Source organism: Stegostoma tigrinum, chromosome 3 (genome assembly GCF_030684315.1).
Source record: "Stegostoma tigrinum isolate sSteTig4 chromosome 3, sSteTig4.hap1, whole genome shotgun sequence".
NCBI classification, from domain to species: domain Eukaryota; kingdom Metazoa; phylum Chordata; class Chondrichthyes; order Orectolobiformes; family Stegostomatidae; genus Stegostoma; species Stegostoma tigrinum.
This window is the reverse complement of record NC_081356.1, coordinates 106,449,884-106,521,972: the sequence shown is the minus strand read 5'-3', so window position 1 is coordinate 106,521,972 and position 72,089 is coordinate 106,449,884. Positions and strand designations below refer to the sequence as shown.

General features: G+C 42.1%; 2 protein-coding genes across 2 annotated transcripts in view; both read right to left on the bottom strand.

Annotated features, from left to right (window-relative positions):
* crhbp (corticotropin releasing hormone binding protein) overlaps positions 1 to 15,962 on the bottom strand; it is a 22,592-nt gene extending 6,630 nt beyond the window's left edge. Inside the window, exons 1-5 of the mRNA XM_048528090.2 lie at positions 15,381 to 15,962; positions 14,601 to 14,691; positions 11,829 to 11,986; positions 8,561 to 8,771; positions 4,132 to 4,274 (exon numbers count right to left, since the gene is read on the bottom strand). Of these exons, the coding sequence (XP_048384047.1) occupies positions 4,132 to 4,274; positions 8,561 to 8,771; positions 11,829 to 11,986; positions 14,601 to 14,691; positions 15,381 to 15,461 (684 nt within the window). The 5' untranslated portion in view covers positions 15,462 to 15,962. The remainder of the gene's footprint in view (positions 1 to 4,131; positions 4,275 to 8,560; positions 8,772 to 11,828; positions 11,987 to 14,600; positions 14,692 to 15,380) is intronic.
* A 26,053-nt stretch (positions 15,963 to 42,015) lies between these two features.
* On the bottom strand, positions 42,016 to 70,710 carry s100z (S100 calcium binding protein Z). The gene is made up of 3 exons (XM_048528323.2): positions 70,611 to 70,710; positions 70,069 to 70,221; positions 42,016 to 42,344 (listed from the first exon to the last, which is right to left on the bottom strand). Exons 2-3 carry the CDS (start codon positions 70,207 to 70,209, stop codon positions 42,180 to 42,182), a joined length of 306 nt encoding a protein of 101 aa, XP_048384280.1. The 5' UTR covers positions 70,210 to 70,221; positions 70,611 to 70,710; the 3' UTR covers positions 42,016 to 42,179.
* Positions 70,711 to 72,089: the final 1,379 nt, after the last annotated feature.

Genomic DNA, 72,089 nt, shown 5'->3' with positions numbered 1-72,089 from the left:
ACGCTCTTTTTTTCACGTGGGTGTGAATGTCTTGCTCATTAAATTGTGAAATGGAACACTTTGCACTTTTTTCTCAACAATTATTGGCAACAATCACTTTGGATCAGATATAAGTAGATTATATGTTGACTCTGCCATCTGTACTCCATCCCACCATCAAGCCTTAAACCTCACAGGGAGCCTCTCTGCTCATGTTGTCTTTTCATTTCTCAGTTCAACAAAACCATCATTAACAATTTGCACTTACATAGCACTTTTAACAGCAAAATTCTTCAAGGCATTGGGGAATGTATAATTTTAATGTTTTTTATGAGTTCTATGTATTTTGAATTAGTAACTACGGGTTTTCTAGTGAATAATTAATTCACTAATTTATTAATAATTAATTCACAAACATTTCTGTAGTCACCGTGATTTATTTTAAAAATTGCCTTTGAGTTCTGGCTTCAGAACTATTGGGTTTGTGCACCACTCATGGACTTTTACTTATTTTATGTTGTTTTTTGACTCAACGTGATAAATAATGCAGCTTCAAGGTTTGTTACAGGGTCCTGGAAATAATTTCTTAGTAAAGCTGAAGGAAACACCCACAGCTGAGACAGAGTTTTAAAGTTCACTTCTGACATAAAGTGGGGTAATCTCATTAAATCCTTTGAACAGGATGGTTGTGCAAACAGTGTTCCTGAGAAAGAAGGGATATATAATGAACTAAGTTCGATTGGCTGGACTGCTGATGCAGACTGAGGCCAAAAGTGTGGGATCATTTCCTGCACTGACTGAGGTTACCACGAGGGATTTTCCTTCTCAACATCTTTCTATAGCTGAGATATGGTGACTGTCAGGTTAAACCATCACCTGCCATCTCTAATTGAACAGCAGCCCTGCAGTCTGGAACAGCAATGGCAACTTTATCTTTAGTGAGTGCAAAGACATATATGACAGTTTCAGCAACAATTGAGCAGAGGTGGGGTGGGGTCAGATATTGTCACTGGAATGGGAATAAATGGGGTTAGTGGCAGTGCATACTGCTCAATAAATCATCTCCCGGTTAAATACTGTAGGTCCAAGGTTAGAACATAGAGCATAGAACAATACAGCTCAGAAACGGCCCTTCAGCACTCGATGTTGCGCCGACCTGTGAACTCATCTAAGCCCCTCCCCCTACACTATCCCTTCATTATCCATATGCTTATCCAAGGACTGTTTAAATGCCCCTAATGTGGCTGAGTTCACACATTGGCAGGCAGGGCATTCCACGCCCTTACCACTCTCTGAGTAAAGAACTTGCCTCTGACATCTGTCTTAAATCTATCTCCCCTCACTTTGTAGCTATGCCCCCTTGTACAAGCTGAAGTCATCATCCTCGGAAAAAGACTCTCACTGTCCACCCTATCTAATCCTCTGATCATCTTGTATGTCTCTATTAAATCCCCTCTTAGCCTCTTTCTCTCCAATGAGAACAGACCCAAGTCCCTCAGCCTTTCTTCATAGGGCCTGCACTCCAGACCAGGCAGCATCCTGGTAAATCTCATCTGCACCTTTTCCAATGCTTCCACATCCTTCCAGTCATAGGGCAACCAGAACTGCACGCAATATTCCAAATGAGGCCGCACTAGCGTTTTGTACAGTTGCAGCATGACATCACGGCTCCGGAACTCAATCCCTCTACCAATAAAACCTAAAACGCCGTAAGCCTTCTTAACAGCACTATCAACCTGGGTGGCAACTTTCAGGGATCTATGTACATGGACACCAAGATCCCTTTGCACATCTACACTACCAAGAATCTTTCCATTGATCCGGTAATTTGCCTTCCTATTATTCCTCCCAAAGTGAATCACTTCACATTTATCCATATTAAACTCCATTTGCCACCTTTCGGCCCAATTCTGCAGTTTGTCCAAGTCTCCCTGCAACCAGCAACATTCTTCCACACTGACCACCACTCCACCGACTTTAACGTCTTCTGCAAACTTACTAACCCATCCACCAATGCCTGCGTCCGAGTCATTTATAAAAATGACAAACAGCAGTGGTCCCAAAACAGATCCTTGAGGCACACCACTAGTAACTGGACTCCAAGCTGAATATTTTCCATCAACCACCACTCGTTGCCTTCTAACAGAAAGCCAGTTTCTAATCCAGACTGCTAAATCTGCCTCAATCCCGTGCCTCTGTATTTTCTCCAATAGCCTACCATGTGGAACCTTATCGAAGGCTTTAGTGAAGTCCATGTACACCACGTCAACTGCCCTACCCTCATCCACATGCTTGGTCATCTTCTCAAAAAACTCAATGAGGTTTGTGAGACACGACCTGCCCTTGACGAATCCATGCTGACTATCTCCAATCGAATTGTTGCTTGCTAGATGATTAGAAATCCTATCTCTTATAATCCTTTCCAAAATTTTTCCTACAACAGACGTAAGGCTCACGGGTCTATAATTATCTGGGTCATCCCTACTGCCCTTCTTGAACAAGGGCACAACATTTGCAATCCTCCAGTCCCCTGGTACTAAGCCTGTAGACAATGAGGACTCAAAGATCAAGGCCAAAGGCTCCACCACCTCCTCCCTAGCTTCCCAGACAATCCTCGGAAAATTCCCATCTGGCCCAAGGGATTTATCTACCTTCAAACCTTCTCGAATTGATAACACCTCCTCCTTACTAACCTCAATCCTTTCAATTCTAGTAGCCCGTAATTGAGTCATCTCCTCTATGATATTCTCCTGAGTTCGTCAGTGAAAACAGGTGAGAAATAATTATTTAGCACCTCTCCAATCTCCATAGGGTCTACACACAACTTCCCACTTCTGTCTCTGACTGGCCCTATTCCTACCCTAGTCATCCTCTTATTCCTCATATACCTATAGAAAGCTTTAGGGTTCTCCTTTATTCTACCTGCCAATGTCTGCTCATGTCTCATCCTTGCTCTTCTTAACTCTCTCTTTAAATCCTTCATGGCTAATCTGTAACTCTCCATTGCCTCATCTGAACCATCTCGTCTCATCGTCACATAAGCCTCCCTCTTCCACTTAACAAGAGATACAATTTCTTTAGTAAACCACGGTTCCCTTACTTTATCACTTCCTCCCTGCCTGATGGGGACATACCTATCAAGGACACGCAATATCAGTTCCTCAAACTAGCTCCACATTTCGATTGTCCCAATCCCCTGCATTTTGCTAACCCATTCTATGTCTCCTAAGTCTTGCCTAATCACATTATAATTGCCCTTCCCCCATCTATAACTCTTGCCCTGTGGCACGTTCCTATCCCTTTCCATTGCTAAAGTAAACATAACCAAATTATGGTCACTCTGTCCAAAGTGCTCACCTACCACTAAATCAAACACCTGGCCTGGTTCATTACCAAGTACCAGATCTGGTGTGGCCTCCCCTTTTGTCAGCCCTTCGACATACTAAGTCAGGAAACCCTCCTGCGTACTTTGGACAAAAACTGATCCATCCGACATACTAGAGTTATAGCATTTCCAGTCAATGTTAGGGAAGTTAAAGTCTCCCATAATGACCACCTTGTTCTTGCACTCCTGCCCAGAATAGTTTTGCCAATCCTCTCTTCCACATCCCCACTTTGCGGGGGCCTATAAAAAATGGCTGTGGTTCAGCCTTAGGCAGTTACCAGCGGGAGGGATGGAGCTGGTGGCTGAGGAATAGAATTTGCAGCAGGGACAAAAGTTAATGAAATTGACAGCATCAATCAACTTTGTAACCTTTAGAGTGAGACCAGCAATTTTATAGCACTTAGTGTCAAAAAAGGAATGATTTGCAATTTGGGCCCACATGCTTTCAAGCCAGGACTGAAATAACCTAAATGTAAGATTTCTAGCTGGTGTCAATCAATCCAAAGAAAGTACCTTCATATTCTATTGCTTTAGTCAGCCCCTGGGAAGTTTGTAAGCAGTTTCATTAACTATTTGCTCACGTCTCTAAAATACCCTAATTTCTACAAACAAAAAGATTCCTCAGGTGCTGCAGGATCCAGAGGCATGCTTTCGAATCATATTTTAGGCACATGTATAATTTCTTTCTAAACTCATGTGATGAATTACATAGCATTCCAACACAGCCTTAATTAATTTGTGAACCAGTCCTCTGTGGGTCATAATACCTGCAGGTCATTGAAGTGTCCCAGGGTCAGCTCAGAGATCATGATTTCTGTTGGGTAAATGATGGAAAAGCTGCAGTTTCTCTTCTGGTGAGGAATGACCATTGTGAACCTTCCATCAGGAGTCTGAGATATCACATTGCAAGCTTAATGGAAGAACAAACAAGAGACAGAATTTGTACACAAATATAAACTGTTTGGATTTTAAAGGGCAGCAGTGGAGTTGTGATTTGAATGCCAATGCTCTGCCCAGTGTTTTTTTTTGCTATTTACAGTCACCTTTGTTGTAATTTTACTCATTTTGCCCAATCCGTTTTCTTCACACAATAAAGGCAAGCTCTGAGCCTCCCTTTGTAGATCTGGCTGATAGGACTGGGAAATGGATCATGGATCACCACATCCCTTCCACTTCCCCATCTAGAGATATACATGCAGTATATTCTGCCAATCCATTTCCTGATGAGATCTGTGAATGATGAAAATTCATGTCTGCTACATTTATCCTCCTGTGCCCCATGGCAGTTCTGGGGGATAAGGATGTCTGGTTGCTGCTCGTGGCCAACATTGCTACAGGAGTGGAAAAAGAAGACTTTGCAATTTAACAATCCAAAATACCTGCAAAATCAATTGATTGCATTGGCCAGTAGGGAGATTCCAAATTAATCTTGAGAAAATAATGCATTTGAGGCTCACGACAGGCAGTCTCTCTGGCCGTCCTACCATAAGGGAGTTAATGGTTTCATAAGTGGCACAAATCAGGAATATATTCACATGGTGATAAAATTTTATCCAGCTCTCATGAGGGAGTGAAATGTGGGTTCAAGTATTCTCAAGATATATGAGGTTCATTACACCTAACAGCAATTCAACTAAGGTCAGTTGAATAAGCCATTAAATGTAATGCTCAGTCAGATGTGGGTGTGCTGAGTGCCTGTTTTATGGTACTATCCCACTACAACTGACATATAGAACACCACTGTATTGTTAACATCACTGTAGCCGTTCTTTGCAGATGAATTTTGGGCTGTGGTTTTATGAAAGTGACTTGTAGTAGAAGATATTTTTAATCAACCTGTTCAGTCATATTATGACACAACTGTAAAGGAGGTGGGTCCTGACCTCTGGTTCTTCTGGCTCATAGGTAGGAACACTACTACTGTACCACAGGAGTCCCCACAGACTATTTGTTTAAATACTAGGTTTTGAATTTCTCCCATGTGGTAGAGAGTGGCTGTGAATCACTGTCTAATCTCACATCATCACTTTTTAATCCATGCAATGAGTAGGTTACCTCAAGCAACTGGATTTATTGATCAAATAGGGTGCTCATACAGTTAATGGGGTTAACAATGTTGCAAGGATAAATTATTTTACATCAATTTGCAGCTCTGTATATATGTTGGATCACTTTTCTAGGGAAAAGAATCATAGGTCAATTCTGACAGCATTCTGTGTACTGTATTTGTTTAGTCTGAGGGGTAATTTACAATTTTCATAATGTATTTGCACAGCTTGAGCCACAAACTGATTAATGACTGTGTAATGTTCAAAAGACATCATGCATGAAGCTATACTGAACACTTGTGGTGCCAACTAGAGCACGTGGTTGCTGCATGGAAAGCTTGTTTATCTTCCAGGCTGTAATGGAAGCTTCCTCATAACATTTTGTTTAAAGCATATTGTTTTAAATGAATGTTTGGCTTTCACAAGACATTCAGGTCGACTTCATTGATGATTAATTCACAAATATGAACTCGCATTGAGACACAAGGCTTGAAATTAAACCTGCTGGGTATTTTAAGGTCCAGATGCAATTGGCAGAAATTTGGGTTAGGAAAAAGTTGGGGTCAGATAAGGGTCACTAACTTACACTGTGAGGGGAAAGTTCACCCAGCAGGGATTTTTCCTTAATTAGCCAAATAGTTGCCAGTGGGTGGGCTCACCCTTACTTAATGACGGCAGACTGACTCTGGAAGCTGAAAAGCCAACAGGAGGCGCTACAATTCCCAAGGAGATGAAACTCGTCGCTCAGTTAACATAGCAAATTGGCATGCCTTTAAGTTCATGATAGTTTATCCCTGTACTTGCCCCACTTGGGTGTTGGGGGGAGTGGGGCAAAATCCTGATCCAAAATCCAGTGTTGCAAGAGGTCTGAGGAAGTTGGTTCTTGGGCTTCCTCTGAATGCAGGTAGTTCTTCTACAACACAATAGTTGTGTTCTGGTGTGATCTTGTGCTATAGAAAATCACTGTAGAAAACTGCGTTACAGGGAAATCGCTACAGGAAATTACTGTACCCGTACAGTAGAAAGTTTGCGTTATCCAAAGGGCATCCACTATTCATCAATCACATTACAGCCAATTTGTGTTAACAAAACACGCGTTATAGCAGAAATACCTGTACCTGGGACAAGGTGCTGCTAGTCAACCTTTTGTGGACAGGTCCTTGATGGGAGACAACAATTAGGGCTACCTTTCTCACTAGCAGAAATCCTCAGAATGACCATGACTGGGCAGTGGGATGTTCTACATGATGCTTAAGTGAACTAGGCAGTGGCTTCTGTGTTTTCCTGTTGGTAAATTGATCTGTTTTACGCCAATGAATGGGATCAACACAATCATTTCCATACCATTCTCCTTGGATAGATTTTTGTGTTGTGTTTATGTTAGAATAATAAAAAAAAATTTTTGGTAAAATATAAACATTGTACTTTTTAGGCTCAGTTTAACATGTCCTGCATTATCTTTAACAGAGAATTAACTTAGCAACTCCTGGTAAAATATTGCATCAAAGGTTTCATATGTAACATATGGCACATTGGGAAATTGTTCTTGAACTATACGAATACGTACAATATTCATGTTTATTACCATAGCCTAATGAATTCAGAATGAACAAACACTATCTTCAGATATACTTTTGAAGCTGTGTGCTCTTTATATGTTAGCTAATAAAGTCATTCCAATGATTTATAATCTATGACTAAAATCTAATGCCGCAATTTTATACCGATATATTATACCTATTTAGTAGACCGACAAATTCAAGTGTTTGTCTAATTCATGCATTAAATATTCTCAAAACACTATTTTACATATATTTTAACATGACAATCATTTTCACGTTACACTGCATTTTCATACATTATATTGTGACACATGCTTTGCGTGTTTTGTCATCTTGAGTGAGTCTTATAGAAAGGTTTATGGGTAAGTCTGGGATCATACTTGAGGAACAATGATGGTGTTCCAGTTTCAAATGCTCCTGTTATCTAATTATTGACTGTGGCTCACCTCCCCAGCATCGCCAACACCAATATCAGGACCACTACACTTGTCTTTTGGTTAAGTAATATTTTTTTTAAAAGTCTTTCATGGGACAAGCCTGCCGTTAACAACAACAGCATTTGTTGCTCATTCCAACTGACCTTGAATTGGATGGCTTTCCTGGTGATTTTGGAGGATAGCTAGGATTCAACCACATTGCTGTTGATTTGGAGACAGACAATACCAGCACAGGTAGGATGGCAAATTTTCTTTCCTAAAGGACAAGAGCCGAATGGGTTTTTATGGCAACCTATGATAGCTCCATGGTCACCGTTAGTAAGATTAGCTTTCAATTTCAGATTAACTTAAATTCCATCAACGGAATAGGTGAGATTTGAACCTCTGTTCCCAATACATTAATCTAGGTCACTAAATTATCAGTTTTGTGATAATATCACTGTCGCAAGGGCTAAGATTAAAGAAGCATCAATATGTTTTCCCAGTGCATCCTGTAGGTAGAACAGCTACAGAATGACAATGCTGGAGGGAGAATGTTGAGGTACACAAACTAATAATGGAGTGCCATAATTTAAATCTAACATGGGAGTTAGATTTTCTTTTATGTTCTTAAGGATTTAAATGGTTGGGTTGAACTTTAAAGTTCGGGGGTTGTAAAACAGATAAGATATATCATTTCAGTGGAAAGAAAAATTAGACAGTTACATGTTATCCGTTTGGCAACCCTACTGAGTTAACAAAATCGAGGCCAATCACAACTCTGTGCTGAGATTGTTGGCTTGAATGGCAATGACATATTACAATGGGCTTCAGCATTATGAAGTTAGATGGTTGATAAATAAAAGGTAAGCCAACCAGAGTTCCCACTTCTTTCCTATCCACTGACCATAATGGAAAATGCATGTGTGTGGATATCAGGCAAAACTGCATACACACAGGTCCGTCTAAGACCACATATAGCAAGTAATCTCTTAACTGAAGGCTACTAGTGGTACAAGAACTGTAACCCAGTGTGAATGCCTTCAGGAGACAACAGTGACAAATTTGAAATAAAACATTCAGAAAGCAAAGAATAAACTCCTAAAAGGTAACTTGATAGTTTATTCTTTCAAATAACATGCAAAAATGTGCTTAAAAATAAATACTTACGGAAAGGATTGCTTAATTTCTTTATTGTTAAGGAAAATCCATTTCCAGGCATGTGAATTCTGAAGAACAGCATTGCCACATTTTGAGAGGATCTGATTATTGTCTTGATGTTGTTACTGTCACAGAAATCAAAGTAACGCTCTGAGGTGGGGAGAGGGTGATCTACGGCACTTGGAAACTTTTCCCCCTTCAATATCCAGCCATCAAAGACCTGTGCATCAATGCAAATTATTTAGGGCAATAGAAGAAATTAAGAACAGAAAATGACGGTGGGTCAGGCAGTAACTGTGGAGAGACAAAGTGAGTGAATTTCAGAATGATGACCCTTTAGCAGTCCCACATCAGTCCTGAATGTTGGGGAATAGATTTAGTCTTTACAGTGGAGTTTGGCTGGGAGCTGTGAAGGCAATCCCATTTCGGTGGCCTACAGGACCCAGGGATTGGATGATGTCCGTGGCAGTTGTCCCTATTAAGGACAGCTACTATGGCAACCGCACTCCCCTCCCCAAACTCCTACCATCACCACCTGCTGTCTGCCACCTTATCTGGAGCCGGAAAAATGGTAAGGATGTAAGAATATGATGGGCAGGCCAACATCCATCTTCGGGCACCACTTAATGCACACTGACCACTGCCTCCTCGCCTATTCCCAAAGGACTGGTAAAATACAGGCCATTAAATCTGTTTCTCTCTCTGATGGAACAGCTTGACCTAATGAGTCTTTTCAGCACTTTTGTTTAAAAATTTCAACTTAGAAGCATTTGCAGTATTTTGCTTTCTACACAAACATGTATTTTTGTATGTAGACAAATCACTGCCTGAAAACATCACAAAGAGCTTAGAGCCTATGCCCTCTGTTGTAATGTGTAGGAACTTCAAGAGGATAACTGAAGAAAAGCCAGTTAAAAACAAAACTAAAATATGCAATAAAGCATAAATTCAGGAAAACACAGTCAAATCAGCATCTGAAAGTGAAAGGTCTGATAATATTAATTCATCTTTTTGTAAAACATATTGATTAGCTTACTGCTTACTACTGGACCTTTCTTCTTTTCCTAGAAGAGTAATAACTGGAAACACTAATGCATTGTAAACAAAATGGAATTAACACATACACTGCAAGACATGAAGACTTATTTGGACACCTGGACTATTTCTTTGTTCTAGGTCCGGTCTGTCATTGTTACACCACAAGCTACATTGTTTTCATGTCTTCTCAGACAACCTCGTAAATTTTCACATTTGAAGCTTCTCCATTATTTCTTTCCATTTGGTTTGCTTATTAGAGAAAGTAATGAATGACTGTTGCTCCATCTGTCCATTACTGATTTTTCTCTTGATCTGTCTCTCAATATTGTACTTCCTCTTTGATGCCCTCCTCTTGTTACATTCCAGCAGCACCCTCCAAACCTGTGACCTCTGCACCTAGAAGGCCAAGGCCATTTTTTCCACCTTTATTCATTCATGGGATGTGTGAAGCAGCATTTATTGCCAATCCCTAATTTCCCAGAGGGCAGTTAAAAGTCAACTACTTTTCTGTGGGTCTGGAGTCACATGTAGGCCAGACCAGGTAAGGATGGCAGTTGCCCCTTCCCTAAAGGGCATTAGTGAACCAAATGGGTTTTTCTGACAACTGACAATGGATTTATGATCATCATTAGACTCTTAATTCCAGAATTCAAATCTAATTTAATTCCAAATTGAATTCAAATATTGAATTCAAATTCCGCTATCTGCTGTGGCAGGATTCAAACCCGGGTCCCCAGAACATTATCTGGGTCTCTAGATTAACAGTCCAGTGATAATACCACTAGGCCATCACCTCCCCTGTTAACACATGGGAAGCCCAATACCTGGAAGTGGTATGCCACCCTGACTTTGAATTATCACTACTTTTTCATGTCCTGAAACTCCTCCCTAATAGATTTCTAAGGGTGCTTTGGCGTTTACCACAAAAACTGAAATTAATTTATAAAGGTGGGTCAACACCTTCTCAAGATTAACAAAGGATGGACATCAAATCCTGGCCTTACCAGCAATAATACATCCCAAACAATCTGAATTTCTCCATTGTGCTAACTTGTTTTCATCACACTTGCTTCCTAGCCTGTCTCCAGTTCTCTTCTCTAACTAATATCACCACCATTTCTCTACGCAATTTTACTGATTAATATTGAAGACACTGTCTATCTCATACTTTACAAGTAACTGCTGCTGTTCCACTTGCTCCCTTTCTTCTTCAGCATATGTTTCTGATTCCATCGACTGCCAACTTCATCCCAGAGCTGTCAGTGTGAAACAGAGTCTGGCAGCAATACAGAGCTGCTTCATCCAATTTTAGGCCACTTCTTTTTTTCAATGCCCCTGCTCCTTCTGTAAACAGTGAAATAAATTATCCTTTCTTTAAACATAAAAACCTTGGAAGGAGAATGAAGAGTTACACAATGTTTGGTTTAAGTAGGACAAATACTGAACTGATACTATTAGTGACAAATCGAGGACAATATGGAATATGTCAGGAAATAGTGATAGGTTTTACGAGCTCACTGAGGAAGGAAGGACTGAGGGAAATGAAAAGCTCCATATTGTTTTCTTCTGGAAAAGAATGGAAGTACTTGTCATCTAATACTGGACTGAAACAGGCATCTTTGTATTGGACATCTGTTTTATACCATGCTTGTTAGACAATAAGCGAGGGGAGTTTAAAATAGGCATCTGACTCGAAATACCGACATGCCACGCAATAAATTAATTAGGTGAAAATTTAATGCAAAAAGCTTTAATTGTCAAGAAAAGAAAATTCAGAGGTACACAGTGAGTGCAATATTATTGATAAAAAGATAGGGAAGAATGCAAAAAGGAAAGAAAAAGAGTGGATTCTGGAGGTGAAAATGCAATTCAATGTCAGAAAATCACTTTTTCTTATATTCTGTTTAGCATGAATTATTACAAGGATGTTTCCCAAGGGTAAGGATTACTCTGATCTTGCATGGAGCTGGGATTTTAAAAAAAAATGGAGGGGAAAATAAATTATTACCTAACTCATGAAACTGAGTGTCATGGAAGCAACTTTAACACTGAACGAATTCTGAGGAATCTACTTAAATTGAAAGAACTAAGAAAGCCGAGAGTATCAACAGATGAAATGGAATTACAAAGAATGGTGGCATCTAACATTACATTAATCACGTGCAAAAAAAAACTACGACAGCTCTATTGATTAAAGTTTGAACACTTTTGAAAAAAAAACTAGCTTGTTGATGCATACCTTGAGGAAATCTCCACCTTGACAGTCTATATTGACATAATTATATTCAAGGGAGATAATCTCGTCCGGGCTGCCAATGAAGAAGGTAGCACAATGGAGGTGTGGTCGATCTGCACTGAATGTGAACCGGCCATCAACACTCAACATGTCAATGCATTCTGTAGCAAGAAGGATTGCAAGAAGATAATTATAAGCCATCTGACGTTCAAAATGAAGGCTACCATGCATTCACTAAGTTCCAGCTGTTGTGCAGCTTCAAAACTAAAAATCTTATAACGATTTTACTGTGATCTTCCAAAGCGAAAGCAATGCAACATTTGTAAAATGTTTTATCCATTTGTTGATTATAAAAGCAACTTTTAACAATGAATGAAACTTGGTGAATAATGTGCCTTTTCAACATTTAGATTACAATATATTAATTCCTTTGAAGTATTGTGACTGGGTTATACATGGCACAACTGTGTTCTTAAAACATATCAGTTAAATTTTGGGCTTCACCATCATTCTTCTTTTCATCAAATTACACTTGTACATAGCATTGACAATTACAGCACAACGGGATACAGGACTGGAAGCGATACTGCACTCCTTACTTGTAAGAGAGCCAATTTAGCAGGAATGGTTAAAATAGTTGCACATGGTACCAAGGGCTGTTGGTATTGATTCATCCCTTGCCAGAATAGTCCCAGTCTCAATAACTCCTCCAAATTAATTTTGAACAAGTGTCCTGCATTTAAAAAAAATTCTGTACTCCCTGAACAGGAGATTATGAGATAGTGGAATAATCAAGGTTCTATGGAATTATTATTAAAATCTTACACTTAATTGGGATATTTTTGTGTCTCCACGTCTTATCACCACTCCTCAAAGCAAGTTTAGGCATCTTCATTCCAAACTAACTGAGCTAAAGTTGTATTTGGAATGTTCTAACAGCTGGCTCTACTTCCATTGTTCTATAACCTCATGCAGGAACACAGCATCTGTCCCTAAGACCACAGCAAACCTGACAGGTCCATTCTGGCACACACCACTCAGAGCTGTGAGTATTTTCACCTTGTCCTAGGCACATTTTTATCTAAATTAGAATTCTAATTGTTTTTATCCTTTTTTTTTCAGATTTCCAGCATCTGCAGTTGGTTTCCAGCTCCGAGTGAGGTCTGGCAACATGCAAAGTCTATCTGTTCCCATATCTGGCTCCCTCAGAAGCAGAGTGATCAGAATTCAGGCTGAGTTAGAATGGAAAACCAAGATATAGACATTTTACACGTGATTTGGGACAAAAGTTTGAAATGAAGTACTAAAAACTAATTGTCAACAGTGGGTGAGACATGGAACATTCATATGTCAAGAAGTGGATTAAAAGTGAGCAGATTTGGTGCTCAGAGATAACAAGGTATAGAGCTGGATTAACACAGCAGGCCAAGCAGCATCATAGGAGCAGGAAAGCTGACATTTCAGGCCTAGACCCAATTTCTCCAGTACCTTGCCCAAGTGACAATTCATTCTTGTGTGTTTGAGCTTAAACATTGAGAAGATGACGTTTTGATCCAGCACTTCCTGGGATCAATTGCATTTTCTGGGAGCACTTCTCTGAAAATCACAATCTTGCAGCCCGTAAATTTCTATCTCCAGCATTTGGAAAATGATTAAATGTCCTGAGGAGAACCCACTGTTTCCAAAACTGACAGGGCAGCAGCTCATGACATCACCCTGTGATTGAACAGCGGCATATTCAACCACAGATAGTTCCATAATGTTTTCTCTCTCATGTGCAATGTCAGGTAAGTGTTATTGGAAAATATGGACCTTGGCAGAATTATTTCTTTCCTCTTTAGCCTAGCGTTGGTGAGACTGATATTTTAGTCCTGATACTGCATTCCTTGCAATAACCAATTATCTCAACACCACCCAGTAGCTAGATCAGCAGACTTTCTGACCAATATAGGTCAATTATGGTGGCACTACACAGGAAGCCCAACCTTTGTTGGACTGGGTACCTTAAAATTCATTCACCCTTAAGATTTAGAGGTGCGAACAACCATATATCATGTTCAGTACAAAATTATGCTGCTGCTCATATAAATCCAGAAGCTGTAAGGGAAATTTTATGATACATTCATCATGCTCTTATGATTTGGTGCTCACACCTGCAACCAGGCAGCAACAATCCTAACACCATAACACTTGCTTCTTGGACTGCAGCTTCCAAACCCCTCCTTGTTTCTTGAGTTGTACAACAGTCTGAGCCTGCACATGAATTCCTCACCCAATGCAACTGTAAACAACAAAGATCATCTAACTCACGCAGCCCAGGTTTTCCGCCTGGGGAGCCTGCAGCCCCCGGACTCAATATCGTGTTTCAATACCTTTAAAGCTGGAGCTCTTCAATGTCATTACCCCTTCCCCAAAACCAGGTGTTATTATCACACAGTCTGTTATTACACACTGCCCACTGTTAGCACCTAATAGTCCCCAGTAAAGCTATTCACCCTCCTAACCAGATCGTTATCCACTCCTTTTTCGGTCTAATTGGTCTCTCTCCCTCGCTCTTTGGGCTCTATCCCCACGTATCATTTACTTTTTAACCCCCACCTCCACCCTATCTTCTGCATCTCAGCCCACATATTCCTAGCTACCATCAGTTCTGAAGAAGGATCACCGGACCCATAACGTTAACTGTGATTTCTCTCCATAGATGCTGCCAGACCTGCAATTCCTATTTTATTCTTGTTTCTGATTTACCGCAATTCTTCCGGTTTTTATACTCACTCAGACTTCGGCTGTAGACGTACCCTTGAGAAAGTTCTCGCTTCAGCTCTGAGTTGAGGAGCCCTAGAGCGTCCTCGATTATTTCATTTTTCTTTTTAGAAAAAAAGTGGAAACAATGCTTAGTGCACATCGATGAAATGTAGAACCACGTGTTGCTGGAAATGAAACACAAGGCACGTCGCGGAAAGCATTTTTTTAAAAAAACTTTCGTGGAAATGTATTAAACTGGAACTCGTAAAAATGTTTTCGATGTAATGAATCAGATTTACGCCGGCAGCAGAGACGCTAGCCTCTTTCTTCTTACAATTGAATCTGAGTACAATGTGCCTGCTATCTTTCAGCGCCACATCAGCGTGGGTTGCACGTTACACGCAGGGTGGCTTTATAACGCACGCTTTTGTATGCTGCTAATCTGAATTGATAAAACAATTTCCAGTACAAACACAAAAAGCCAGTCGGGGAATCAAAAAACACAAACAAAGCGCTTTCTCTAAAGTTTTTTAGCTTTAAATGGACAGATGGTCCGCACGAACAGACGCAGATACCAGAAGGGAGAGAAAGACTGAGAATAGCGTTACTGAACACGGCCATGCGATGGCTGTCAATCGAACCGATAAAAAATTATTTCAATGTGAACGAAAGAAGGAAATGTTGAAAATTCGTGAACGCAAATTCTTATCTCAGAATTAAAAGACTAAAAGAGACAGACAAGTGTTTGGATGAACACATGGGTGGTCAGGGGGATCCCGTTTCGCACATACTGACTGATGGTTGTCCCACCTGAATGTATCTGCCGTGTCCCTGGAGAATCACCATCCACAGCAGCACGACGTGTAGCGGAACCTTGGAGCCAGGAGACATCTTTCTCTCTGTCTCGGCGTGTTAGCAACTTGCAGTCACTGACGAGTATTGGGGAACATGATTGAAATTCGGCCTTTTATACTTGGCTGAAAGCTGCCTGTAATTTATGCTGTGGGTAGAAGCCGTTGATAACAACCGAGTTACTAGGCTACCCTATCGCTTTAACCTAGGTTACGTGAATGTGACGGCGGCAGAAGACGGATTCTCATTATCTCACACACTGAGATAAAAAAAAGTCAGCCCACGGATTATTTCAGATGCAACGTGACACCAGTAGCGATAAACCGAACAGCGAGCTTCCATCAATATGCCATTAAACTGCGTTAAAACCATAAAATTCAGCTCCCTCTCTGGAGAATAGTTGGAAACATGTCAGGTTATGTAGCTGACAGTTTTCAGTTCACTTTTCTTACTGTAAAACAACGTCAAAATAATCTGATTGAATTTGCCACCCACTAGTTAAACTATTTAATTAACTTGATTTTTTCTAAAAAAAAGCACGAGAACTCTTCCAAATCACAGAACACATTTGATCCAGCCGTGGGGAATGGGCTCGTTCTGAAGAAGGGTGGCTGGGCTCGAAGCATTAACTGCTGGTCTCCCCGCCCGCGCTGTCAGACCCGCTGAGTTTCTCCAGCAATTTCACTTTATGTTTCGGATTCCCAGAATCCGCAGATCTTGGTTTTATTTCGGGGCCAATTCTTTTATATACCAGGATACGAGTTAGGAGCAGCATTAGGCCATTCGGCCCCTCAAGACGCTCCCGATATTCAATAAATTCAGGACTGTTCTGATCGTGGTTTCAAACCACTTTCTGGCATACCCAGGTGCTTTCTGACTCCATTGTCAGCCGAAAGTCTCTCTACCTCTGCCTTAAATATATTAAATGATCTCACCTCCATCACACTCTTTAGGGAGCAGTGTTTTACAGCATCAGGTCCTTCTGAGAGAGAAAAAAAGTCATCATTTCTGTCTTATGAGACATCTTTATTTTTAAGCTATGTCCCTGGTTCCAGTCTCTCTATCCGCCCTGCTTTATGATTCATGCTCTCAACCTTCCACTTTTAAGACTTGACGTATATGTATGTCTAGGCCCCTTTGCTTCTGCAATCCCTTTAGAATTGTACCCACTTAAAAAATCTGTTCTCTTTCAATCAAAGCGAATGATTTCACACTTTTCTGCATTCAGTTTTATTTGCTACTTGTTCATCCATTCCACCAATCTACCTGTGTCCTTTTGAAATTCTATGCCATCCACCACGCAGTTCACAATGTTTTTAAGCTTTGTATTGTCTACAAGTTTTGAAATAGTACCCAGCACATCGAGTTTTAGCACTTAATGTAAGTCAGGAAGTGCACGGGTTCAAACACCAACTCACAGGGAAGTCAAAATAAGTCTCCCTCAACCCACAAAACATTAGCTACTGTGTTTCCATCACTCAACCAATTTCATATCCATGTTGCTACTGCCCCTTTCATTCTTTCAGCTCATAATTTGCTCACAGACCTGGTTTGTGTCACTGTGTCAAATGTGGAAGTCCATGTACACCTCAACAACAGCATTGCACTTCGCAATCTTCCGTGTTACCTCATCAAAAACTTAAATAAGTTAGTTAAACATGATTTGATGTTAATAAATCCATGCTGCTTTCTTTAATTAATTCATATTTATCCAAGTGACTGTTTATTTTGTCCCGAGTTATCCTGTCTAGAAATAATCCCATTTCAGAGGTTAAACTGATTGGCCTGTAGTTGCTCGATTATCTTTACATCTTACCTTCGAATGAGAATGTTATGTTAGTTTAGTTGACTCAAAAATTAGTGCATATTACAGAAGTGTGGTTTCAATTTCTGCAGTGGCTGAGATTATAATGAAGGATTCTCCTTCTCAATTTTGCTTAAGCTTCAGGACTCTGCATCTCTGTCACCATCTAAATCTAAGAAAGATTTGAAAATCATGTCCAGTGCCTCTGCAATTTCCACTTTTGCATCCCCTGGAAATAGCCCATACGGCTATAAGACTTTAAGTTCAGATATCATCTTCAATGCATCCTCCTCGATTTTAATTCCTCCAGATATCTACCTCCTCTTTTGTAATGTCCTGAACAGTACATTCTTTGGTATAAACAAGTGCAAAGTATTCATTTACTATCCCAGTAACACCACCTCCCCAAAGGTGAATTCCCTTAATTAGTCCTACTTCTCATTTAGTCACCCTTTTGTTATTTATATCAGACTTATGAATTCCTTTCTATGCTGGCTGACAGTTTCTTCTATTCTCTTTTTGCTTCTTTTATTTGCTTTTTCAATTCATTCACAAGATGTCAGTATTGCAGTCAAGGCCAGCATTTATTGTCCATCCCTAATTACTGGAGGGCTGTTGTCTGGGTCCCATGTAAGGCAGATCAAGCGAGGGTGACAGTTTCCTACCCCTAAAGACCATTAGTAAACCAGACAGATTTTTCCTGACATCGTCATCATTAGACTCTTAATTCCAGGTTTTTATTGAATTCAAACTTCAGCCATGGTGGGATTGGAACCCAGGTCCCCAGAGCATTCCTTGTGTCTCTGGAGAGAGTGTAGAGACAATACCATCAGGCAATGACCTCCTCATACATTCAGCGTTGTCCCTGCTTGTATTATCCACTGGATATATCTCATAAGCACATATTTTCTGTTTAATTTTGATCTTTGTTTCTTTCATCATTTGCAGAACTCAGGATTTGCCTGCCCTCCATTCAAATATACCTTGACTACAACCATCTCTTCTTTAAAGGCAGACATTTGTTTAATTACAGTTTTGCCTACCAGTCTTTGATTCCATTTTATTTGTCAGATCCATTCTTATCCTATTGAGATTGACATTGCTTTAGTTAATCTGCCTTACTCTGAAATGTTTCTTGTCCTTATCCATCCACAATCTAAACATTATGATAAAATGCGAAAAGGAAGATGTAACCAAGAAGGGAATTCAGAATAACGGTCCTCAGTGAAAGAATAGGCGAGAATATGAAATGCGTTCTTCGCAGTGGGAGGTATAGATTCATTTAAGGGGAAACTTGTTAAGTATCTGAAGGAGAGGAATAGGAGTTTATGATGGTAGCCTTTAGATAAAAAACAATATTGTTGAAGGGTCAAGTGGAGCATAACCCAGACTAATTAGTTTGAATTGTTTGCTTCTGTGTATTACATCCTCCGAAATCTTATGATTTTGCAAATTGGAAGGGTTTTGCACGGAACTCTGTTTCTTATTTAGCAGCAATTTCTGATGGTTACACAGATCCCAGCACAAATCCATTTAAGGGCAGTTTAATAGATATTTCAGAAGTGATTTTATTTGACTTGATTTGATTTATTGTTGTCATATGAACCTGAGTACAGTGAAAAGATTTGTTTTGTGAGCAGTACAGGCAGATCATAACATATAAGTACAAACAGATTATAGGGTGCTTAGACAAAGCCAGTCATTCAATGTTACAGTTCAACAGGAGGTGAACAAATGCAAGATCAACATTAGATCCAAAAATAGGGAGGCCCATTCAGCAGTCTAATAACAGCAGTGAGGAGCCTGCTCTTGAACCTTTTGGTACATATGTTCAAGCTTTTGTTCTTCTGCTTGATGGAAGAGTTTTGAAGAGAGTATTGCCAAGTTTGTAGGGGTCTTCGATGATGTTGTCAGCCTTTCTACAGCATCACAAAGTGTAAATGGAGTCCATCAATGGGAGGTTAGCTTTCATGATGGTCTGAGCTGTATACTGTAGTTTCTGAGCTGTAGTTTCTTTCAGTCCTGGGCAGGGCAGTTACTGTGCCAGGCCATTATGCACCCAGACAGAATGCTTTCTATGGTGCATTTGTAAAAATTGGTGAGGGTTCTTAAGTTCATGCCAAATTTCCTAAGCATCACGAGGAAGAATTGCATCTATGTGGGAGGTCCAAAACAGATTATTGGTTATCATCACTCCTAGGAACTTCACTGTCTCAACCAGCTCTATGTCAGCTCCATTGATGTAGATAGAGGTATGTCCTGCTCCTTTCTTCAATGATCAGTTCTTTTGTTTTACTGACATTGAGAGAGAGATTGTTATCATTGCACAATGACACCAAGCCCTCTATCTCCTTCCTGTATTCGGATTCAAAATTAAATGTTACTTGCATTTATCAGGGATTCTACTGTTAAGTTGCAGAGGTAAAAATGTTAACTGTTTAAGTAATTTTCATTTATGTATCTAACACCACTGCCTATTGGGAGAATCACCCATCAACATAAATGTGTTTGGCACTGTTTGCAGGCATGAATACCTTTGCATCTAAGCCTGTTCCCAATCAATGTGGGACCCCTTTAATCTTCAACACCCAAGCTTGCTGTCAGCAGATTCCAGAAGAGGTCAAATGAAGCCGTAATTCCTCCACTTCACCTTAAATTAAAGTCACAGTCTCAATACTTAACAAACTTATTAAACTTTATATTTGCAACAGTAACTTCTTCCTTGTCATTGTTCATGAAGCATTTGGAGAAGGAATGCATCATGGGCAAAGTCAGAAAAATGGAGGATGCATATTGAATGATTGACAGAGTTTCCGACTTAAGTACAGAGATGTCATGGAGGGTTCGATAACCGTGGAGCTGGACAATTACAGCCGGTCAGATAGCACCATGAAAGAGTTTAGCTAAGAACAGGACATTTTGGATATCTCCAGTATCCCGAATGCTATAGTTTTATAATTTTATAATTTACAATTACAATTTGAAGGACAGACAGCCAGTAAGAACAACAAAGACAGTGGTAATAATTAGCTGGAACTTAGTTTGAAATGGGATGCAGAAAATAAATTATTTTTGAGATGAGGTGCAGACAATAGATTAATTGGACTTTGGGGAAACCAAGCGGAGGCTTGGGGACCGCTTTGCAGAACACCTACACTTGGTTCGCAGTAAACAACTGCACCTCCCAGTCGCGAACTATTTCAACTCCCCCTCCCATTCCTTAGACGACATGTCCATCCTGGGCCTCCTGCAGTGCCATAATGATGCCACCCGTAGGGTGCAGGAACAGCAACTCATATTCCACTTGGGAACCCTGCAGCCCAATGGTATCATTGTGGATTTCACCAGCTTCAAAATCTCCCCTCCCCCCACTGCATTCCAAAACCAGCCCAGCTCGTCCCCGCCTGCCTAACCCGTTCTTCCTCTCACCTATCCCCTCCTCCCACCTCAAGCCTCACCTCCATTTCCTACCTACTAACCTCATCCAGCCTCCTTGACCTGTCCGTCCTCCCTGGACTGACCTATCCCTTCCCTACCTCCCCACCCAAACTCTCCTCTCCACCTATCTTCTCCTCTATCCATCTTCAGTCCGCCTCCCCCCTCTCCCTATTTATTTCAGAATCCTCTTCCCAACCCCCTTTTCTGATGAAGGGTCTAGGCCTGAAACGTCAGCTTTTGTGCTCCTGAGATGCTGCTTGGCCTGCTGTGTTCATCCAGCTCCACACTTTGTTATCTTGGATTCTCCAGCATCTGCAGTTCCCATTATCTCTGATGCTATACACTGTGCAGCCAAGGAATCTAGAAAGGAGAAAGTCACAAATAGTTGTTTCACTGTGTTTGATCATCTGTGTCAGATGCAGAACAAGTATTGAAATTCCTGAGTCATAATATGGGTGGCAAGCTATCAGTTGACAACTTAAATGGGCCATCAAGACAGAGTGAGCAGGCAGATGTGGATCCACCTAAGCGGCAGCATGGGTCTGTGCAGCATTACAGTACAACAATAAGTGGGAAGTTCAACATCCCACAGATTGAATTAACATATCAGAATAGTATCCAAAGGAAAATATGAGAACATATTTTTAAGACTCAGTGGATTGAGCAAGATTATTTCTTGTATCGTTTGTGAGTTAGGCTGCATGAATCAAATTGTATTGGCTTTGATATTTAAAAACAACAAAGACTAGTGACAAAAATTCGATGGTGAATTTTTAAAGTATGTTGATTATGTGCTATGAAACGTGCATAGATCTTGGCGTAAGTATTTTGGCAATGCAATTCTGATCACAACTGAATTATTAAAGATATAATAATTTAATCTCAACAGAAGAAGACATTGTCCAAAAACATGACTTACACAGAATTGATTAGACTTATAACATGTCTTTCTGAAAATCTTGGCAATAGATTAAACCTTACGTTGAGCAATCTGAATTACATTAATTGGATCATCTTTTACACTTGGCTAATAATTTAATATGTGAATGTTTCCTTTAGTTTAGGAACCCAGAGTAATTAGAAATTTGGCAGTCAATTAGGGCACTTCTATTGTGAAATAACAGTCATGTGGGGTCACGTCCGAAATCTAATTTTCCAGCTAGAGACTATGTCTGTGTTGAGTGCATATCAAATGTTTTGAAACAGTTTGCAGAGGATATGACATTCATTTAAAAGAAGGGTTGGAAGTCTGTTTGCAGAGTAGCTGGCATATAAATAATGTTGGTGTGTCCACTGTTCCTCCAAGGTGAAAAGCCTCCTTGAATGATATACATTCTGTTTTATGCCTGACAGGCTATAGATTTTTGGTGAACTAGCCTTGAGGAAAGATGGGCATCAATCTGATTTAGCAGTTTTATTGTTTTTGAATAATTGCTACAGAACTTTCTGCACTCCTGCTTTAAAAAGTTTGACAAAACATTTGGCATTATGATTCCAGAAAGAATGAATTAATCTGATTCTTGCGTATAAGCTTGGGTAATCCTCACAGCAAATATCACTGCACTTCATATAAATGTCATAAGAGCACGATGAATGCATCTTAAAAGATTTCCCTTGCAGCTTCTGGATTTATATGAGCAGAAACATAATTTTGTACTGATCATGATATATGGTTGCTGGCAGCTGAAATCTTAAGGGTGAATGAATTTTAAGGTACCCAGTCTAACAAAGGTTGGGCTTCCTGTGTAGTGCCACCATAATTGACCTATATTGGTCAGAAAGTCTGCTGATCTAGCCACTGGTTGGTTATTGCGAGGAATGCAGTATCAGGAGTAAAATATCAGTTTCACCAACGCTAGGCTAAAGAGGAAAGAAATAATTCTGCCAAGGTCCATATTTTTGATCATTTTCCAATAACACTTACCTGACATTGCACATGAGAGAGAAAACATTATGGAACTATCTGTGGTTGAATATGCCGCAGTTCAATCACAGGGTGATGTCATGAGCTGCTGCCCTGTTAGTTTTGGAAACAGTGGGTTCTCCTCAGGAAATTCCAAGCTGACATTTAATCATTTTCCAAATGCTGGAGATGGAAATTTATGGGCTGCAAGATTGTGATTTTCAGGGTAGTGGTCCTAGAAAATGCAAGTGATCCCAGGAAGTGCTGGATCAAAACATCATCTCCTCAATGTTTAAGCTCAGACACACAAAAATGAATTGCCACTTGGGCAAGGTACCGGAGAAACTTGGAACTGTATCCTACATGAGATACTGACTTCAGGAAAGTACTTATAGGAAACTATTAATGGGTTCAGCAAAGGTTTCACAAACTCCTGATTACAACCTATAACAGATTTTTAAAAAGGGGTCAATTTCCAATGGTAACAAGGTGTGGAGCTGGATGAACACAGCAGGCCAAGCAGCATCAGAGGAGCACAAAAGCTGACGTTTTGGGCTAAGACCCTTCATCAGAGAGGGGGATGGGGAGAGGGAACTGGAATAAATAGGGAGAGGGGGGAGGCGGACTGAAGATGGAGAGAAAACAAGATAGATAGAGAGGAGAGTATAGGTGGGGAAGTAGGGAGGGGATACGTCAGTCCAGGGAAGACGGACAGGTCAAGGAGGCGGGATGAGGTAGTAGGTAGGAAATGGAGGTGCGGCTTGAGGTGGGAGGAAGGGATTGGTGAGAGGAAGAACAGGTTAGGGAAGCAGAGACAGGCTGGGCTGGTTTTGGGATGCAGTGGGGGGAAGCGAAGCACATCCCTTTTTCCTGCCTTCCGGAGAGACCACTCTCTCCACGACTCCCTTGTCCGCTCCACACTGCCCTCCAACCCCACCACACCTGGCACCTTCCCCTGCAACTGCAGGAAATGCTACACTTGCCCCCACACGTCCTCACTCACCCCTATCCCAGGCCCCAAGATGACCTTCCATATCAAGCAGATGTTCACCTGCACATCTGCCAATGTGGTATATTGTATCCATTGTACCCGGTGTGGCTTCCTCTACATTGGGGAAACCAAGCGGAGGCTTGAGGACCGCTTTGCAGAACACCTCTGCTCGGTTTGCAACAAACACCTGCACCTCCCAGTCGCGAACCACTTCAACTCCCCCTCCCATTCTTCAGACGACATGTCCATTATGGGCCTCCTGCAGTGACACAATGATGCCACCTGAAGGTTGCAAGAACAGCAACTCATATTCCGCTTGGGAACCCTGCAGCCCAATGGTATCAATGTGGACTTCACCAGCTTCAAAATCTCCCCTTACCCCACTGCATCCCAAAACCAGCCCAGCTCTTCCCCTCCCCCCACTGCATCACAAAACCAGCCCAGCCTGTCTCTGCTTCCCTAATCTGTTCTTCCTCTCACCCATCCCTTCCTCCCACCTCAAGCTGCACCTCCATTTCCTACCTACCACCTCATCCCGCCTCCTTGACCTGTCTGTCTTCCCTGGACTGACCTATCCCCTCCCTACCTCCTCACCTATACTCTCCTCTCTACCTATCTTGTTTTCTCTCCATCTTCAGTCCGCGTCCCCCTCTCTCCCTATTTATTCCAGTTCCATCTCCCCATCCCCCTCTCTGATGAAGGGTCTCAGCCCAAAACGTCAGCTTTTGTGCTCCTGAGATGCTGCTTGGCCTGCTGTGTTCATCCAGCTCCACACTTTGTTATCTTGGATTCTCCAGCATCTGCAGTTCCCATCATCACTGATTCAATTTCCAATGGGTTTTCTTGTCTGCTGAAAACTTGGTACCATTGAGATTTGCATCTATTTTAGCTAAAGAATCATAGTCAGTGCATATGTGAATTTCCAAAATGCATTCTTGATGGATAAAGTTCCTTGCTGTTCCTTTGTTACCTTATAATTTACTCAAAAAGCTGCATTACGAAATTGAAATACTAGTGATTGCATCCTTCAATATTTGTTTGCAACTTTACTCAATATTTAAAACACTGCTCTTTGAGTGTCACCTGTAAATTCTTTTGAACAAGTTTAGAAATATAAATGACAATCATATTTTGCTAGTGCCATAGGATTTGAGGCAGCACAATGAAATGGTTTATGTTGGCCTTTATTTTGTTCATAATTCTATTGAACTACCTAAAGGCTTGTATTTTCTTTGGCCACATGTCTAATTCTGTTTTAGAAGACTAAGATTTAACCCGCAAGACGACTGTTAGCAGCCGATCCCCATCACTTTGAAAATTGTCTAAAATCTAAAAGACACTAGATGATGCCCAGGTTAGATGTTATGAAATCAATTCACTAGGCAATAGCTATTTTCAAATACTTGTGAAAATGAAACAGATTCCTGGGGTTATTCACAATAAATTGAATGACGCACACTGCAAATCTGATTTAGTGCTGTAAAATCTGAAAAGGCAAAGCATTGCCTTGAGGACAGACAGATACTGATGCGTTCAGTAGCATATATCCTTTCTAACCTTTCAATATCTGGACATAACAGACATTGCAGAATATTGATTTGTAAACTGTAGAAGGCAGTGAAAGCAACGAATGTCATTCTAAACTCCGCTTTCCATTCAGAAGTGGCTTCTGATCGTAGATATGGGAAGCTCAATCATGTATTGATGAAATTGCAGGATTACATTGAAATGTCAGCAGGTACGTTTTGTCCACTCATCACGCTCTGTTCCTGAAAAAAAGCATCAAATTTATTTGCAGGAAGATGATTCTAAGGCATTCTAAAGAATCTGCAGCATCACAATCAACAAATATAAAAAGTAAGTCATGATTTTGATGATTGCCTGCTTAATACATTGCTGACATGTATGTCTTCAGACCTGAGAAATCTAGTCAGAGTTCCCTGCTCCAATTGACTTTATACTTGTAATTTGTGTTTGAGATTAGGATTATTAAACTCTCCGTGAATTCTTAGCGATTTTTGTATTTTACAACATTAAATCAGATTTGCAGAGTGCATCATTTAATTCTTAGCTATTCTTCCATTTTCCATCTGTCAAGTATTTCCTTGTTTTGACTTTAATTTCAATGATTTACATGTACTTTGATAGCATTAGAAGATGGTTCATATGTTATTATATTGAAAAATGTGCAGATAACACTAAAGCTACACTTCTTCAATCAAGACACAATGTTTAGAAATGACTTCTCACGTTTCTTCTTTGGCAGTAGATATTCATTGAAAACTGCAGTACCATTTTTTTTCAACAAGTCAAGAAATAAGTCAAGAAAATCCACTTACATTTACACAACATCTTTAATATGGTAGAATGCCCTCATTTCTGACTAAGCAGTTGAAACTTGTACAGATGGGATATTGGGTGCAGTGGCAGAGATACTGAACATGAGGTAACTCAGAGAAGAGTTTGGAACTTAGAACATAGAACCATAGAGTCAAAGAAATAATACAGTATAGAACAGGTCACTTTGACCCATCTTATCCATGTTGACTCAAAGACACCCCGATGGCTCTGCAATCCCATCTTCCAGTACATAGCCATAGTCCTGCAGCGTACAGTACTTAAGTTGCAGATCCAGGTACTTTTTGAAACAGTTTAGGGTCTCAGCCTCCACCACCAACTCAGGCTGTGAATTCCAGATACCGACTACCTTCTGCCTTAAAACAAGTTTTTCCTCATGTCCCCTCTAATCCATCTGCCACTTAGCTTGAAGTTGTGACCCTGATTTCTGAGCTCTCTGCTAAAGGATACATCTATATCTCTATCTACTGTTTCTCTACCCTTCACAATTTTGTATTCCTCAATAATGTCACCCCTCAGTCTCCTCTGGTCCAAAGAGCACAGCCCAACCACTCCAATCTCTCCTTGAAGCTACAGTTTTCAAACCCTCGCAAAATTAGAGTAAATCTTCTCAGCACTCTGTCCAGAGTAGTTATATGCTTTCTGTAATGTGATGGCCAAAACACTACACACAAAGCACATTGTACTGTACACATAGGTTGTGGCTTTATGTAACATAAGAACATAGGAATTATGAACAGGAATGGACAATTCAGCCCCTCGAGCCTGTTCCACCATTTGTTATGATCATGGCCGATTTCATCTCATTCTCAACTCCAGAGATAATAGGAAATGCAGATGCTGGAGAATCCGAGATAATAAGGTGTGGAGCTGGATGAACGCAGCAGGCCAAGCAGCATCTGGGGAGCAGGAAAGCTGACGTTTCGGGCCTGGACCCTTCTTCAGAAATGGGGGAGGGGAAGAGGGTTCTGAAATAAATACGGAAAGAGGGGGAGGCAGATCGAAGATGGATAGAGGCGGTGAGGAGAGGAGACAGACAAGTTAAAGAGGTGGGGATGCAGCCAGTAAAGGTGAGTGTAGGTACAGAGATAGGGAGGGGATAAGTCAGTCCAGGGAGGACGGACAGGCCAAGGGAGCGGGATGAGGTTAGTAGGTAGGAAATGGGGATGCAGCTTGAGGTGGGAGGAGGAGCTAGGTGAGAGGAAAAACAGGTTAGGGAGTTGGGTCGAGTGGGCTGTTTTTGGGATGTGGGGGGAGGGCAGATTTTGAAGCTTATGAAATCCACACTGACACCATTGGGCTGCAGGGTTCCCAAGCGGAATATGAGTTGCTGTTCCTGCAACCTTTGGGTGGCATCATTGCAGGAGGCCCAGGATGTACATGTCGTCTGAGGAATGTGAGGGGGAGTTGAAATGGTTCGTGACTGGGTGGTGCAGCTGTTTATTGTGAACTGAGCGGAGGTGTTCTGCAAAGCGGTCCCCAAGCTTCTGCTTGGTTTCCCCAATGTAGAGGAAGCCACACCGGGTACAGTGGATGCAGTATACCACATTGGCAGATGTGCAGGTGAACCTCTGCTTAATGTGGAAAGTCTTCTTGGGGCCTGGGATGGGGGTGAGGGAGGAGGTGTAGGGGCAGGTGTAGCACTTCCTGCGGTTGCAGGGAATAGTGTCGGGTGTGGTGGGGCTGGAGGGGAGTGTGGAGCGGACAAGGGAGTCACAGAGAAAGTAGTCTCTCTGGAAAGTGGGACAAGGGTGGGCTGGAAAAATGTCTTTGGTGGTGGGGTTGGATTGCAGATGGCAGAAGTGTTGGAGGATGATGCGTTGTATCCGGAAGTTGGTGGGGTGGTATGTGAGAATGAGCAGGATTCTCTTTTGGTCGTTAATGCAGGGATGGGGTGTGAGGCATGAGTTGCGGGAAATGCAGGAGACACGGTCGAGGGAGTTCTCGACCACTGCTGGGGGCAAGTTGCGGTCCTTGAAAAACGAGGACATCTGGGATGTACGGGAGTGGAATGCCTCATCCCGTGAGCAGATGTGGCGGAGGCAAAGGAATTGAGAATAGGGGATGGCATTTTTGCAGGAATGTGGGTGGGAGGAGGTGTATTCGAGGTAGCTGTGGGAGTCGGTGGGCTTGAAATGGATTTCGGTTTCTAAGTGGTTGCTCGAGATGGAAACAGAAACCATCCCCTGGATCACGACCCCAACCCCGAGCATAAAACCATCATCTCCCAAACCATCCACAATCTCATCACTTCAGGTGACCTCCCACGCACAGCCTCCAACTTCATCATTCCCCAACCCTGCACTGCGTATTTCTACCTCCTTACCAAAATCCACAAATCTGCCTGCCCTAGTCGACCCATTGTCTCTGCCTGCTCTGTCCCACCGAATGCATCTCCACCTATCTGGACTCCATTTTCTCCCCCTTGGTCCAGGAATTCCCTACCTACGTCCATGACACCACACACGCCCTCCACCTCCTCCAGAACTTCCAATTCCTCAGTCCCCAACACCTAATTTTCACCATGGACGTCCAGCCCCTGTACATGTGCATTCCCCAATCAGATGGCCTAAAGGCCCTCCGCTTCTTCCTGTCCCGCAGGCCTGACTAGTTCCCCTCCACTGACAGCCTCATCCGCTTAGCTGAACTCATCCTCACCCTCAACAACTTCTCTTTCTATTCCTCCCACTTCCTACAGACAAAGGGGGTGGCCATGGGTACCCGCATGGGCCCAAGCTATGCTTGCCTCTTTGTAGGTTACGTAGAACAATCCCTCTTCCGCACCTACACTGGCCCCAAACCCCACCTCTTCCTCCGGTACATTGATGACTGCACCTGCGCCGCCTCGTGCTCCCATGAGAAGCTCGAACAGTTCATCCACTTCACCAACACCTTCCACCCCAACCTTAAGGTCACCTGAACTATCTCTAACACCTCTCAGTCTCCATCTTGGAAACCACCCAGAAACCGATATCCATTTCAAGCCCACTGACTCCCACAGCTACCTGGAATACACCTTTTCCCACCCACCTTCCTGCAAAAATGCCATCCCCTATTCCCAAATCCATTGCCTCCGCCACATCTGCTCCCGAGAGGAGGCATCTCAGATGTCTCAGATGTCCTCGCTTTTCAAGGACTGCAACTTCCGCCCAGCAGTGGTCGACTATGCCCTCGACCATGTCTCCTGCATTTCCTGCAATTCATCCCCCAAACCCCGTCCCCGCAGTAACGACCAAAAAAGAATCCCCCTCATTCTCACATACCACCCCACCAACCTCCGGATCCAATACATCATCCTCTGACACTTCCGCCATCCGCAATCCGACCCTACCATCAAAGACGTTTTTCCCTCCCCATCCTTGTCTGCTTTCCAGAGGGACCACTCTCTCCGTGACTCCCTTGTCCGCACCACACTCCCCTCCAGCCCCACCACACCCGGCACTTTCCCCTGCAACCGCAGGAAGTGCTACACCTGCCCCCACACCTCCTCCCTCACCACCATCCCAGGCCCCAAGATGCCTTTCCACATCAAGCAGAGGTTTACTTGCACATCTGCTAATGTGGTATACTGCATTCGCTATACCCAGTGTGGCCTCTTCTACCACCAAGCGGAGGCTTGGGGACCGCTTTGCACAACATCAACGCTTGGTTCGCAATAAACAGCTGCACCTTCCAGCTGCGAACCATTTCAAACTCCCCCTCCCATTCCTCAGATGACATGTCCATCCTGGTCCTCCTGCAGTGTCACAGCGATGCCACCCTAACGTTGCTGGAACAGCAACTCATATTCCACTTAGGAACCCCGCAGCCCTATGGTATCAAGCTTCAAATCTACCCTCCCCCATCACATCCCAAAACCAGCCCAGCTCGTCCCCGCCTCCCTAACCTGTCCCTACAGCTATCCACTCCTCCCACCTCAAGCTGCACCCCCATTTCCTACCTACTAACCTCATCCCGCCCCCTTCACCATCTGCCTTCCCCTGACTGACCTATCCCCTCCCTACCTCCGCACCTACACTCACCTCTACTGGCTCTATCCCAGCCTCTTTAACTTGTCTATCTCCTCTCCACCTATCTTCTCTTCTATCCTGCTTTGATCAGCCTCGGATTAGCCTTCAACATCAGCTTCCCTGCTCTTAAGATGCTGCTTGGCCTGCTGTGTTCATCCAGCTCCACACCTTGTTATCTCAGTCCCAACTCCACTTTCCTGCCCACGTTCCATAACCATTCAACATGTAACTGATTAAAAATCTGTCTATCTCTTCCTTAAATGTACTCAATATTCTAGCATCCACCACAGTCTGGAGTAGGGAATTCAAAATTCCACAGATTCCCAATCCTTTGAAAGAAGTAATTTCTCCTCCTTTCTGTTTTAAATCTGTCCTTATGAGGAAACAGCCTAGTGCCTGGAAGTACCAAGGAGGAGGAATGACACAGGCCCCACAGATGTTTCCTCTCAGGACACTCCAGAAGTGGCCAGGCCCTTTATGTCCACCCTGCCTCCCCTCTCCACCCCTTAGAGGGCCAAGCTGAGGAGGATCAATTTTGGGACATGCAGACTCTCACCTTGCCAGGGCTGTCCAGACACAAGTGACCCAAGGGCAAGCAAAAACAATGTGTATGCATGGTATTAGGTCATGCTGACAACTTTGGCCTTGCTCATGCAACTTCCCGATTGCTTCATGGCCTCTGTACCCGGATCTGGAGCAGTCAGTGAGGCGCCCAGCAGTGTCTGTGGCAGAATGATGCAATGTATTTGGATGGTTCAAGATTAGGGTCTGTGCAGTCCTGTATGGCCCATGAGTCTGAGTGCAATGCTCTTTCCCTTTTCAAAGGTGGTTGCCACAGCCTGCTCTCTCACAGATTGAGTCACCTACTCCACCCACTCCAAGTGTGGTTGCTGTTGGGGTTGTTTTTACCCGCTTTCCACATTTCAATTTCCAGCACAATGGAAAGACAGTGACAGCTGAAGGGCCTTTTTGCATGCTCTAAAATGCTATGACTTTTTGACGATTAATGTTTCTTGGCCAGTGGCTTCCAATCTTTACCTGAATGTGTTGGTTAGGCCCCAGACGTCTATCTCCACTTACTTGTAACCCATCCCAGAAACCCCTTGGGTGTTCAAGCTAAGCAGGGCCAATTTTGTGACATGTAGACTCTTACCATGTCAGGGTTGTCCAGACACAAAGTGACCAAAGGGCCAACAGATAATGTATCTTTATTCCTTTCCAGTTCGATTGAGCCAAGAAACCCTTGGAGGTTACTTACCTCCCCAAGACCCACCCAACACACCTATTTGCTCACATTTCCTCCCCAGTGTCTGGCATATGAAATGGCTATGCCAGGTGTGGTCATAAATGCACCTGCCTTAAAACTGGGGCACTCCTGACTACGAACGCCTTCTCCCACCTTACCCCTTTCAGTGTCATGTTTACTGTATTACCCCCCCCCCAACTTTTAGAAACTATTTCCCTCCTTCACAAGTCTAATCCTCTGTTAGTCAAATTACGCTGCCTCCAGCACCGAAGACAAACCTGCCGAGACCCATTCCTGCCACAATGGCTACCCTTGCCCACATCCTGTCTTGTGCCTGTAGATTTCCTTGGCTACGTTAGCGCTAAGCCTCTGGACTGTCCAACTACAGGACTGACCATGACCCCACTCCCCTGGCTGCAGAGATATAGGTCCTCTCACTAGAATCACACCAAGTGGAAACTTGACTTGGCCAGTCCCCTGGACTAATATCAGAGACAACCATTGACTTATTGTGCCAGGACTTCTTGACTGACTTCAGTGAGAACTACTCCCCAGTCAGCTGGCACATAGGACAGGTCTGAAATTGGTATACAAGTCACTTACTTCACCTGTTCCAAATGTGATTGCAGCCATTTTCTTCTCCTTTCTCTGTTTTGTTTTCCAGCACAATGGAAGGAGACACAATGAGCTGAAGGGTCTTGTAGCACAGTGCTGTACATCAAAATGTGCATCCTCTTGACTGAAGATTGCTGACCAGGTGCCTAGTTATAGGAGTAAACTAAATGGCAATGCAAGGTAAGGTGAGGCAAGGCATAGATGCTGTGAGCAAGTACGTAGATGCTAAGTGAACGAGCACAAAGAGGGCAAGCCAACAGTCTTGAGATGTCTAGTCCAATCTCTGAGCTGTGTGCCCATTCATGTGTGCAAAGTATCCTTGTTTGCAGCCTTTCAATGCTAATTGCCAGTACATCCTGCAATGCAAGTCTGAGTGTCCAGAATACACAGCCAACGAAGCTACGAGCTATGATGATCATGAGGACTTGGCAAATGCTGGATGCCAATGTCCACAAATGATGGGTGAGAGCAGCTGTGCCCTGGCATACAGCCTCAATGTACCCAACACAGACGTCATTCAGATCAAGCAGCAGAATGAACCTGCCAAGTACCAACTCTTGTTTCCTTGTTAGGTTTTCTTGATGTTGAACATCTTTGGTGAGTTTGATAAGATAGAAATCTGAATATTAATGAGGTGAGTTGGGCTGTCCTCAAGACATTTAACAAGCAATAATGCCCCTTGATTGGCCCACCTATGTTTACTAGAAACTCACCAAACTCCTCGTGAAAAGCATCTCAGATGGCACAAGTTGCTCTTAATATCAAGATGGACTTTGCCAGACCTCAATCATAGATCATAGAATCATAGTTCAATTCTGTCATACATTGCATTATAGCCCATGATACTCAGATCCTTATAAAATTCTGTCCAATACTTCTTACAGCTATCTCAAAGGATATGCAATTGGCATTCGTTTTACTGAGTGAGGTGTTCCCAGAAAGTGTCTGTGCTAATGCTGGGCCAGCAGATAATGCATCGTTAATTTTTACCAGTTGGATTGAGCCAAGCTTTTGAATGGAGACTCATTTCCGAATATTGTGCAGTTGCAATTGTTTATCACTTGAGAGAGATGAGGGCCATGTGTCCTGGAAAGAAGTGTGGAACTAGACAAACCACAAGGAACTTAACAGTTTGTAGAGATAAACCATTGAATTAAATTAAAACTCAAGTTACAGAGCTCAACTAGACAGGCTAGATGCAATAATTTGGAGATTCATAGAGTCACACAACACAGAAACAGACTCTTCAAACCAACATGGCTGTGCTGACAAGGTTTCCTAAACTAAACTAGTCCATTTTGCTTGCATTTGGCCCACTATCCCTCCAATTCAATGCTATCCATGCACCTGTCCAGATGTCTTTTAATTGTTGTAATTGTACTTACCTTGACCACTTCCTCTGGCAGTTCATTCCACATGCAAACCTCACCCCTCAGATCCCTTTTAAATCTTGCCCTCTCACTTTAAACCTATGGCCTCTAGTCTTGGACTCCCCTATCCTGAGGAAAAGAGTTTGGCTATTCACTGTATCTATGCATCTCCTGATTTTATATACTCTATGTGGTCACTCCTCAGCATCTGACATTCCAGGGAAAATATGTCCCAGTTTGTCAGCCTCTCCCTATAACTGAAACTCTCCAGTCACGGTAACATCCTTGTAAATCTCTTCTGCACCTTTCCCATTTTACTGTTATCCTTCCTATAGTAGAGAAACCAGAATTGTATCCAAATGTGACTTTACCAATGTCTTGTACAGCTGTACCATGATGTCCCAGATGTTATGCTCAATGCCTATTTCCCTCTAAGGTTCTGTCAAAGTGGACAATGAACTTTTGAATGAGTTACAGTCAAATGTTCAAAATGTGGTTTTCGTAGTTTAAAAAATTCTCAAAATACTTTCATGATGCTTGCCAGGTCTCAAATACAAGTTTCTACTCATATAAAAACATAAAGTGCTGCAGAAACACAGCATCCATGGAGAGAGAAACAAAATTAACGTTTCAATTCCGTATGTCTTCTGCTGAACCTTTCTGTTGCTATTCCAGCAGCAACCAGGAGGGGCAGAAATCCCATTCCCAGCATATTAATGGCCAATTGGCAGTTGGATTGCTGTGGGCCAACCATTCCAGACAACGAACTTCTTGAATTTTAACCATGCTGGGCAGGGTCTACCAGGATTTAGATCATATAATTCACCTCATAAGTTCAACTCTGAGGAACTTAAACTCAATTAAATAATTACAGAATGTAAGAAAAACAACTGACAGTGGTGATGACCATAAAATTGTGGGATGCTTGTCAAATCAGGTTTCACAGAGACAGGAGGTGAGTGTTTCACTGCAGGATTCCTAGCTTCTGATCTGATCTTTTTTTCATAGAAGCCCTACAGTATTGAAACAGGCCCTTTGATCCAACAAGTCCACACTGTCCCTCAGACCCATCCCCCTATAACTCACCTAATCTACAAATCTCTAAACACTGGGTAATTTAGCATGGCCAATCCACCTAGCCTGCACATGTTTGGACTGTGGGAGGAAGCCAGAGCACCTGGAGGAAACCCATGCAGACACGGGGAGAATGTGCAAACTCCACACAGACTGAGGTCCCTGGTGCTGTGAGGCAGCAGTGTTAACCACAGGGCCACTGTGCCATCCCTAAAAGTGACCCACCCAGACCCACACTCCCTACACTAACACTGTAACCCTGCATTTCCCATGGCTAATCCACCTACCTGCACATCATGGGCAATTTAGTATGGTCGATCCACCCAGCGTGCACATCTTTGCACTGTGGCAGGAAACCAAAGCATCTGAAGGAAACCCATGTAGGGAGAATGTGAAAACTCCACATGAAGAATCACCCAAGGCTGAAATTCAACCCAGGTACCCGGCGCCATGAGGCAGCACTGCTAATCTTAGAGCCACCATGCCTCCCCTCTTGTAGCCACAGTATTTATATGGATGATCCAGTTCAGTTCTGGTCAGTGGTAACACCCACGGTTTGAATAGTGAGGGATTCAGCAATGGTAATGCCATAACAAGTTTAGGGAAGATGCCTAGATTGTCTCTTCTTGGAAATGATTAACGCCTGGCATTCGTATGGTATGAACATTTCTTTGAGTTTGAGAGATGTAGAATCATACAGTACAGAAACAGGCCCTTCGGTCCATTTCGTTCATGCTAACCAGATTTCCTAAACTGAATTAGTCCCATTTTCCTGCATTTGGCCCAAATCCTGCTAACCCTTTCCTATCCGTGTAACTGTCCAAGTGTCTTTTAAATGTTGTAATTGTACTCGCCTCTACTACTTCCTCTGGCAACTCATTCCATATATGCACCACCTCCTGTGTGAAAAAGTTACCCCTCAGGCCCCTTTTAAATCTTTTCCCTCTCATCTTCAACCTATGCCCTCTAGCTTTGGACTGCCTTATCCTGGGGAAAAGACCATGGCTATTCACCTTATCACAGCCTCTCCTGATTTTATAAACTTCAGCCTCCTATGGTCCAGGAAAAAATGCCCCAGCCTATCCAACCTCCTCCTGGTCCAGATTTTGCTGCAAGTGGACAGAAATTACTTCATAACTGAGATGATGCAAATAGTGCTGAACCCTTTGAAATCATCTGCAAACATCCTTTTTTTAGATTTTATGATGGATAGCAGGTCACTGATGAAGCAGCTGAAGATGTTTGGGCCTGGCATGTTATGCTGAGAAATATCTGCTGTAATGTCCTGTGACTGAAATGATTAACCTTCAACAACTACAGACATCTTCCTTTGTGCTTGACATGAATCTAACCATTAGAGAGCTGTCCCTTTGATTCCAATTGATGTCAGTTTTGCAAGGGATCCTTGACACCACCCTTAGAGACAAATGCTGCTTGGGTGTCAAGGGCAGTCACTTTCACCTCATCTTTTAGATTAGCTCGTTGCCCATGTTTGGATCAGTCTGTAATTAGGCAAGGACATAAACTGAGCATCAGTGAGTGGTTTATTGCTCATTAAAGTGTGCTTGAAAGCACTGACGCAGCATTTGTGGTTCTTTGTTTTATTATAGCACTGTCTTTAACCTTGCTGATGGTTGATCATGGACTGACTGGGCAGTAACTGACCAGGTTGGATTTATCTTGCTTTTTATATACTGGACATACCTGGGTAGTTTTCCACGTTGCTGGGTAAATGTCATTGTTATATATGGATTGGTACAGCTTGTCGAGGGGCACATCAAGTTCTGGGGCACAAATCTTCAGCAGCATTCCCTCTAATTTTCCTTCTGACTGCACAGGTGTTCGAGGTACATGCGTAGAAATGGCTTCTGGAACAAGTCAGTGCTGTAGTCGACACCAATAACCATTAGGGGAGCGTTGGTCAGTGCCATTGCTAGAATGTTGTCAGGGCCTATAATTTTTGCAGTATCCAGTATCCGGGATGTGCAGCCTAGATGAGTTGGGGGGAATGGGTCTGGCTGGGATGCTCTGAGGTTCGGTGTGGACTTGTTGGGCCAAAGGGCTTGTTTCCACACTGTAGGGATTCTATGAATTTCTTTGTAACACATAGAGTGAATTGAATTGGCTGATGTTCTGGCATCAGTACTGCTGAGGATCTCCACAGGAGGCTGAAATAGATCATTCACTCAGCGTTATTGGCTGAAGATTGTTGCAATAACTTTAGCATTGCCTTTTGTACTGACGAGGTAGGTTATTCTAGCATTGAGAAGGGGGATATTTGTAGAACCTCCTTCCTTCTGCTGACTATTGCATGCTTCTTCTACTGCTTGCATTGAAAATAACTGCTGCTGCTGCTTCTCCAGGTTGACGCTTCATTTTTAGGTTTATCTAGTGCTGTTTCTGGCATGTCCTAATGTACTCATCATTCCCTTGAACCAGCAGATTGATCTCCTGGCTTGACAGTACTGGTAGAGTGAAGATGTATTGGGCCAAGAGGTTATAGGCTGTGGTTGAATACTGTCCTGCTGTTGCAGATGGTGCACAGCACCTCATGGATGCCCAGTTTTAAGTGGCTGCATCTTTCCAAAATCTATCCTATTTAGCATTAGTTAACAAGGTGTAGAGTATCTTTTATGTGAAGATAGGTCTTCATCTCCATAAGGAATGTTCAGAGTTCACTCCTATGAATGCTGTCATGGACAAATGTGTTGGTGACTGGGAGGTTATGAGGATGAGGTCAAGTAGGTAGTTTTTATCTTGTTGTTCTCTCACCACCTGCTGCAAGACCAGCTTAACAGACATGTCCTTTAGGACTCAGCCATCTTAGTCAGTAATATTGGACGATGTTTTAAATGGTAAAAAATTGCAGCACGCTGCAATCAGATAAAGTGGAGACAGGAAGGTTGTTTCCACTGGCAGGTAAAACTAGGACTAGAGGGCAAAGACTCAAAATAAAGGGAAGAAGATGTGGGACTGAGGTCAGGAGGAACTTCTTTACCCAAAGGGTTGCGGATGTGTGGAATTCCCTGTCCAGTGAAGTGTTTGAAGCTACCTCGCTGAATGTGTTTCAGGCAAGGCTAGATAAATTTTTGAACAGTAAAGGAATTAAGGGTTATGGTGTGCGAGCAGGTAAGTGTAGCTGAGTCTCAAAAAGATCAGCCATGATCTTATTAAATGGCAGGGCAGCCTCGAGGGGCCGGATGGCCTAATCCTGCTCCTAGTTCTTAACGTTCTTATTATGTTATTATATTGCTACCAAGCCATTCTTGGTGACAGACACTGGATTTCTCCAACCCAGGGTATACTGTGTGCTCTTGGTAATCTCAATGCTTATTCCAATTGGTGTTTAACATGGAGGACTACTGTTTCATCAGCCATGGTATGACAGTAGGTAGTAATCAACAGGAGATTTCCTTGATAACAAAGTATAGAGCTTGATGAACACAGCAGGCCAAGCAACATCTTAGGAGCACAAAACGAGGTTTCCTTGCCTAGGTTTGGCTTGATGCCATGAGACTTCATGGGTTCCAGAGTCAAACATGAAGACACCCCTTGCAACTCCTTCCCAACTGCATGCTACTGTGCCATCACCCGCGCTGGGTCTGTATTGCTGGTGGAACAGGACATAGCTGGAGAAGGTGAGTTTGGTGTCTCGTTCATTTTCTGTAAGATATGAACCTGCATGGCATGAAATTAAATGTTTACATTAAAAAAGCCTTCATTATACAGACCGCAGCTGACCAAAATCTTCTCAAAGGCAAATAGGTACACAGCAATAAATGCTGATCCTGTCAGCTACACCCAAATCTCAATACTGAACAAAAACATCCCATTTTTTGACATTTAGCACTGAGATGAATTTGAAAATATTCTTGAACATTGAATATGTTTCATTGGAATTTAAAAGAACAAAAGGTCATCTCATTGAAACATATAGAATTCTTAATTTCTGAAGAAAGGTCCAGGCCTGAAACGTCAGCTTCCCTGCTCCTCTGATGCAGCTTGGCCTGCTGTGCTCATCCAGCTCTACACCTTGTTATCTCAGAATTCTAATGTGGCTTGGAAGGGTAAATACTGAGAGAGTGTTTCCCCTTTTTGCAAGGCCTAGGCCCAGATGGCATAATCTCAGGGTAAAGGGGCAACAAATTTAAGACAGAGACAAGGAGGAATTTCTTCTCTCAGGGGTTTGAGTTGTTGGTTCTCCTTGCCACAGAAAACTGTCAGGGCAAAGTCCTTGAAAAAGATAAATTCTTGATCAGTAGAGGAATGAAAGTTTATGGCGAAAGGGTAGGAACATTGACATGGGATTTTTGGATCAGCCATGATCTTGTTAAATGGCTGAGCGTGGCTGAGTAGCCAAATGGTCTACTCCTGTTCTTATTTTTTATGGTCATATTCCATGAATATATCTGTGTCGATCAGTTGCTTGACCAGTCTATGAAGCAGCTCTTCCAGTGTTTGGCACACCACATGTCAGTAATGCAAAAGTAGCTGGCTAGACAGGGTTAGTTGCCATAGTTGCCAGTGCATAGGCCAATGCCAAATGGTCTGTACTGTTTCATTCCTTTAGACTTTGAAGGTGGCTCAATATAATTGAGTGGCTTGCCAACCCATTTCAGAGGGCATTTAACAATCAGTCACAGTTGCTGTGGGTCTGGATTCATATGTAGGCTAGAACTTGCCTAAAGGACGATACTGAACCAGATAACTTTTGTTATAATCAACAATGGCTTCATAGTCACCATGATGGAGACTAGCTTTGAACTCCAAATTTATTAATTGGATTTAAATACTTGCACAAAAATAAAATGTCATGATCTTCATTGCAGAGATTGTTGAGGCTCATGTAAACCTTCGCAAAGGGAAAATTAAGCATAAATGCCAATCCTATCAGCAAACCCCAAACTTAAACAATGAACAAAAAGAGTTCCATTTTTGTGATTTTGATTATCAAAATTGACATGAATTTTAAAATATTCTTGAACATGGTATAAAAAGCAACACATTTCCTAGAACTTTGTGCCCTACAGATGTTTCATGTGGCTCGTCATAAAAATAATAGGTGAAGTGACTCACTGGCAATAACATGTGGAGAAGCTCTTGACAGAATATGAATCAGCTACTTTGTTTTAAATATGGTATTCTTTATTGTTGATCCATTAGAATTGCGGGCACGCAGATTTGATTATTTGTTGTTTTGCTTGCTTGTAAATGACTCTAATTGCTTGTGGAATGAAGCTTTTTTTAGTTACATCATCAGTCAGTTGAAACGATGCACAAAGTGAAGTCCATTACACAAGTTCAGTTTCCATCATTAATCTTATCTGAAAATGCCTGATGATTGCATTGTTGATTGAACAGAGAAGGTACAAAAATGCAGTTCATACTCACATTTATCACATTGCTGAGGTAACCAACTCGGACCATCAAGTTAATAGGCTTGCATAAGACTTAATAAATGTCAGGGGTATTGCCTTGATAAATGATATTTTCAAATAAATATTATTCTGTTTGCTTAGAGAGCACAACACAATAGACTGCCATCGTTCTTTCTTAATTATTTACTTATAAATAATTTTGTATTATTTATTGTAGTTGGATTGTAAAATAATTCTTAGTTTCTACAAATAACTGGTTGTTTTAAAAGGTGGTGAAGGGAAACAGTCTCCAATTCAAGAAGTACTGCTAATGACTTAGGCGATCACTTGTTCATCCAATCATCAGTGGTGCTATAAAGCTGTAGTACCTGTATGTCAGTCACTTTACAACAGTGATAATAATAATAGCCTCTTGCATAGCTCCGATGCAGCAAGTAGCTTGATTTTCTATTTGTGCCCTGACATTTCCATCTTTGTCTCATTGTGCGGATAGGAATCACACTATTCATAACGGCTCCTGGAATCAATGCAGAAAGATATAATTGCTGTTTGTGGCTGTGGTAGGGCTTTAATTTAAAGCTTAATTGTGAGGTTTTATTTCAGCCTGGTGACCAATTTCAACTGGTGAGAAGCCTGAAAGCCACTTAAAGTGTCAGCATTATTCAGTTGATATGACTTTTGATCAAACTCAGTGGATTGTAAGTTCAAGCCCTACTCGAGGACTAAAGCACGTAATTGTGGCTGACACATCAATGCAATACTGAATGTGCACTGTATTTTTAGGAGTATTACTCAGCATCACAGAATTATTATAGCGCATTGTGCTTGCACCGGGTCTAATACCCGAGAGCCAATCTCCTCTCTTTTCTCCATACCCCTGCACACCATTACTACACAAAAAAATTCCAATGCCATCTTGAATGCCTCAATTGAACCTACCTCCACCACATTTCAAGGCAGCTCATTCCACACGTTAAGAACCCAGTGAGTGAAAAGGTTTTTTTCTTACATTATCCTTGCTTTATTTGCACATCACTTTACATCTCATTCTTGTTTCTCTTACAAGCAAAAACAGCAATACGCTAGCTACTCTGTCCAGCGCTCATGATTTTGAAAACCTCCCCACCTTCTTTTCTCTAGGGAGAACAGTCACAGCTTCTTTAATCTCCCTCATAGTTGGAGTTTCTCAGACCTGGAGCCATTCCAGAAATTCACTTTTGCACTGCCTCCAATACATTCATGGTTTTCCTGTGAGGTAACACCACAGTTGTTCACAATACTCCAGCTGATGGCTAACAAGTGTCTTGTACAAATTCAATATCACCTCCTTGCTCTTGTTCTCTAAGGCCTATTAATCAAGCCAAGAACACTGTATCCTTCAATTACTGCTCTCTCCACCTGTCCTGCCAACTTAAATGATCTGTGCACATATACACTCAAGTCCCTCTGCTCCTGCACCCTCTTAGAATCATAACTCCTATTTTACATTGGTCAGAAAAACACTGAAAAACAAAGTGCATCATTTCACACTTCTCTGCATTAAACCTCATGTTCCATCTATCCGTCCACTCGAACAACTTGTCAATATCCTTCTGGAGTATCACATTGTCTGCCTCATAGTTTACAATTTTGTGACATAGTGTTGTTACGTAGTATGTTAAGCTGAGATTCTGTTTTAAGTGAAATAGCCTCTGGTACTGTTCAATAGAGAAACAAAAGTGCTCTTGTTATTTCAGGCAATATTGTTCCATCAATCAGTACAAGGGAAAAACAGTTTAACTGGTCATTCATATCATTTGCTGTTTGCTGTGCATAAGTTGATAGTTGCAAGGAAGTTTCATTTCAATACTTTGAAGAAAGCTGATTAACATTAAATCAAAAATATATGAAATTTAGTTAGAATGTCAAACTAATTTATTCAATGATGAAGAGCACTAAAAACTCAGCTTATCCCATGTTTGGGAGATATTCATTAAATGGTTGACTTTACAAATGCATGCCAATGATTGAGAGAATCATCTGGCAGGTGCATGTCTAAAGGAAGAAAAGCAGCGTTTGATTTCCTAACGCATATATTGAATTTGCAAGGCTCCTGACTGGCTGCATCACTCATGAATATTAGACCAATATGTGTTTATAACTTCATGATACAAGAGTGGAGTAAATGCAGTATTTCACTGTTTGCTATTATGCATCATTCCTGTAGAAGATGAGAAACTACATCAACTATAATTTTTAAAATTTAATTGTAATAGACATTGGGACAAGAATTATATTCTAAAATTACCTGATCCTTTTTTATAACTGGCTAAGGTATGAATTATTATTATCGTTTGCTCTCTGGATCCTTGGGGCGGATTTTGTATTTAATATAAGGTGGTGTAAAATGATTGTTTTAAAGAAACATTTGTGTAACATATGTAAGATTTTATTGCCTTTGAAGTGAATTATCTATTCTTACAAAATACATGGACAAAGAATTTATAGATTATCTACAAAGGAAAAGGGATATATTTGTATCCTTCTTTAACATGGTGTTTACTAGGATGCCTTTTTACGATTTTACAGTCCTACTTGGCTTTCCCTTGTTTTCTAAGCTGCTCTTCAAAGAACTCATTGCAGGCAACAGTCAGAGCTGCAACTAAAATAACAAATTCATTGAAATCCACCTCATTATCTTTGTTGGAATCAAGATCTTTCATTATATTATCCACAAGAGATGGGTCCTTCTGAGACTGGAAAAACAAGGGAGAAAGTTAATTAGACACATTTAACATTTTCAATGGTACATTGAAGAGCATTAATGCCAATTGCACAGAAATTGTGTAGGTAGCATATTATTGCTGAATAGTAAAAAAGGAAAACAAACTGGCTACCATAGCATAGAAAACAAAATAAATATGTTTTTTAAAATGACAGTTCTCTTCCGATATTTAATTTGGAGTTGATAGGTTGTCTCCACTCCAAGCTTCTTTGTTATTAATGAACAATAAATACACTCTGATATGAAATTGCATGAATTAAAGCTTAAGTAGCACTTGGCTCAGAATGGAAAATAATGACCTACATCAAAATTAGAATGACTATTATCTCATCATGGGTTAACAAGTTAAATTTTGAACAAATATCTTGTATTAAAAACAGTTTTGCTGAATTATTTAATCAAATACCTCAAAAACCTATGCTTTTAACTATGATTATCCAAAGATGTGCAGGTTAGGTGGATTGCCCATGCTAAATTGTCCAAAGTGTTCAGGTATATGCAGGCGAGGTGATGAACCGTGCAAAATGTTGGATTACAGGGATAGGATGGGGGCGGCGTGGATACACTTTGGAGGGTTGATGTGGACCCGATGGGCCAAATGGCTTGCATCCACACTGTAGGGAATCAATGATTCTAGGATTATGTACAGACATGTCAATTATGTACTTTTTATGCTGACAATCAAAAAATTCCTGTTGTTAATCTCTGCTTCTGCCATTCTTATAGTCAGAGAATTCCTGAATTGTTTTGCAGTTGCCCAATTGCTAGAAGCAAACAATAGGATTTCTCAGGCTAATGGAGATCACAACCTGACCCTATTTTGTGAATTCTCACAGGCAATCATTTTGAGGCCGCTCCTTACAACTTATTAAACTTTGAAATAGAGACGTGTGTTCAATAGCTGGGCCACTAAGTTGGAGAGGGAGCTCCTCATCTGGATGGTCTAGAGCTGCAGCTGTGAAGGGGGTTGCCTCATAGCCAAGGAGTGTTAGACCTTGCTGTGCCACTAGGAAGCTACTCTCAGACACCTGACCTAGTCCTGACTGCCTCTGGGACATACCACAAAGGCTGACTGGAGAATGCCATTCAACCTCTAGCATTAGCTTCATTTGGCCTTTGATGACCTTTAATTAACCAACACTATAGGGCATGTAATCCTAACTTTCTCCAGAGCTCCCCCATAAAAAGTTGGGGATGATGCTTACAAATCGGCTTAACAGACAAGGCACAACATTCATGCACAACTTCCTCTGTACTCGCCCCATTAATATTCTGCCTGTGGAATTTGGAAACATAATGGAGATTGGGAATAGTGAGAACAATACTGTGAAGTATTGCATTTTGGCAAGGCAAACCAGTGCAGGACTTATCCAGTTAATGGTAGAGCTCTGGGGAATGTTGTTGAGCAAAGAGACCCCGGGGTACAAATGCATAGTTCCTTGAAAGTGGAGTTGCAGGAAGACAGGGTGGTAAAGGAGGTGTTTGGCACATTTGCGTTCAATCATTAGAACATTGAGAATAGGAGTTGGCATGTCATGTTGCAGATATACAGGACATTGGTGACTCCACATTTAGAATGGTGTGTACAATTCTGGTCTCCCTGCTATAGGAAGGATGTTGTTAAACTTGAGAGGATGCAGAAAAGATTTTCGAGGATGCTGCCGGGACTAGAGGTTCTGAGTGATAGGAAGAGGCTGAATAGATTGAGGCTTTTTTCCCTGTAGTGTTGGAGGCTGAGGGGTGAGGGATGTGAATATAGTGAATAGCTAAGGTCTTTTTCTTCTGGGGGGATGCCCAAAACTAGACAGCATAGGTTAAGGTGAGATGGGAAAGTTTTAAGAAGGACCGAAGGGATAACTTCATCATGTAGAGGGTGGTGTGTGTATGGAACGAGCTGCCAGAGGAAGTTCTGGAAGCATGAACAATTACAACATTTTAAAGGCTTTTGGAAGGATCTATAAATAGGAAGGTTTTAGAGGGATATGGGCCAAATGCTGGCAAATGGGACCAGGTAACATTGGGATGTCTGTTCGGTGTGGGCAAGTTGCACCGAAGCGTCTATTTCTACACTGTATGACTCTGTGAGAATAAGTTTTACTTAGTTTAAATAATTATCATGAGATCCTTACATCTATGGTCATACAAAATGGTGAAACTGGAATGTATAAATTAGATAATAAAATGTGAGGCGGGATGAACACAGCAGGCCCAGCAGCATCTCAGGAGCACAAAAGCTGACGTTTCGGGCCTAGACCCTTCATCAGAGAGAGGGATGAGGAGAGGGAACTGGAATAAATAGGGAGAGAGGGGGAGGCGGACCGAAGATGGAGAGAAAAGACGATAGGTGGAGAGAGTATAGGTGGGGAGGTAGGGAGGGGATAGGTCAGTCCAGGGAAGACGGACAGGTCAAGGAGGTGGGATGAGGTTAGTAGGTAGGAGATGGAGGTGCGGCTTGGGGTGGGAGGAAGGGATGGGTGAGAGGAAGAACAGGTTAGGGAGGCAGAGACAGGTTGGACTGGTTTTGGGATGCAGTGGGTGGAGGGGAAGAGCTGGGCTGGTTGTGTAGTGCGGTGGGGGGAGGAGACAAACTGGGCTGGTTTTGGGATGCAGTGGGGGAAGGGGAGATTTTGAAGCTGGTGAAGTCCACATTGATACCATTGGGCTGCAGGGTTCCCAAGCGGAATATGAGTTGCTCTTCCTGCAACCTTCGGGTGGCATCATTGTGGCACTGCAGGAGGCCCATGATAGACATGTCATCTAAAGAATGGGAGGGGGAGTGGAAATGGTTTGCGACTGGGAGGTGCAGTTGTTTATTGCGAACCGAGCGGAGGTGTTCTGCAAAACGGTCCCCAAGCCTCCACTTGGTTTCCCCAATGTAGAGGAAGCCACACCGGGTACAGTGGATGCAGTATACCACCTTGGCAGATGTGCAGGTGAACCTCTGCTTAATATGGAAAGTCATCTTGGGGCCTGGGATAGGGGTGAGGGAGGAGGTGTGGGGGCAAGTGTAGCATTTCCTGCGGTTGCAGGGGAAGGTGCCGGGTGTGGTGGGGTTGGAGGGCAGTGTGGAGCGAACAAGGGAGTCACGGAGAGAGTGGTCTCTCCGGAAAGCAGGCAGGGGTGGGGATGGAAAAATGTTTTGGATGTTGGGGTCGGATTGTAGATGGCGGAAGTGTCGGAGGATGATGCGTTGTATCCGGAGGTTGGTGGGGTGGTGTGTGAGAACGAGGGGGATCCTCTTTGGGCGGTTGTGGCGGGGGCGGGGTGTGAGGGATGTGTGTGGCGGGGGCGGGGTGTGAGGGATGTGTTTGATAATATAGGAAACAAACGGGTAGGTTTGTGAGTTAAAAGCAAGAGACTGGCGCTGAATTAAAATGCTTGGAGAGCTAGTGCACACATGATGCATCAAATGGCCTTCATTTCATTCTGTGATTCTGATTCTGTGAAGCTACCCTCTGTTTAAATTCTGCGGGTCATTCTGGAAACGGTTCTTCAGGCATTCCACATCTCACAGCATCATCCCTGCACAGAACTTGTCATTTTCTGAAAACAGTATTATCAAACACATCCCTCACACCCCGCCCCCGCCACAACCGCCCAAAGAGAATCCCCCTCGTTCTCACACACCACCCCACCAACCTCCGGATACAACGCATCATCCTCCGACACTTCCGCCATCTACAATCCGACCCCAACACCCAAGACATTTTTCCATCCCCACCCCTGTCTGCTTTCCGGAGAGACCACTCTCTCCGTGACTCCCTTATTCGCTCCACACTGCCCTCCAACCCCACCACACCCGGCACCTTCCCCTGCAACCGCAGGAAATGCTACACTTGCCCCCACACCTCCCCCCTTACCCTGATCCCAGGCCCCAAGATGACGTTCCACATTAAGCAGAGGTTCACCTGCACATCTGCCAAGGTGGTATACTGCATCCACTGTACCCGGTGTGGCTTCCTCTACATCGGGGAAACCAAGCGGAGGCTTGGGGACCGCTTTGCCGAACACCTCCGCTCGGTTCGCAATAAACAACTGCACCTCCCAGTCGCAAACCATTTCCACTCCCCCTCCCATTCTTTAGATGGCATGTCCATCATGGGCCTCCTGCAGTGCCACAATGATGCCACCTGAAGGTTGCAGGAACAGCAACTCATATTCCGCTTGGGAACCCTGCAGCCCAATGGTATCAATGTGGACTTCACCAGCTTCAAAATCTCCCCTTCCCCCACCGCAGCCCTAAACGAGCCCAGTTCGTCCCCTCCCCCCACTGCACCACACAACCAGCCCAGCTCTTCCCCTCTACCCACTGCATCCCAAAACCAGTCCAACCTGTCTCTGCCTCCCTAACCTGTTCTTCCTCTCACCCATCCCTTCCTCCCACCCCAAGCCGCACCTCCATCTCCTACCTACTAACCTCATCCCACCTCCTTGACCTGTCTGTCTTCCCTGGACTGACCTATCCCCTCCCTACCTCCCCACCTATACTCTCCTCTCCACCAATCTTCTTCTCTCCATCTTCAGTCCGCCTCCCCCTCTCTCCCTATTTATTCCAGAACCCTCACCCCATCCCCCTTTCTGATGAAGGGTCTAGGCCCGGAACGTCAGCTTTTGTGCTCCTGAGATGCTGCTTGGCCATCTGTGTCCATCCAGCTTCACACTTTGTTATCTTGGATTCTCCAGCATCTGCAGTTCCCATTATCACTGTATAAATTGGATAGTTTGTGTGTCAATGTCATGTCCATTGAGGTCTGGTAAATTTGAAAGGCATTTTCAATATATTCATAGAATGAAAGAACAATGGAAAAGCTGTAGCTGTTTAGTCTGTCTTTTTCTTGCCAGCTTTCTGCATAAGCAACAGATAGGAGGAAGGTTGCATCAGACAACAGCCGCCTCAGTAGACAATGCATATTGTCCTGTGGCTACGCATCAGGAGAGCACATATGAATATGTGAAATGTCCTATGAAAGGAGGCAAGAAACCACAAACAGAAGATGATGCTGGTCCCAATATATGTTGCCACCTACTAACCAGAAGCCATCACCAGATCAGCCATACCCACTTTATCTAGTAAGGAGAGTCTTATATTCCTAGGATTTACTCCATCAAGCATTAGACATGCTCTTCAGAACTATTTTCTCTTCAGGCCCTTATCCAGTTCTCTTTTGAAAGTTATGATTTGAACATGCTTCCACCATAGTCTCACGCTATGCATACCAGATCCAGTGCAAACACTGTTTTTCAAAGTTTTTCCTTAAGCTGCCTGTACTTACTTTACCAATTTAGACCCTCAAGATTTTGAACAATGCTATCAAAACACTGTCCCCATTGTTTCCTTTCTACAGACAACTTTCTCAGCTTCTCCATTTATCCATGGAACTGAAGTCCATCGTCCATGGAACCAATTTCCTAATAATTTTTGAACCTTTCCTAAAACCCTAATTTCTTTCCTAATGTACAGTGCCTGCAGTATGCGAGCTGACCCAAATCAGTGTTTAACAAGGATTTCAATCATTCCTTGCTTTAGTGCACTGTGCCTTCAGGAAGAAGTTCAAGATCCCTTACATTTGTTTGACCATCTTCTCAACCTTCAATGATTTACACTTGCGTACCACGGTCTTTCTGTTTCTATACCTCCTTCAGATCCAATTGCAAAGGTTTAGAGGGGTATTGACCAAACACAGGTGAATGGGACTGGTTCATTTTGGGGTACCTGGTTGGTATGTGGACAAGTTGGACTGAAGGTTCTGTTTCTGTGCTGTATGACTGAATGACTATGATTCTATTGTATTGCCTCTCTTCATTCCTCATTCTGAAATGCATCACTTTTCTACAGCATTTAACCACATCTGCCATGTGTTCACTCACATTGAAGTCCATCACTACTCTCCTCAAAGGTCATAATAATTTCCAGTTTTGCATCATCTGCAAATTTTAAAATTGTGATCTGTGCACTCAAGTCCTGGTTATTATTTATTAAATAAAGCTGTGGTCCAAGTGCTGACTCCTAAGGAACTTCACTGTGCATCCTTCTCACATCTGCAAAACAATTATCCACCACCACACTGTTCTCAGTCAACTTTGTATCCATGCTGCCTTTTATTTCATGTGTTTCAGCTTTATTCATTGGGATTTTAAAGGCTCAGAACACTGTCCACTTCCCTACTATCATTCTCATAGTGGGTACACCACAATGAATCATATTTTATCATGGTGAACCTCATCCATACTAGAACAGACAACATCCACAGGGACATTTTGGGAGGAATCAATTACTGTTTGAAGCCTCCCCAAAGGAAAAAGAAACCAAAACAGGCTTTATTTGGCCTAGACAACAAAATGTGAGGCTGGATGAACACAGCAGGCCAAGCAGCATCTCAGGAGCACAAAAGCTGACGTTTCGGGCCTAGACCCTTCATCAGAGGGTTTTATTTGGCCTACTTAGGTCTCAATGCCCATCTTACACGATGGTAGCCACCTTAGATGCACATCTTTATGAATGGTCAACCATCCCAAATATTTAAATGATCCTGTCTGATCAAACAGTAAAGAGATCAACTCAGTGTACAATAGCAATGGAAGTTTAACTCACTCCTCGCAACAGCTCAAAGGGCACAAGGACGCCAGAAACTCATGCTTGAGCACAATCTTAGCATGGAACACATTTGCAATTTGTAATTGAAGAAATCTTTCTCAAAATACGGAAAGTATAGAACCCAATAATTCTTAATGATGATAGCAGATGAATGCATTAAAATAAATTTTCTTCATCTGCAGTATTAATGGTAGCTATCAAGCCCTTTGTTTTGAGGCAGTAAATAAATCTGTTAGAGCTATAGAGTATGGCTATTCAAGTGTAGTGAGTCTTTATCTATCATTATCCCCAAAAGCAATTTGCAGCTTCATATGTTAGTAAATGTGTAGCACTTTGACAAGAAACAAAAAAGCAGATTCACATACAACCGCTTCTACAACTCAGTTTTACCTTTGCATTTTCAATGAACCGGATTCACTCTCATCTACTCCTCAAAATTACAGCCTTTCTTAAAATTTAAAACAATTATAACAGCAGATTCTTAACTCATGATTCCCATGCCTATCTCTGGACTGTTAGTTGGATTAGGGACAGCGTTGAAATGCTATAATGAGCAAGCTTGTTTTATATCTTTATATGTAAATTGTATCACTGTGTATGATTAAGGCAGTTAAGTGTTGTAAAGTAATTTGGTTCACAAATTAACTTCATGTATTTAGGATCAGGTAAACAATATTTGCATTTGCCACACATAATGCATCTGTGGAAGGCACCATGATAAGTTTGAAAGGCAGTCAACTTCAAACAGTTAGAAAATAAAGTTCATACGAAATAGGGGGCAGAATTAGGTCATTCGGCCCATTGAATCTGCTCCCCCATTCGATCATGGCTGATATGCTCCTCACAGCCATTTTCCTGCCTTCTCTTCATAACCCATTACCAATTAAAAATCTGTCTAACTCCTCTTTAAATTTACTCACTGTCGCAGCATCCACCGTATTTTGGGGCAGCAAATTCCTTAGATTCACAACCTTTAGGGGGAAGTAGTTTTACCTCAACTCTGTTTTAGATTTGCTACCCCTTATCCTAAGACTATGATCTCTTATCCTAGAATGTCCCACAAGAGAGAGCATCCACTCCACATCTATGTTATCTATCAATTTGATCTTCCCTCATTCTTCTAAATTCCAGACAGTATAGGCCTAAACTGTTCAATTTTTCTACATGCGACAAACCCCTAATCTCTGGGATCAATCTAGTGAACCTCCTCTGAACTGCCTCCAATGCCACCACATACTTCCTCAAATAAGTTGACGGAAACTGTGCACAATGCTCCAGGTGCGGTCTCACCAATGCCTGGTATAGTTGCAACAATATTTTGTTATCTTTATATTCTATTCTTTTAGCAATAAAAACATTCCATTCACTTTCTTTATTATCTGCTGTACCTGCATGCTACTTTTCTGTGACACATGAACAAGGACACCCAGATCCCTCTGCACCAGACTACCCCAAAGTCTCTCCCATTTAGATAATAGGTCGCCTTCCCATTTTTCCAACCAAAATGCATGATCTTGCACTTATCCACATTAAAATCCATCTCCCATATTTTGGCCCACTCTCTTAACCTATCTATATCCATTTGTAAGGTTCTAATTTCCTCATTGCAATTTACCATCTGCTATTTTTGTGTCATCTGCAAATTTGTCCATAGAGACTTCTATCCGTGTATCCAAGCTGTGAATGTTGATTGAAAATTGCTGCAGTCCAAGGACTGAACTCTGTGGCACCCCACTTGTTACTTCTTGCCATGCAGAAAATAGCACATTCATCGCGACTTTCTGTCTTCTGTCCATCAGCCAGTCAACTATCCAGGCTAATAAATTACCCCGAATCCCAATTGATCCATTCTTGTGAATTAAACCTTCTATGTGGAGCCTTATCAAATGCCTTCCAGAAGTCCAGATATATTATATCTACAGGATCAACTTAATCCAGTTTGCTTGTTACGTCTTTGAAGAACTAAAGGATTTTCAAATGTTTGCTACCTGTATTTTGTCAGAGTGGGGGCAGGGGTAACTTGGCCCTCATCTGCAGGCTTTCCTGTCAAAAGATCAGATGCAAGTTGAGGTTCCTACACAAATTGCAGGACCTCAATTTCTATTTTCAGGAACAAATGGGTGATTTGTCGACTCTGACTACCATTAACCATTAACCCCATGACTTGTGCAGGGTCCTTAAGGTGAGAACTGAGGGCCACTCAAAATGAAAAGCCAAGGAAACATTAACTTCCTGAACTTCCTGTTGACCGCCACTTTAACACACCACCCTGTTCCCTGGCCAACATCTCTGTCTCAGGCTTGCTGCAGTGTTCCAGCAAAGCTCAACGCAAGCTGGAAGAACAGCACTTCATTTTACACTTGGGGGCCCTGCAGCATTCTGGACACAATATTGAGTTCAACAATTTTAGGGCTTGAGTTCTCCCATTTTCTTACCCCAATCCCCACACACCAGGCCTTGTTATGACAGCATCTGCTATTACACACAACCATTGGTAAGGCACTAACAGCCCCCATTAAGCTCTGAGGGTTGGTGTGGACTTGTTGGGCTGAAGGGTCCGCTTCCACAGTGTAAGGTTTCTATGATTAATAGCTATTCACCCTCCTAGCCAGATTGTTATCCACTCCTTTGTCTGTCCAACTGTTCTCCTCTCTCTTCGGGCTCTATCCCCATCTATTACTTACTACTTACCCCACACCACCTCTCCCAGCCTTCTATCCCTATCTTCTGCATATAACCTGACACTTTCCTAGATACTATCAGTTCTGAGGAAGGGCCACTTGACTCGAAACGTTAACTCTGATTTCTCTTTACTGATGCTGCCAGACCTGCTGAGAGTTTTCAGCAATTTCTGTTTTCATTTAAACAAACAGAAAGCTGGAAGAGCACAGCAAGCCAGGCAACATCTGGAGGAAAGCAGCAGTCAACGTTTCAGGTATTACCCTTTTTCTGGACTGGATTTTGTTTTGTTCTGCTAAAGAAAATAATTTCAGCACTTCCACTGTGTTCCAGAGTAGTAAGTGGATGCTTGAGGACAAAATGTACTTTTCTTGCACTTGTAACCTCAACCTGAGCACCAGCTGTGTGAGTTAGCTGTTTAAAAACAAAATATTTGATTATCCTGTATGCTAGGGAATATCACTGGTTTCTTAATTGCGGGACCATAAAATCCATACCTTTACAGAGTGCTTTTACTAATGATAGGTTTGCTGTTCCTTGCTTGGGAAACATATTGTAGAAGTAATCATGAAATACTGGATTATTGTAAACTCATCTAGTTCACTAATGTCTTTTAGGGAAGAAATCAGCAGACCCTTATCTAATCTGACCTTTCTGTGACTGTAAACCAATGTTAACGTAATTGATTCTGAATTGCCCTCTTATATAAATAAGCAAGCTGTTGTTGTCTCGAGCATATTAGGGACAGGAATAAATCAGTGATCCCTAAATCTTGCAAATGAATAAATAGTAAAAACAATTACAATCCTATGGTCAGGGAGGTTGGAAAGAGAGAAACGAAATTCCCCCAACAAATAGGAAGAGACAAACAGAAAAAAGACAGCACTCAGGATGAGGGGAGGTGAGGTACATGATTTGCCAGAGATGGATTCTTCAGGTCTTTCTTCGCAGCAAAACGTCTCACATTTCTGTCAGTGTTGTTAAACCTACTTACCCCATTATCACCACAAGTTACTTTAACAGTACTCCTAAGTAGTTAACCACTTGGTGTAAACTAAATATATTGAAGCTACGGTATGCTGTACCGAAATGTAACTATTAGTTTTGAACTTTGTAACTATTTACGACATATTATTCCATTATATCTTGATCAATGATGCGTTGTAACAAACATAGCAACAACTACTTAATTTTAGGGCCTAAACTCTCCCATGTCCCAGACCCCTGCTCCACAGACCAGGCCCTATTATCACATTGGCTGCCACTACGCATCCCCTGTTGTTAGTCACTAACAGTCCCCATTGACAACTATTCACCTTCCCAGCCTGATCGTTAGCAACTCCTTTGTCTGTCCAACTGTCTTTCTCTCTCTTTTGGCTCTATCCTATCATTTACTCCCCACCCCACCCACCTCTCTATTATCTGCATAGAAACTGATGTTTTCCCGGCCACCATCAGTTCTGAGGAAGGGTCACCGGGTCCGAAACGTTAACTCTGTTTTCTCATTCACAGATGCTGCCAGACCTGCTGTGCTTTTCCAGCAACTTTGTTTTTGAACTACTCATCTTACTTAGCATGTTTAATATGATAAAATATCCCATGGCACTTCATAGAATCTCTACAGTGTGAAAAGAGGCCAGTCAGGCCTCTGAGTCTGCACCAACCCTCTGAAGAGCATCATACCCAGACCCTATCCCATTCTCCTATCCCCATAACCCTGAATTTCCCATGGCTAACCCTCCAAGCTGACACATCCCTGGAAAATATGGACAACTTGGCATAGCCAATCCATCTGACTAGCACATCTTTGGACTGTGGGAGGATAACGGAGCATCCAGAGGAAATCCATGCAGAACTGAGGCTGGAGTCAAACCCGGGTCCCTGGTACTGTGGGGCAGCAGTGCTAATCACTGAGCCACCATGTCTCCTGTGCAGAGGAGCATTTTAAAACAAATATTTAAGGGCAGTATGGTGTCTCAACAGTTACATGTTGACTACACAGGTCCTTTCATAGGCTCAGTGCTCTTGGTCATTGTGGACACCCACTTCAAATGGACGTGCATAAAGTCCATTAATCAAAAATGGAGACAACAGCAGAAATGCTCTATGCATCTTTTGCAACGCACGAACTTCTGGAAGTGTTGGTCACAGAAAATGGGGCATCCATTTCCAGCAGGGAATTTGAGTAGTTCATAACGCCGAATAGTACTCATCATATAATGTCAGCTCCATACCATCCATTATTCAAAGATTTGGCAGAAAGAACAGTCCATAGTTTGAAGGCGGGTTTAAAGAAACAACCTACAACTTCACTTGTTACCAAACTGTCCCAGTTCATGTTTGATAATTGGGCTGCTCCTCATGGAACTGCAGGGAATAGCTCCAGCAGAGTTGCTAATGGGGAGAAGAGTCCACACCAGGTTAAATCTGATGCTTCCAAACTGGGGTTGAGGGTGAAATAGCATCAGGAAAGCCATCGCCCGAGACAGGACTCTGTTGGGCAAGACAGACAGTTTACTTCGGGAGATGAAGTTTGGTATGGGAACCACAGGAATGACCCTGCATGGATAAGAGGCATGGTCGACGCAAAGTCAGTTCCTGTGATATCTAATGTTCCGGTAGGTGTGACAGCCCTGAACAAGCACGTAGATAGAATGAAAACTGCAAACTCACAAATGATACGGGGGAGAAACATGCCTGGCTCCTTGATTGCCTTTCTGTTTCAGAATCTGTGGGTTCTCCGTCTCCATCAAGCTTTGAAGATACTCAGAATCTGAGATGGAAATGGCGGATATTGTCGCCTCAACACCTTGGCTGCATATAGAGGAGAATGAATTTCTTCCAAGATGGTCTGGGCACAAGGTGCAAGCTACAAGCTACAAGCTACTGTAGTTACATGCTGCTCTTTTCAAAGGCAAAGTTGGAGGAAGCCAAGATGGAACTAAAATGCCTCAGGAGGAGCTCTAGAATAAAGAACTGGCCTATGTCCTTGGACTCAGAATGGGAGGGATGTGGTGATTGTTTCAAAGTCAACAATGAGGTGGACCTTATCAATGTGAGTTCCCTGATGGGTGCTATTAACTTGGTCCCAACAGGGAGCCCTGGAGGAGTGAAATAAACAGGAGTGTCAAAGGATCTGCTTGCTCTGAAAAGGCTGGATTAGTGACAAGGACTTTCCACATATAAATAAACAGTGACTTGCTGGTGGGATTCTGACCTCTGTGGAGTTACTTCAGTGAGTCTGAGGAATTCAGTACTACAGAGGGCAGTTGAGGCTCAGTCATTAAGAATATTCAATGCTACAATAGACATTTTTAATCAATAAGAGAATCAAGGGTCGAATGGAAATGGCAGGTAAGTGCAGTTGCCAATTGTCAGATCAGCCATGATTTCAGTGAATGGTGGGGAGGACTCAATGCAAAAAAACAGTTTACTTCTGCACCCATTTCTAATGGTCTTATAGTCTAATACCTATATTCTGCCCATAATTAAGATGCTGGGGAATTGAACTTTTCAAGCCTGAATTTATCAGCTTTTTGATTAACAGGGATGTCAACAGCTATGGAGGGATAAGGGAGGACCAAGCAGGAAAATGGATTTAAGGCCATAACCAGAGCACCCAAGAACTTACTGAATAGTAGAACAGGCTTGAAGGACCAAATGGCTGACATTTGCACTTATTTCTAAGTTCTAATTTCAAATCTGCTTTTGTTTGCCACTTTAATTCATTATCCCATTACCCTGAATTCAGTTTCCACTGTCATACAGACTGTTCCAATGAAGCTCAATACAATATTGTCTCTCTGCTCACATGCAATACAATATTGTCCAACCTTAATATTGACTTCAACAAATTGGTATCCTCACCACAGCACCCACAGTTTTTCCCTCTTCAATAAGTTTTAGTAAAGTAGTATCAGAGGTAAAGATTGCTTTACAACACACCTTTGGTGAGATGATCAGCAATCCCTGTGCTGACTTTCTACATACCTTCTGGGCCTTTAGAGCTTGCATGATTTTTCATGGTTTTCATGTTTCTCCTCTTGAGATTAGCAATTCACATTTTCTGGGTCTTTATCTTTAATTTGTATAATTTTACACACTATTCCTCATTCTGTCAGCTAACCATTTTCTGTTCTAGCCTTAATCACTTTGTAGTTAAATCTCATCTTTAGTTGATGAGTTTCCACATCCACCTTTCTTTTGTTCTGTTTTATTGTTAAACTGTTCTTCTTTAACATATTACTATTCTGCTAAAGAATTAAGCCAACAATTTTGCAACTTGTTACCACTTTGAAATGTTGTCTCAGTTGTTTTTCAGCTCTCCTGGTTTAGTTCAGATTTTCAGCAGATGTAGCAGTATGAATTTTGGCCCATAAAATGGTCCAAAGTTTTCGTCAGATCTCTCATTTCTGTAGTGCCATTTTAAAATGATCACAAACTAATCATGACTCTGATGAAGGGTCTAGGCCCGAAACGTCAGCTTTTGTGCTCCTGAGATGCTGCTTGGCCTGCTGTGTTCATCCAGCCTCACATTTTATTATCATGACTAAAAGATTTGTTTTGTATACAATTACCATGATAGTTCCTATATACAGCTTAGCACATTAAAAATAATAGACAATCCAAAAATAACAAATATGAGTGAAGTTTGTTCTTTTAAGCACTTCAAGAAAGTACAGAGCTGCTCAAACAAGCCTTTGAGTATTTGTGACTTAAATTACAATCCTGGCTGAACATCAATCTGAAACTAAAGTAGTCAGCAAGACAGAAAACAAGACCTTTTTTTAAAAAAAAATGTTTAGACATGGCGTGACACAGCTCTGTAGCCTTAGTTGGGACTTAAACCAGAACTTTCAAGCCCAAGTGTACAGACAGTATCACTGTACCAGGGGTCCTCTGGGGATCAAGTTTAGTGAACTGCTCAGTCTTACAGCTCCTTCAACATGCTGGTCCCACCTGTTATTCTTTTAATTTTTTTTCTTATAACCAGAAGTGCTCTTTCATGCAACAGATTTTTTTTTCCCATCATCAAATCATCCAGAGTATTTTCGTTCCCTCTATTTACGACCACCAGTAAATCACCCATAATTCCAATTGAACTAATTACATATGAAACCCATTAAGGGCATTGCAAACCATCAAAGGTGAGGGAAAGGGGAGGGGGCTAACTGAAGTGGAATTGGGCTGTTAATCCTTTATATCCTCCCAGTAAATTAAGTAATCAATTAACCTCAACAACCTGCCTAACTACATGTTACATTAACATGGAATCTTTCTAGTACTAGGAGGCAGTGTGTAACAGCTCAAGGAACTCAAACTAAACATGCACAAGTCAAAACAGAATGCATTAGAAATACTCAGCAGGTTGGACAGCATCTGTACAGAGTGAAAGAGGATTAATATTTCAGGTCAATGATCTTATTGGAACTAGAAATGATTATGAAAACAACTAAAGCAAGGATCCATAATCGGCTGGAAAAGAGGAGAGATTAAATTTAAAAGAGATGAATGTGCAAAAGGCAGGTGTTTATAGTACAATAAAAGGAACAAATCATGTGTCTAGAGGAAGTTCACAGAAATGTTACCAGAACCTAGAGTTAGAAAATCAAAACACAATAGAGTGCTGTATGGTCTGAAATGCTGATATCAATTTTAAATGCAGAAGGCTGCAGAGCATCTCACCAAAAAAGAAATTTTTCTTCTGTTGTTTTCCTTCCCCCACCTCTAAATGCCACCCCTGAAATCTCTGTGCCTTTGTTTTAAATCTGTTGAATTTCCAAACTCATTTCAGGTCTGATAAAGGATCATTGATTTGAAATGTCAACTCTGTTTATTGTTCTACAGTCACTGCCAGTCCAGAACTTGTTTTGTTTTTGTGGGAGTGGCACTGCAGTAAATTTTTCGTTCAGAGAGTGATGCAGGCCTAGTGAGCTAAAAAGCGCCTGTCTATACTCTAATTAATTTGTGTTTCTATTTCAGGTTCTTGGTATCTCCAATATATTGATTTTGTGGACATACAAAAGGTGAAGGCGGGTACAATTACAACATTTAAAAGGTATATGGATGGGCACATGAATAGAAAGGATTTAGAGGGATATGGGCCAAATGCTGGCAAATGAGACTAGGTTAGATTGGGATGTCTGGTCACATGAATGAGTTGGATCAAAGAGTCCAGTTCCATGCTGTATAACTCTATGATTCTATATACAAGTATGTTTCCCTAAAATACCATATTTACTAGCAACAACTGTGTTAAGTCTGTACCAAATCTCAACTTAATAACATTATTAATTAGTACAATTATATTCTACAAATAATTCACAACAGCACTAGTAAGTGTGTCCTTCCAGATATATACAGCTACCTGATTCCCCTGTGCAGCTGCTTGTGGTGAGTTATAATCCTTATGTATATGACATGAATGAGGTAATATTGCTGTGGTTAAAAAGTAAAATTCCCTCTTTATGGCTTAATATGGGGGATAGGTCTATTTTAATTGTACTAGAGAAATTTACTATAGCCGGTTAGACATTTTGGAATGTAGCAGCACCTGGTACAATATGCAAGGGGACACTTGCAGATTGACAGGATAAGGTACAGAATGTGAGCTCGAAACAAAGATGGATTTCCTGTTACGTTGCATTACTTTATTGCAACAATCTTGTTTCCCCTGACTGGCTGGTCAGTGTATCAGTTCCTATAAATAACACATATTTGGGCTACGTGATATGGCTACTTCTTATAAGGTCATTTTTCTGACCAAAACTGCCACAGCCAAAATTATCAAGCTTTCGGAATAGCCTGAGGTCTTTGGATAAAAGATTCAGCGAAGGTTCGGTACAATTCACTGATGCATGTAATCTTAATTTTTTTTTTAGAAATCACATTCTTTTGAAATTATTTTAGACATGTACATTTCCAATTGTTAAGAATTAAAGTATACTAATTTTGAGTGATTTGGTTGTGATCATGATTTGTTGTTGATGAAATAATTGTTTACATATGGTTATCTCATCATAAAATATTGTCGTGCTTAGGATGGGTTTTGTTGCCTTAAGTGTTAACTTAGGTAATTTTCATTGCAGAAGCTGATGCCAAAAGTGCCTCAGGAAGTAACAGTTGTAGATTGGAATATGAATTACATTTTTTATTGACATGGCTTGTAAATAAGAAGTGACAACATAATTATGGAAAATGTGCACTTACGTTCGTGATGCCATGAGCTGATAAAAGTGAGAATAATTCATCAATTTACTGACATTTTGATATAAAGCTGCTGGTGGAATGGATGGTATCATAAGTTTGCAAAACAGAAATATAATCTTGACTTTCTTATATTAGATATCCCTTATTCACTTTACTAGTCTCTCTCTTATGAATCACAAGATGTCTATGTATCTCTTTCCATGTTCCCAGAAGAAACAGGCAGTAACCAAATGAGTAGTGCAGTCCCTTCCAGCATGACAAAATCCTGAGCAGTACACTGACTGTGATGCGAGGAGACTTCAGACACATCAACACTACCCAGAAAGTAAATGTCTTCCTCAAGTTCAATATGTAATCAAGGGATACAAGTACTGATTGGTATTTCAAAGTCATAATTTGTGAAGAGTTGTCTAGAGCTATAGACTTGACACAAAGTGTGGTGATGACGTCAGATGCTATTTTCAACTACTTCAAGAAACTCATGCTATCAAATAGCACTTGTTGCACGCTAACCAACTGATAGATGTACAGTTTGGGTCCTATCAGGATGACTCAACTCAAGATGTTATTACAACTTTGTTCAACACAGGGTCATAAGAACTGATTTCAGGAGCTAAGTGACATCAAGGCAGTATCTAAACAAATGTGGCCTCATGGAATCCAAAAAAAATTAAAGCCAATGGGATTGAGGGGAAATCTCTCCATGAGTTTGAGTCGCGCCTGGTTTAAAGCAAGAGACCCGAAATTAGTGGGGGCCAATCATCTCAGTTGGAAGACATTGCTGCAGAACTTCTTTATGACAGTATTTTCTCCTTTCCCTAACCTGCTGTCATCTTTGATGGACCATATGGCACTTAGCCAACTTAACAAATAAATTAAACAATTGGGGAACATGGGTGATTTACTGATGGTAGTTAATAGATGGAAAAAAAGACCATGGGTGATTTAATGATGGAAGCAAAATATTCAGCTGTGTGTAAAAGCCATTCTGGATATATTTTAAAAATTAGGACAGTATCCTAAGTTTGACCATCTTCACTTATTTTGTCAATCAGTAAATCCCAAGCATCAACTTTCAGGGGGTCATTAATGACCAGGAACTGAAGTTAACCAAACGCATAAATACTATGGATACGAGAGCTGGTCACTGGCTGGGAATTTTGTAGTGAGCAATTCACCTCCTAACTCCCCAAAGCCTGTCCATCAGCTACAAACCACCAGTCAGGATTGTGCTGGAATACTGTCCACTTGTCTGGTTGAGTGCAGTTCCAGCTACATTGAAGAACCTTAACATCAATCAGGCCAATGTAGTTCACTTGTTCGGCATTCCAGACAATAATTTAAGCACTCACTCCCTCCACCACCTTTACCGTTTACAAGGTACACTGCCTGAATTTATCAAACTGCCTTCAATGGTGTCTTCCAAACTGGTGAGCCGACAACCTTAAGGACAATGTTAAGAGGTGTATATTACCATCTGTAAGTTCCTCACCAAATCTCACACCACCTTAACTTGGAACTAAATTGTCATTGTTTCAGTATTACAAGATCATAATCCTGGAGCTCCCTCCTAAACAGCATTGTGGTGTACCTTCAACATGCTGATTGCGATGGTACAAGGAAGCAGCCCCCCACCATTGTGGGACAGTTAGGAATGAGTTTGCCAGTAATGCACACATCCAAGGAATGAATTTAAAAAAAAATTAGAAATGCTTAGCTTTTGTTTGAAAAATGGAAGCTTCTTTAAAAATTAGGTGTTATTAATTTGCACTTGTGACAGTTTAATTGTGATTACTCTACCAAAAATCCTTTGTAAAAACAGCCGATCAATAAAACAAATATCGTTTAGTTTATGGGCCATGGTTGAAAGTAATTTATATCCTTGTTCTTTCATTCTTAATGTTTGTAATTGTGGCTAGTAGTGCCACTTTGAAAGCAAAGTCTGTAAATTTATATTTAATTCCAGAGAAGGCTTTGTTTGTTATCTGCAGCATTTCTCTAGTGCTTCTACAGAAATCCCTTGGGCAATGACATTCCCTTAATGGATCTAATGAAGCCAAATTTGGCATTAATTGAATAAAATTATGTGCATGTTTACGGGCAAAGGGTGGAAGAATGACACTAAGTTAAGATGTTTATTTGGAGGCCCCTGTGAGACAAAATGCGCTGAATGACTTCCTTCTACAACATCACATTGTGGCAATGCTTTTCAAAAGTGGTGCGTCACTTCTGTGCAAAAGGAAGAATGCTTAAAGTTACAGGGAAAGTACATTATTCGGGTTTTAATCCACAGAACTCTGCCTGATTCAAATATTCACTACCCTCCTTTCTAAGACAGCAAACTATCCATAAACATTGATAGTGATAATGGGAACTACAGATGCTGGAGAATCCAAGATAATAAAATGTGAGGCTGGATGAACACAGCAGGCCAAGCAGCATCTCAGGAGCACAAAAGCTGATGTTTCGGGCCTAGACCCTTCATCAGAGAGGGGGATGGGGTGAGGGTTCTGGAATAAATAGGGAGAGAGGGGGAGGCGGACCGAAGATGGAGAGAAAAGAAGATAGATGGAGAGGAGAGTATAGGTGGGGAGGTAGGGAGGGGATAGGTCAGTCCAGGGAAGACGGACAGGTCAAGGAGGTGGGATGAGGTTAGTAGGTAGGAGATGGGTGTGCGGCTTGGGGTGGGAGGAAGAGATGGGTGAGAGGAAGAACAGGTTAGGGAGGCAGAGACAGGTTGGACTGGTTTTGGGATGCAGTGGGTGGAGGGGAAGAGCTGGGCTGGTTGTGTGGTGCAGTAGGGGGAGGGGACGAACTGGGCTGGTTTTGGGATGCAGTGGGGGAAGGGAAGATTTTGAAGCTGGTGAAGTCCACATTGATACCATTGGGCTGCAGGGTTCCCAAGCGGAATATGAGTTGCTGTTCCTGCAACCTTCGGGTGGCATCATTGTGGCACTGCAGGAGGCCCATGATGGACATGCCATCTAAAGAATGGGAGGGGGAGTGGAAATGGTTTGTGACTGGGAGGTGCAGTTGTTTATTGCGAACCGAGCGGAGGTGTTCTGCAAAGCGGTCCCCAAGCCTCTGCTTGGTTTCCCCTATGTAGAGGAAGCCACACCGGGTACAGTGGATGCAGTATACCACATTGGCAGATGTGCAGGTGAACCTCTGCTTAATGTGGAAAGTCATCTTGGGGCCTGGGATCGGGGTGAGGGGGGAGGTGTGGGGGCAAGTGTAGCATTTCCTGCGGTTGCAGGGGAAGGTGCCGGGTGTGGTGGGTTTGGAGGGCAGTGTGGAGCGAATAAGGGAGTCACGGAGAGAGTGGTCTCTCCGGCAAGCAGACAGGGGGTGGGGATGGAAAAATGTCTTGGGTGTTGGGGTCGGATTGTAGATGGCGGAAGTGTCGGAGGATGATGCGTTGTATCCGGAGGTTGGTGGGGTGGTGTGTGAGAACGAGGGGGATCCTCTTTGGGCGGTTGTGGCGGGGGCGGGATGTGAGGGATGTGTGTGGCGGGGGCGGGGTGTGAGGGATGTGTTTGATAATACTGTTTTCAGAAAATGACAAGTTCTGTGCAGGGATGATGCTGTTAGATGTGGAATGCCTGAAGAACCGTTTCCATAATGACCTTCAGAATTTAAACAGTGGGTAGCTTCACAGAATCAGAATCACAGAATGAAATGAAGGCCATTTGATGCATCATGTGTGCACTAGCTCTCCAAGCATTTTAATTCAGCGCCAGTCTCTTGCTTTTAACTCACAAACCTACCCGTTTGTTTCCTATATTAATAGTCATTCAGTGTCCTTGTTTTTTGTTTCCTGAGACATTTCTGTCCACATTGAAAGACTGGAGGCCTCATGCGCCTGCTTCATGATAGAGTCATAGAGTCACAGAGATGTAAAGCATGGAAACAGACCCTTCAGTCCAACTCGCCCATGCCGACTGGATATCCTGGATAAATCTAGTCCCATTTTCCAGCATTTGTTTAAATATTTTGGAAATGAAAGAGATCATGAAGCTTCCAATCATAGGGCATGGAGCTTGAACACAGGAGAACATAGGACATTGAATAGTACAGCACAGTATAGGCCCTTCAGCCCATGATGTTGTGCAGACCGATTATCCTACTCAGATCAATCTACAATGCATACCCTACATTTTACTATCCTCCATGTACCTATCCAAGAGTCACTGAAGAGTCTCTAAAGTATCTGACCCTACTACCACTGCTGGCAGTGCATTCCACACGCCCAACGCTCTCTGTGTGAATAACCTACCCCTGACATCTCCCCTATACCTTCCCCTAATCACCTTAAAATTATACCCCCTCATAATAGTCATTTCCGCCTGAGGAAAAAGTCTCTGACTATTCTTTTTATCTATGCCTCTCATCATCTTGTAAACCTTTATCAAGACACCTCTAATTCTTGATCATGGGAGAGTTCAGAATTATGGGAAAGTGGATAGGGGTGGTTGAATAATGGTCCAGGAGATCCTTATCATGGCAGGGTACAGGCTATCCAATGATGGCCCAGTCGCTTCTGACTATAAGTGGCAAATACAGTGGTGGTTTGAGTGGTGGTCCCACAGGACATGTTTTGATCGTTGTCTGGGCGAACATCCTACAACTGGAGAGTATGTAGCGGCCTGTGGGAACTGGTTAGGTCATGGGATGTTAGTTTTTAGGTCTGTTGGAAACTTGCCTTGTCCTCTTGTCCCAGTTTAGGGTGGCATTTCAGCTCAGTGGTTAGCACTGCTTCCTCATAGTGCCAGGAACCTGGGTTCAATTCCACCCTCCGGCAACTGTCTGTGATGTTGGCACACCGTCCCCATGTCTGCGTGGGTTTCCTCCGGTTTCTTCCCACAGTACAAAAATGTGCACGTTAGGTGGGTTGGCCATGGGTTGTATAGGATTACCAGGATAGGGTAGAAAGAGGGTCAGTGTGGACTTGACATCCCGAATGACCTGATTCCACACTGTAGGGATGTTATGATTATGGATCCAAAATCTCAGGAGAAGTGATTTACAAAAATGGTCCCGTATAAAGCAGATTGAAAAATTTGGGAAGGTTCCTCTTGGAGAAAGGAAGGCCGAGAGGAGGTTTGATAGAGATTTTCAAAAGCATAAATGGGGTGGATAGTTTAGATAGGGTGAAGCTGATTCTGCTGAAAAATGTACAAGAATGAGAGGGCGTAGAATCATGAATGATGTGAAAAATAAAGAATTCACAAGGTAATTAATTAGGGTTTGGAACACACTGTCTGGAAGTGTGTGGAGGCAGGTTCAATCGAGACATTCAAAAGAGCATTGCACTATTACTTGGACAGAAATGGTGTGCAAGAGTGTGGTGGAAAGGTTGGGAATTGACCCTAGGTAATGAAGACCCGGTGCAGGCATGATGGGCCGAATAGCCTCTTTCTGGTAAGGTGGGGTTTTTCTATTTTTTCTGTTTCTTCTGTATCATGTAATTGGCTAAAAACTTACATTTTTAATTTATCTATAAATTGGTTATTTGAAAAAGACCATAGCAGAGAAGTATTAGAAAGTATTTAACTCATAAATTTAAATAAAGTAATAAAGTAATTAACTAAGTAGAGGTGGCTAGGCAGGTGATGTGCTGTAGCTGTACGATGTGGGAGCTGGCTGATCCCATTGTGACCGGCAGTGACCATATCTGCAGCAAGTGTTGGTTGCTGGAAGAACTCCGGCTCAGAGTTGAAGATCTGCAATCTGAGCTTCAAACACCGCGGCACATCCGGGAGGGGGAGAGTTACCTGGACGCTGTGTTTCAGAAGGCAATCACACCTGGTAGATTAAGCGATTCAAATTCAGTTAGTGATCAGGAGCAACAGGGTGTGACTGCAAGTGAGGCAGGTAGGGGGGGTTCTGAGTTCAGGAGTGGAGGAGCCTCAGCTTTTGACCTTATCCAACAGGTATGAGATACTTGCTCCTTGTGGGGATGAGGAAAAGGGCTGCGGGGAGGATGAGCCAGCTCACCACAGCACCATAGTGCAGAAGGCCATTCAAGAGGGGGGACCAAAAAGACAAGTGGTAGTTATAGGAGATTCTATAGTTAGGGGGATAGACAGTATCCTTTGCAAGCCGGAGTCCCACGTGGTGTGTTTTCTGCCCGGTGCCAGGGTGCGGGACATCTCTGACCGGCTTCAAAGGATATTGGAGCGGGAGGGGGAGGATCCAGTTGTTGTGGTCCACGTTGGGACTAACAACATGGGCAAAGCTAGGATGGGGTACCTGTTTGGGGGTTATCAAGCACTAGGAATGAAATTAAGCAACAGGTCCTCGAGGGTCATAATCTTCGGATTATTGCCCAAGCCATGTGCAAATTGGTTTAGGGATAAGAAAATTAGGGAAGTAAACACGTGGCTAAGGGAGAGGTGTGGGAAAGAGGGGTTCCATTTCATGGGGCATTGGCATCAGTTTTGGAACAGGGGGATCTGTACCAATAGGACGGTCTCTACCTGAACCGATCTGGAACCAGTGTTCTCGCGAAAAGGATAAATAGGGTGGTCACTAGGACTTTAAACTAATGAGCCAGGAGGAAGGGAAAGTGAAAACAACAGGGAGTATGATGATAAATAAAAAGGTAAGCAGCAGGTTAGCATGTATCAGGAGGGTTTAAGTTCAAGGCAGACTGTGAATGAAGCAAAAAGGAAGGATAACCCAGGAGATATCATTAGAGATGTTGGAAATCATGAGGGTAAAAATGCTAGCATAAAGGCACTTTACCTGAATGCTCGTAGCATTCGTAACAAGGTTGATGAGTTAACAGCACAAATCATCGTGAATGAATATGATTTGGGAGCCATTATGGAGACATGGTTAGAGGATGATCACGACTGGGAGTTAAATATCCAGGGGTTCCAGACTATTCGGAAGGACAGGCAGGAAGTTAAGGAGGTGGCATAGCTCTGACATTTAAGGACAACATCAGGGCGATGCTGGGAGATGATATAGGTTCTATGGAGAATGGGGTTGAATCCATTTGGGTGGAAATTAGAAATTCTAAGAGGAAAAAGTCACTGATAGGCGTAGTCTATAGGCCACCAAATAATAACATCACATTGGTGGGGGGGCAATAAAGAAAGGAATAACTAATTCCTGTTAAAATGGTACGGCAATTATCTGGGGGATTTTAATCTACATGTAGATTGGCCGAACCAGCTCGGTCAGGGTAACCCTGAGGAGGAGTTCGTTGAGTGTATCCATGATAGTTTTCGAGAACAGTACGTAATGGAACCGACGAGGGAGCAAGCTATCCTAGATCCGGCTCTGTGTAATGAGACAGGAATAATTAATGACCTCATAGTTAGGGATCCTCTTGGAAGGAGTGATCACGGTATGGTTGAATTTAGAATTCAGATGGAGAGTGCAGAGATAAAATCCAATACCAGGGTCCTATGCTTGAACAAGGGGGACTACAATAGAATGAGGGAGGACTTGGCTAAAGTAAACTGGAAACAAAGATTTATGGTGGGGCAGTTGACGAGCAGTGGAGGGCTTTCAAAGCAATTTTTCAAAGTGCTCAGCAAAAGTATATTCCAGTGAAAAGGAAGGAATGTAAGAAAAGGGGTAGTCTGCCATGGGTGTCTAAGGGAGTCTATCAAATTGAAAGAGAAGGCATACAAAGTGGCCAAAAACAGTGTGAAACTAGAAGATTGGGAAAACTTTAAAGGTCAACAGAAAGACACAAAAAGAGCTATAAAGTAAAGCAAGAAAGAACATGAGGAAAAAACTAGCCCAGATTATAAAAATAGCAAAAATTTCTATAAATATATAAAATGTAAAAGAGTGGCTAAAGTAAACATCGACCCTTTAGAGGATGAAAAAGGGCATTTAGTTATGGGATATGATGAAATGGCTGAGGCATTGAACAGGTATTTTGTATCGGTCTTCACAGTGGAGGACACTAATAACATGCCAGTAATTGACAAAGAGACGAAGGTAGGTGAGGACCTGGGAACAATCATTATTATGGAAGAGGTAGTGTTGGACAAGCTATTGGAGTTAAGGATTGATAAGTCTCCGGGCCCTGATGGAATGCATCCCAGGGTACGAAAAGAGATGGCAGGAGAAATAGCAGGTGCACTGGCGGTAATTTTCCAAAATTTGCTGGACTCTGGGGCAGTGCCAGCCGATTGGAAAATAGCAAATGTGACACCACTGTTTAAAAAGGGAGGTAGACAAAAGATGGGGAATTATAGACCAGTAAGCTTAACCAGTGTTGTGGGGAAAATGCTTGAGTCTATTATCAAGGAAGAAATAGCAAGGCATCTCAATAGAAATTGTCCCGTGGGCAGATGCAGCATGGGTTCATGAAGGGCAGGTCATACTTGACAAATATTTTGGAATTCTATGAGGTCATTATGAGCAAGGTGGACAATGGGGACCCAGTGGATGTGGTGTACCTAGATTTCCAAAAGGCCTTCGACAAGGTGCCGCACAAGAGGCTGCTGCATAAGATAAGGTTGCATGGTGTTAGGGGTAAAGTATTAGCATGGATAGAGGATTGGTTGATTAACAGGAAGCAAAGAGTGGGGATAAATGAGTGCTATTCTGGCTGGCAATCAGTGACTAGTGGTGTGCCTCAGGGATCAGTGTTGGGACTTCAATTATTTACAATTTGTATTGATGATTTGGAGTTAGGGAACCACCTGTAGGGTGTCAAAGTTTGCAGATGACACTAAGATGAGTGGCAGAGCAAAGTGTGCAGAGGACTGTGAAACTTTGCAGAGGAACATAGATACATTTGTGAGTGGGCAAAGCTCTGGCAGATGGAATGCAATGTGAATAAATGTGACATCATACATTTTTGGTAGGAGTAATAGTAAAAGGGATTATTACTTGCATGGTAAAAAGTTGCAGCATGCTGCTATGCAGAGGGACCTGGGTGTCCTTGTCCATGAATCACAGAAGGTTGCTCGGCAGGTACAACAAGCAATTAGGAAGGCAAATGGAATTTTGTTGATTGAGTTTAAAAGCAGAGAGGTAATGTTGCAGCTGTACAAGGTGCTGATGAGCCCACACTTGGAGTACTGTGTGCAGTTTTGGGCTCCTTACTTGAGGAAGGATGTACTAGCACTGGACGGGGTGCAGAGGAGGTTCACTAGGTTGATTCCGGAGTCGAGGGCGTTGGTTTATGAGGAGATACTGAGTAGATTGGGATTATATTCATTGGAATTCAGAAGATTGAAGTGGGATCTTATAGAAACATATAAAATTATGAAGGGAATAGATAAGATAGAAGTAGAGAGTATGTTCCCACTGGCAGGTGAAGCTCGGACAAGAGGGCATAGCCTCAAGATTAGACGGAGCAGATTTAGGACTGAATTGAGAAGGAACCTCGTCACCCAGAGGGTTGTTAATCTGTGGAATTCCTTGCCCAGTGAAGTAGTTGACGCTACCTCAGTAAACGTTTTAAAGCTAAGGTAGATTTCTTTTGAACAATAAAGGAATTAAGGGATACGGTGAGAGCGTGGGTAGCTGGATCTGAGGTCACGAAAAGATCAGCCATGATCTTATTGAATGGCGGAGCGGGCTCGAAGGGCCAAACAGCCTACTCCTGCTCTTAGTTCTTACGTTCTTACGTTCTGCACCATTATAATTTTGCGATTTTGTGATACTTGTCATTTTCAAGTTGCCTAATTTACTAAAACCTGGGAACTCAGCCAAGTGTAAAACAAAACGTTTGTTAAATTGAAGGTGCACAGTTTCGTTATGCAATTCAATTGACCAACTCCCTTCCTGTGAGCAGGTTGGTCCCTACCCAACCTGCAACACCTCTGCATTGGAAGTGGGCTGGTTAGATATCAGTTTGGTCCTTGTTCCAGCTTCTTATGCTTCTTAATCTGAGACATGACCAAACCCCCTATTTTTGAAACTTAAGATTCGGACTGATGTTTCTTTTGAACTTTATATATTATTATGACCTTATTTTCTATTGAAAACACAAATTAATGTCATCTTAATGGAGTTAGCTTAGATAAAATTAAAAAGCACAATAGGCTCTAAAGACTTAAAAACTAAATAGGCGGCAGTGAAAATCTAAGATCTATTTACCTGAATGGATGGATGCAAATACCTCTGGTTCTTGTGGTCCAAAGCCACCCTGTTCCTATTCATGACAAAGCAACTACATGAAAATCTCTTGATCTCAAACGATGCAGGAGAGACTGCCGGTCAATACCAGGGGCAGTCAATATCACCTACAGTTGATCAATAGTACAACACAGACACAGAGTTTTCTTCCTAAGAAAGCAACAAAGCTAGACATAAAACCACCTCCCACACTATTTCATTTTACCTTGTTAAAAAAACCTTTGATCTCTTTTTCCTAATTTAATCTGGTTTAATAGCTATCTTAAATGCATCTGTGCTATTCGCCTAGCTCAGCCACTCTGTCTTGATTGCAAATTCTATGTAGGATCTCCCAGACCTGGGCTTTGAAGGTAAATGCAGACTAGGAAGGGCATTAGGCTCTGTCATTCTGGCAGAGGTAATTTTGAATATTGTACATAACAGTATCTAACTGATTTCACTGGGCACTCTGTCGCAGTTTGAGAATTTATCTCAGGTTGCACAATTAAATAAAATAAGAACTGGCAAAGTGTATTGTAACAAGCAGTTTTATTCAGAACAAGTTGCTGAAAAGCTTTGGCTCATGAGAACAATACTATTGTTTGGTAAAAGTGCCAGAGGAAAGGTGAGACTTGTGTTTTGCTCAGTGAGTTGTTGTGATGTAGTATACACTAGCTGTTGTGGTGGCAGAGGCTGAATCCGTGGTAGTTTCTAAGGGGAGCTGGATACATAATTGAAAAGAAAACATTTGCAGCGAAAGGAGTGAAGAGTAGATTTAATTGTATCATAGGTTTGATACTGGGGTGAGCATTCTCCTGTGTGTGATGCTCTCAATACCGCATTCTACTTATCTCTGCTGGATAGGGGAAGATGTGGAAATGGGTTTCAGAGGGCAAACAGATATTGAATATATACTATTTAATTCCCTCACAATTGTACCCCAGTGTTTGAAGCCAAATACTAGAAACTGCAGAATTCATGCAATCTTCGCACTGGAGTCACAGATAAAATAGCTTATTGTGGAGAAATCATGCACTGCTAACTGAGAAAGTAAGACAGAGTTTCATTGTGTTGAAGCCAATCACTTTTCCCATTTTAGAGTCACTCGTGCTCTTACCGCCAGGAAATTTCCCAGCTCACTTTGTAGAAGGTCCTTCAGTTCGCCCTTGTTGAGTTTGTACTTATCTCCCTCTTTTCCAGAATAATTGTGAAAGACATGGATCAGTGAATCCATGGCACCCTCCAGCTGGGATGGCATCTTGATAGAGGTCTGAGGAACAAGGTGCAAATAGAAGCCAGCATATTAATACTGTGTGGCGCTGCCTGCCTCCTACATGTACTGTGCAGCAATAGACATAAAAACAATCAATTCTTCTTCATTGGGACAGTTTACAGAATTCAATTATCAGAAAAGTATAGCTGGGTAAAATGAAAGTCCAGCAATAATACAATAATCTTAGTATATCCACCATAGGTACAAACATTAATATTAGTCTAAAATCCAATAAGCAGAGTACCTGTGGATAATGAATGTTCTGCCACTTAATGAGTTATTTCTACCAGAAAATTCCCAAGAAGAAAGTGTCCTCATAAATACATTAACCAAGTTGTAATTGTAATAACTGTGTAAACTAGGAAGTAAAATAAAGGAGAGATTACCTGCTGTAGGAAAGGCAATCAGAACCAATCAAGTGATAGTGCACTGGAATGGAAGTCTTTCTCCTCCTGCAGGATTTATAGCTGAAAATATGATTTGAAACACACCTATTTAGTTGCATCAACCAATAATAACTGCAAGCCAGTTTCGACAGTTAAATGCAGAAACACAAACAACAGTCCTCCCAAGATACTGAACTAAGTAAGTACTGTGCCCTGATTAGTGCCGGATCATCAGTTTGCTGGATTCAAGGATGTCACCCATGAGGGTCACAAGCCTTAATTTCCTGTCTCTGTACAGTCAATGTATTCAGTTGAGTTATTCACCAACAGTGATTCACCTGCACTTCATAAGTAAGTATCATAAAGAGCATTTAACATAATGTTATAAATCATGTTTGCCCACTTTTCACCCCATACCATACATTGCCTCTAATCGAGTATAAAACAATTTCTCTCTCACCGGCCACTAATTTACCAAGCCAGAATTGATTGTATTAGGTTATTGGTGTTTGTTATTCTCCCACTATGTCCTGTAGCAGCTGTGGCAATCCCCTTGTTGGAAATATTTTTTCCTTCCTTTCTTTCTCTCTCTGGGAAATAGTATTCAAAGACATCACTTATTATAAAACAACCTGTTCATTAAACAATGCCTCCCATTTCCTTTCTCTAGTTCCCCTTCTACCTATGCTGCTGGGCAATGCAATAGACATTGTCTCAATTGGGTATGTTATTGGCCTCGCAATCCAAAGTCTGCAGTAATAGTGAGTTCATATTCCTACCAAAGTAGCTGGGGAATTTAAATTCAGATGATTAAATAAACGTGGAATAAAAAGCTTCTATCAGTGATGGTGACCACAAATTTATCACTGGAAAAGTCACATCTGGTTCACTTACGTCCTTTAGGGAAAGAAATTTGTCATATTTTCCCATTGTGGTTATATATTTGTTTCCAGACCCACAGCAATGCAATTGACTCTTAACTGCGCTGTAAAATGAGAATCACTCAGTTGTGTGCAAAAATATGATTAGGAATGGGCAATAAATGCCAGCCCTTTCAGAAATGCAGTTTCCTGTGAAGGAACAAAAAAAAGTACAGCAGTAACCTATATACTGCCTTTAATGTAGCCAAATGCCAGAGTATTATGCAATATTTGCTGAAATGTCTGCCATTGCTCATTTACTGTCCTTCCCCTAAGTCCGAGTTAACCAGTCCAATTTAGACAACATTTTTTTCAATCCTCAGTAATTATACTTACTTAAGTTGATGCCTTTGGTTTGAGATCCAAGTTACTCTCCCTTAGACTGAATTTGAAATTCTACTATGTTTTGTCAACCCTAGACAATCCTTAACTACAAAATCTCTGACTAATTCTACATCATAATACATAATAAGATCTAAAACAACTGGTTCCAGGGTAGATTGTACAATGAACTACTCTGAGAAACAAATTTGTCTTCCGTGTTATCCTTACTCACCTG

Coding starts and splice junctions, on each gene's coding strand:
- s100z (XM_048528323.2), bottom strand. CDS start 70,209: ATGCCATCCCAGCTGGAGGGTGCCATGGATTCACTGATCCATGTCTTT. Junction 42,345..70,068: donor AGCTGGGAAATTTCCTGGCG/GTAAGAGCACGA, acceptor TTGTTTTTCCAG/TCTCAGAAGGACCCATCTCT.